This window comes from Bufo gargarizans, chromosome 4 (genome assembly GCF_014858855.1).
Source record: "Bufo gargarizans isolate SCDJY-AF-19 chromosome 4, ASM1485885v1, whole genome shotgun sequence".
NCBI classification, from domain to species: Eukaryota; Metazoa; Chordata; class Amphibia; order Anura; family Bufonidae; genus Bufo; species Bufo gargarizans.
In genome coordinates this window covers 524,897,368-524,969,456 of record NC_058083.1, presented here as the reverse complement: position 1 = coordinate 524,969,456, position 72,089 = coordinate 524,897,368, and the positions used below count along the sequence as shown (strand labels likewise).

Below are 72,089 nucleotides of genomic sequence, written 5' to 3'. Positions count from 1 at the left end.
GTGGGGGAAATTACTATATGGGGCAGTGTTGGGGAAATTACTATATGGGAGCAGTGTGGGGGAAATTACTATATGGGGCAGTGCGGGGAAATTACTATATGGGGCAGTGCGGGGGAAATTACTATATCGGGGCAGTGTGGGGGAAATTACTATATGGGGCAGTGTGGGGGAAATTGCTATATGGGGCAGTGTGGGGGAAATTACTACATGCAGCAGTGTCGGAGCGTTTCTATTAGGGAACATTATTTTTGGGGACACTATACAGGCATTATTACCTGGAGCACAATATAGGGTGTTATTATTACTGGGGGCCTCTAGGGGACATTACAGCTGCTGTAGACACTATAGGGACCGTTGGGGTAATTTATCAAACTGGTGTAAAGTAGAACTGGCTTAGTTGCCCATAACAACAGATTTCACCTTTCATTTTTGACAGCTCCTTTGGAAAATGAAAGGTGGAATCTGATTGGTTTCTATGGGCACATAAGCCAGTTCTACTTTACGCCCGTTTGATAAATTACCCCAATTATGAGAAATCTAACGTGTCTGTAACAAACTCTGTAGAGACGAGATGCGGCTGAAAGAATTAGTCATGGCGGTCTGGGTCAGACGGAGGAGAAGAGGAAAGAGAAGGTCTACATGACAGGAGAAGTCACTGGATGTAACAGGTATGTGGTGCTGTATTCCCCTATATGTAGAGCTGCTCACTACTGTGACTTGCGTCTCATCTTCTCCTCCAAGTCTTCTTTTTATTATAATTGTATGTATTTAAAATTTGGCAACTAAAATTTTAATTTGCCACCTGCAGTCCTATGTAACAGCCCAGATAACAGTGATAACTTTCTGTGTGCAGATAATGTAGTAGATGTTCCCTGCAGTCCTATGTAACACCCCACATAACACAATAGTTCACTGTGTTATGTGGGGTGTTACATAGGACTGCAGGGAACATCTATGACATCTGTACACAGAGAGTTATGAGATGGTGGGGGTCCGACTCCTCAGCTGTTTGAGGAGACCGCGATGTCCCAGTGAGCGCCGCGGCCTCTTTGCACAGCGCTGTCCATTTATACTGCAGATCAGACCCAATCACTCAGATGGGACAAAGCTACACCAAGACCATGTGAACGATGTCATATGGCCTAGGAAGAGACTGTGACGCTTACGAAGCACCGCAGCCTCTTCATACAGAGAAAAACTAAAACTAAAATCGAGGGGGGGGGGGGGGCGAATTGGGTAGATAGCCCCAGGCCTATCATGCGCTTAATCCGCCCCTGCTCGGTGAGTATATAAGATATGCAATAGGCTTTCTGCACACATATCCCTCATTACTGTCATGGGTAAAAGGGGTGATTTATCAGAGTTGCAGAAGAACTTATTATTGGCTTTTGGGCCAAAGGTGGCGGTATTTCTGCACCTGTGCAGTTTGTGAACTGTTATCGTGCTGCTGGGGTCACTGAGCCTCTGCTAATGAAGTTTCATCAGCAGAAAAGCTTACCGTTTTCGCAGCACTATCAGAATTGGACCTCCGCTGATTGTTAAAGGGTTGCCTTCTCCGATGAATCTCATTTTCTGCTTCATGGAGCAGATGGGTGTTGTTGTGTCAGGGGAGAAACATCAGAGAACAAACACCCTACAAGCTGGTGGTGGCAGCGTTATGGTCTGGGAAGGTTTTCCTGGAATTTTTCGGGCCACTCATCCATGTGGAAGGCACTCTCAACCGATTTGGGTGTGAATCCATTTTTCCAGATCACGTACACCCATACATTTTCTTCCCTGGGGCAGATGAGATCTTCCAGCAAGACATGCGACATGTCACACGGCTAGAAATGTCCAACATTGGTTGGAAGAAGATGACCATGGGTTCCAAGTACTACCCTGGTGCCTAATTTCCCAGACTTGAACCCAATGGAGCCTCTATGGGACCACCTTGATGGTTGGGTTCGCCCTACAGATCCTCGCCAGCGCCCCCTCCAGCAGCTGTGGGATGCACTGCAGTCAGCATGGCTCCAGATCCCTGTGACAACCTACCAGGACCTTATAGAGTCCCTCCAGGCCATCTAGCTGCTGTCCGTGCTGTACCAGTGGCGGATCCAGAGCCTGGTCTCGGGAGGGGCACTTTCAGATTATTTTCTGTCCGCCGCCACAAAACAATGGTACTTATAGAACAGACTCCACAGTGTAGGCTATATGTGTATAACAATCATATTTCACATGAAAACTTACAATTACTTGACTTGGCCCTTGGGGATCTCGGACGCCACTTCCACACTTTGGCCGGGGGCTCGGTGGAGCTGATGTGTTTTATCCTAATGAGAAAGATTTCATAATAAGGATTTGGAGAAGGGGCAGAGGGATAGCAGAGCAGGGAGAGGCCGGTGCTGCTACTAGGGGGTCATACCATGGGGGAGTAATAAAGCCCACCATAATGCCCCCCCCAGTAGAAATAATTCTCCTTATAATGTGACAGTGCAAAAAATACCCCCTTGTAATGCCCCCAGTTGAGCTAATGTCCCCATAGTGCCCCAGTATAAAATACCCCTATATAGTGCCCCTAGTAAATGACCCCATAGTGCTCCACACCCAGTAATAACAGCCCCCAGTGATAACAGCCCCCAGTGATAACAGCCCCCAATGATAACAGCCCCCAGTGATAACAGCCCCTCTGTGCCAGTAATAACAGCCCCCAGTAATAACAGCCCCCCTGTGCCAGTAATAAGCACCCCCAGTAATAACAGCCCCCCTGTGCCAGTAATAAGCACCCCCAGTAATAACAGCCCCCGCCAGTAAAAGTATTGTATATAATAAAAAAATTAAAAAAACACATACTTACCTCCATGTCAGCGATGCGATGCAGGCCTCTTCTGGCCTGTGCCCCGCTGCCGCCGCCCGCCGCCAGCTCGGGGGGAGGGGGGCAATTGCCCCGTTGCCCCCCCCCCCTGGATCCGCCACTGTGCTGTACATGGCAGTTCCTCTGGACATTAGCTGCTGGTCAGGATAATATGATCACACGGTGTATCTCTATGGCCCCTTTCACACGGGCGAGTATTCCGTGCGGGTGCGATGCGTGAGGTGAACGCATTGCACCCGCACTGAATCCGGACCCATTCATTTCTATGGGGCTTTGCACATGAGTGGTGATTTTCACGCATTACTTGTGCATTTAGTGAAAATCGCAGCATGCTCTATATTGTGCAATTTTACGCGACACAGGCCCCATAGAAGTGAATGGGGTGCGTGAAAATCACATAGCATCCGCAAGCAAGTGCGGATGCGGTGTGATTTTCACGCACGGTTGCTAGGAGACAGTCTATTCACTGTATTATTTTCCCTTATAACATGGTTATAAGGGAAAATAATAGCATTCTGAATACAGAATACATAGTATAATAGTGCTGGAGGGGTTAAAAAAAAAAAAAAGTTAACTCACCTTCTCCTCTTGATCGCGTAGTTCCCGGTCTCTTTACTTCTTGAATGATGAGCTGTGGGCTAAAGGACCTGTGGTGACGTCAGATCACATGCTCCATCACCACAGGTCATTTAGCCCACAGCTCATCATTAAAGAAGTAAAGAGACCGGGAACTACGCGATCAAGAGGAGAAGGTGAGTTAACTTCTTTATTTTTTTTAACCCCTCCAGCACTATTATACTATGCATTCTGTAGTCAGAATGCTATTATTTTCCCTTATAACCATGTTATAAGGGAAAATAATACAATCTTCAGAACATCAATCCCAAGCCCGAACTTCTGTGAAGAAGTTCGGGTTTGGGTACCGAACATGCGCGATTTTTCTCACGCGAGTGCAAAACGCATTACAATGTTTTGCACTCGCGCGGAAAAATCGCGCATTTTCCCACAACGCACCCGCCTCTTATCCGGGCCAAAAATAAGACGCCCGTGTGAAAGAGGCCTATAACTGCACCAACAAACCAAACACAATACTGCCTTCACAGGGCACTATTCCCTTCCACACATCATAAGTGCTGTGATGCATAGGCTCAGTCACGTATACAGCAGCACACATGTAGCGTTTAACCACTTAGTGACCACTCATACGTGTTTTTACTGCGGTCACTAAGGGGCCTTAGGCTGAACCGCCTCTTTTTTACGGAGGACCAGTCTAAGTGCTGCACAGGTCCCCTGTGCAGTGGGGAGCGGGGACCCTGCTCTCACATGAGAGCCACGGCCCTGCTCTAACAGCCCGGACCGGCAGGAGTAGCAATCTGGGCTATTTAACACTTTGCATGCCGCGGACAGTGGCGGCCGCCGCATGTAAAGCGGTGACAGAGGGAGCGAACTCCTTCTGTCTCTTATCGGCACCCCGCAAATGCGAATGCGGGGTGCCGATGTGTTTGGAGGCTACCTGGCTTCCGATGTAGGCCCTGGTCTCGACTGTAGTAATTTCCAGCAGGCTTCACCTCTCTGGCGCAGCCTGCTGGTCAATGTTAAAAAAGCATTGCTATTAAAATGCAATGCATTATAGGGCTAATGCATTGCACTTTAAAAGCAATCATAATACTGTCTGTTATGGCCCCCTTGTGGGACTATTAAGTTGTAAAAAAAAAAAAAAAACATTTATTAAATCAAAAAAATTCCATAAAAAAGAAAATTACACTTTTTTTTCCATTGAAAATACGCTTTTCAATGAAAAAATATTATTTTTTTAAAATCTCCCCCATATATTTGGTATTTCCACGTCCGTAACGACCGGGACTACATAAATATCACAGAAATTATCCCCTACGGTGAACGCCGTAAAAAAAAATAATAATAATTTAAATGACAGAATTGCTAATTTATTCTTAGTTGCCACCAAAAAACGTAATAACAAGTGATCAAAAAGCGGCATTTACTCTAAAATGTTACCAATGAAAAATACAAGTCGTCCCACAAAAATTAAGCCCTCACACAACTCCATAGAAGGAAAAATAAAAAAGTCATGGGTCTTGGGAAGCGGCAATGTAAAATCATTTTTTTCTTTTTAAAAAGTAGTAAAACCTAAAAAAAACTATATGTATTTGGTATCACTGTAATCGTACTGACCCAGAAAATAAAGATATTATGCTATTTATACCGAAAAATGAACGCCGTAAAAATCTATAACGTAAAAACGCAGTGGCAGTATTGCTGTTTTTCCCATCTCCCTCCCAGAAAGAGTTAATAAAAGTTAATCAGAAATTTATGTGTACCCCAAAACGGTGCTATTAAAAACTACAACTTTTCCCGCTAAAAACAAGCCCTCATAAAGCTATATAGATGGAAAAATAAAAAAGTTATAGCTCTTGGAAGGCGATGATGAAAAAAGAAAGAAAAACGCTTGGTCAGTAAGGCCCAAACCGAGCTGGTCACTAAGGGGTTAAGGCTTTGCGGATGCCACGTTCATCCTGCTAATGTCCATTCAAACCATAGATGGTCAACTGGATTGTAATCTAGGGATATTCCTGTCCACCGGGGGCGGTAAAGACATAAGACATATCTGCCCAGGAAATAACCCGGGGGTCTATACTCCTGTTTATACTATATCACCTTGTGTATGACATTATTATGTATTGTCCTGAAGAATCCTAGCTAAAGATCGCCATCTGGTGGCACATACTGAGTATGACACTTTGTAGAAATATCATAAAGATTGCAATAAAGATCAGATTTTTTCCCCCAGAAGCTGCGCAGTATTTGTCCGGGGGTTGTATCTGGTATTCACTTGACTGTAGATAAGCTGCAGTACCTGACACGGCCACATGGGTGGTGCTATTTCTAAAGGAAAAAATACTGACTTTTTTGTTCTAATCTCACACAATGACTTTAATATGGCATGGTACATATATAGGGGTGGTTCTGGTATATAAGTGGGTGTAGCCAAAATGTTCTTCTTTCCTGAGTTTGACTACAACTATGTCTCCTCGGAGCCTACACCCACTTTTCTTCCCATTTTTCCAATTTTACTAGCAGTAAGACCTCCTGCACACGACCGTTTTTTTCCCCCGTTTACTAGCCGTTTTTTGCGTTCCGTATACGGTCCGTATACGGAACCATTCATTTCAATGGTTCTGCAAAAAAAACGGAATGTACTCCGTATGCATTCCGTTTCCGTATTTCAGTTTTTCCGTTCCATTTAAAGATAGAACATGTCTTATTATTGCCCGCAAATCACGTTCTGTGGCTCCATTCAAGTCAATGGGTCCGCAAAAAAAAAAAACGGAACACATACGGAAATGCATCCGTATGTCTTCCCTTTCCGTTCCATTTTTCGCGGAACCATCTATTGAAAATGTTATGCCCAGCCCAATTTTATCTATGTAATTATTGTATACTGTATATGGCCTCTTTCACACGACCGTATGGCTTTTTCAGTGTTTTGCAGTCCGTTTTAAACGGATCCGTTGTTCCGTTTTTTTTTTCCGTTGTGTTTCTGTTCCGTTTTTCCGTATGGCATATACAGTATACAGTAATTTCATAGAAAAAATTGGGCTGGGCATAACTTTCAATAGATGGCTCCGCAAAAAATGGAACGGATACAGAAGACATACGGATGCATTTCCGTATGTGTTCCGTTTTTTTTGCGGACCCATTGACTTGAATGGAGCCACGGAACGTGATTTGCGGGCAATAATAGGACATGTTCTACCTTTTAACGGAACGGAAAAACGGAAATACGGAAACGGAAATACGGAAACGGAATGGTTCTGTATACGGACCGTATACGGAACGCAAAACACGGCCCGCAAAACGGGAAAAAAAAAACGGTCGTGTGAAAGAGGCCTATGCCATACAGAAAAATGGAACGGAAAAACGGAACAGAAACGGAAACACAACGGAAACAAAAAACGGAACAACGGATCCGTGAAAAACAGACCGCAAAACACTGAAAAAGCAATACGGTCGTGTGCAGGAGGCCTAATAAAAGTAAAAAAATGTAAAATGCCGTCCTGAGAGTTTATCCAACCCCATTTCTCCCCATATTGATCAGATTATCACCGTTTTCAAGATTTCTGCTTTCTAACAGTGAGTGGAACCCCATGATAAAATTACTCTTGCAATAGATTTGATTTATTACAATGTTTCAGTACAGTTATTGGCTGACAGAAAGCAGAGATTTTGATACAAGTGTATCAGAAAGAAGACAAATGTACCTACGAAAGATTAACCTTTTGTTTTGTGGGGTCTAGAAATGCAGTGTGAATATTGCCCTTAAAAATAAGCAAATATCGCCATCTAGTGGTCAATTTACAGTAAGCAATGGGACTCAAGCTTGTATTATAATCCGGTAAACACTGCAGATTTTGGAGGCTGAGTGATTAGCACTTGCAAAGTTGAGGTCCTGGGCTTTATATCTGACCAAGGTTTGTATGTTCTCCCCATGTATTTATGGGGTTCCTCTGGTATCATTATAACATTCTTCTTTAGCACTGACCCAAGGGAGTTAGAGAGTGTAGAGCTGTAATATCATTACACTCCAGACATGCCAGCCACTCTTGTTTTAGTGGTTCGCCGTCACCACCTCCTCTGCAGAGAGCTCTATACTATCACTGCTCTTACAGTAAAGAATCCTGTCCATGTCAGGCAGGGGTGCACCTAGCCTTTCTGCTGCCTGAGGCTAAAACGCCTTTGCCACAATATGTGGCCTTTCCGCTGCCCACCTCTTGCTCCTACCTGGTGCTGCATGAGGCGATCGCCTCCCCTGGCCTCATTGGTGGTGCACCCCTGATGTCAGGATAGAAACCTTTCCTCTAGGCGTAGAGGACGTCCCTTATGATGCGAGAGATCTCTGTACTGACCTCTGATATATTTATACATATTATAATATCTCCCCCCGTCTTTTTTTGTAAAGTAACCATCATTTTCATAATCTTTCTGGGTCTTTTAGTCCGCCCATTCCATTTACTGCTTCAGCTGCCTCCTTGTAGCTGCTCCAGCGCCTTATACAGTTGTGGCCAAAAGTTTTGAGAATTACATATGTTAGAGATGTGTGAATTTTATTCTATTTTATTCTATATTTTTTGGGATCTCTAGGAATGTAATGAGTTAACTTTTTCTTCTTCAAGTGCCTCCCACCGCCCTCTTTGTTTCAAGACTGGAGAAGAGAGGGTCTGTTTTCTCATCTTTGTACAGGTGTCCCAAGGGAGGTGTATAGATTGTGGAGGAATGCATAAGCCAATCATATGACTTGATGATATGTATATATTATTCACTGCCTATAGAGAAGCACCTCGTTGAAGTGTCACATATGACGTATGCAGTATTATTGTTAGGATAGATGCCATTACAAGATGGCGATGATAACCAGATGTTTACATTAGTTCACATTCCAAAGTAGTGCCCAGTGCGCAGATGCCAGGGTGCTATCTCCTCTCTCTTATCTCTTCTTCCTTTTGAGCCAATGAAATAATGCCTGGGTCTTAGAAAGTACTGCCCTTTTCTGAAGATACATATACCGCTTACCTTCTGTAATAAATATGAGATTGCTTTGACCAGCTTCTGTGTCAGTGTCCAGTCTCTCAACCACGCGTGGATATTAACCCCCTGGGGGTACATTGATTTGGAGCACCAGAGTGCATCTCAAATGCTCTAATTTAGGGCTACTTTAACACATAAATATTGAAAATTGGAAAAGTTGCTGCTTAAGTTTTTATAATAGCAATTTTCATATACTCCAGAATGTTATGAAGAGTGATCAGATGAATTGCATTGTCCTTCTTTGCCATGAAAATTAACTTAATCCCAAAAAGACCTGCTGAGATCATTTCAGTAATCGTCTTGTTAACTCAGGTGAGAATGTTGACGAGCACAAGGCTGGAGATCATTATGTCAGGCTGATTGGGTTAAAATGGCAGACTTGACCTGTTAAAAGGAGGGTGATGCTTGAAATCATTGTTCTTCCATTGTTAACTATGGTGACCTGCAAAGAAACGCGTGCAGCCATCATAGCGTTGCATAAAAATGGCAAGGATGTTGTAGGATCATCAAGAACTTCAAGGAAAGAGGTTCAATTCTTGTTAAGAAGGCTTCAGGGCGTCCAAGAAAGTCCAGCAAGCGCCAGGATTGTCTCCTAAAGAGGATTCAGCTGTGGGATCGGAGTGCCACCAGTGCAGCGCTTGCTCAGGAATGGCAGCAGGCAGGTGTGAGCGCATCTGCACGCACAGTGAGGCGAAGACTTTTGGAAGATGGCCTGGTGTCAAGAAGGGCAGCAAAGAAGCCACTTCTCTCCAAAAAAAACATCAGGGACAGATTGATCTGCTGCAGAAAATATGGTGACTGGACTGCTGAGGACTGGGGCAAAGTCCTATTCTCCGATGAAGCCTCTTTCCGATTGTTTGGGGCATCAGGAAAAAGGCTTGTCCGGAGAAGAAAAGGTGAGCGCCACCATCGGTCCTGTGTCATGCCAACAGTAAAGCATCCTGAGACCATTCATGTGTGGGGTTGCTTCTCATCCAAGGGAGTGGGCTCACTCACAATTTTCCCCAAAACACAGCCATGAATAAAGAATGGTACCAAAACACCCTCCAACAGCAACTTCCTCCAACAATCCAACAACAGTTTGGTGAAGAACAATGCATTTTCCAGCACGATGGAGCACCGCGCCATAAGGCAAAAGTGATAACTAAGTGGCTCGGGGACCAAAACGTTGACATTTTGGGTCCATGGCCTGGAAACTCCCCAGATCTTAATCCCATTGAGAACTTGTGGTCAATCCTCAAGAGGCGGGTGGACAAACAAAAACCCACTAATTCTGACAAACTCCAAGAAGTGATTATGAAAGAATGGGCTATCAGTCAGGAATTGGCCTAGAAGTTGATTGAGAGCATGCGCTGTCGGATTGCAGAGGTCCTGAAAAAGAAGGGCCAACACTGCAAATACTGACTCTGCATAAATGTCATGTAATTGTCGATAAAAGCCTCTGAAACGTATGAAGTGCGTGTAATTCTATTTCACTACATCACAGAAACAACTGAAACAAAGATCTAAAAGCAGTTTAGCAGCAAACTTTGTGAAAACTAATATTTGTGTCATTCTCAAAACTTTTGGCCACGACTGTACATAGTGTTGATTGTGAATATTCTAATCGCAAATTTTTATCGCGAATATTGGCACTTCGAGAATTTGCGAATATCTAGAATATTGTGCTATATCTACATAATTGCAAATATTCACTTTTTTTTTCATCAATACCCATGATCCCTCACTGCTTCTTGCTTGTGGGCCAATGAGAAGGCTGCAATATCTTTGACTTTAGGAGTAGTGTTGATCGCAAATTTTCGTATCGCGAAATTTTATTGCAAAATTTTCCAATTGCCGATTTTCCCAATCAAGAAAATAATGACGAGATCACAAATTCGCGAATTCGCGAATATATGACGAATAGTGATGGATGAACATCAGCCGGGACGGTGCGCGAACGTGATCAAATGTTTGCGAACCACAAGTTAGCGGTGGGCCCCATTCATTTTAATGGCAGGCGAACTTCATGTCATATTTGCAGCCAGAAAATACTTACTAGAAGTGCACAAATCCCACGTCCCACAACATGGACAGTGACGTACCAGAGGGGGATCAATGGCAAAAATTCCAACAAAAAATATGCCTTACTCAGGGGACATTTTTATGCGTCTTAAAGGGAAATTATCTTAAATGTGCCCTGTTGCTCTACCTAAATGCACTATATATATAAAGTATATTATTGGTATTTTCCACCCCGCCTCAATCACTTTTTTGGGGGGCAACTGGTATATCACACCAGTAGAAATTATTTGTTCTAATAGCACTTCTCCCTCTATCTAGCTGCGGTATCTCAGCAGAACCGCACACAACTGCTGCACAATACAAATGCACTATAATTGTCACCGCCAGACATCTGAGAAGCTCTGACAGACGTTCTTCAGAACCTCCTGCTTGAGGTTCTTTTGTTTTGCTTTCGTTTTGTCATCTCGTTTCCCTCTCTCAGCTGTCATCTAGTTACACTGATTGCATCCCTTTAAATCCCCTCCCATACTGCATCACTTTGCGGTTTATACTACTTTGTGGAGTGTGTGCATGCTGGATGCTGCAACTGAGTCTTCTACAGATAAGTCTGTTCATTTATTTGTGTTTTCCTGTTTGCTTGATCCTAGGTGACTCTGACTCCCTCCGTATTAAGTGTAGGGAGCCGGTGGTCGTGTCCCCTCACTATTATAGGGTGTTCAGGTGTCATACAGTCGAGGCACGAGGGCATGCAATTTTCTATCATAGAGATCTTTGCATGGGCTGAGAAGACAGGGGGAGTTTCAGGGCTTAAATAGGGGTCTCCCTTTTGTTCCTTAGTTTCGGATCAAGCCAGTCGGATCCTTATTTGTAACTTCTTGTTTTCTGTTACACCATCTGAAACGTCTCAATTGGCTGTCCTGTACCACCTGATGGATCTGTCATGGGTCAAAGTTCTTCACAATGTAAAAGAATATTGCGGGCACGAATATTGCCATATGTTTGCATGTTCGTCATTCAGGCAAGTTTTCAGTTTTTTTCGCCGGAGATAAAACCGTAGCATGCTGCAGTTTTATCTTTTGCCTGATCAGTCAAAATGACTGAACTGAAGACATCCTGATGCATCCTGAATGGATTACTCTCCATTCAGAATGCATGGGGATATGCCTGATCAGTTCTTTTCCGGTATAGAGCCCCTGTGACGGAACTCTATGCCAGAAAAGAAAAACGCTAATGTGAAAGTACCCTTAACTATGGAGAGCTCGTTACATCACCAGTTCTCAAGAAAATTCCCTTGCCCTGTGCAATTTAGCCATGGCGAGGGGGAGCATTAGAACGTGAAAAGCTCTGGTGTTCCAAACATTCATGGTGAATGAGAGCAGATCGGGTTGTGTCCAGGTTCAGAGCTGAACCCCTTTTAAGTTTATTGTCAAGTTGAGATGAGAGAATTTCTTATAATTTGTTTTGGGTCAGATTCTAACAAACCTATTTGAAAATTTGATTCTGGTATAAATAAATTTTATTTGCATCCAAATTGCTCCAATTAGCCTGAAAATGGGCATGTGACACTCTGAGGTCCAAAGTGTTTAAAAAAATTATGTCTTAACGAGCGCAGATGCCTGACAGTGTTTATATAAAAATTTGTAGTGGATGGCACTCCTTGTGTGACTGTCGGTGCTCAGTGGTAATGTTCAATATAGATATAGGTAAAGAGCACGGCACTCGTATTTGAAATAATCAAAAGTAATTGATTTATTGTCCATCCCAAAAATTTAATCTTATGACACTGGCCAGTGTCATAAGATTTAATTTTGGGGATGGACAATAAATCAATTACTTTTGATTATTTCAAATACGAGTGCCGTGGTCTTTACCTATATCTGACAGTGTTTATACGCAAACAGTAGCATCCAAAAAAGCAATGGCTAGTTCTTATCAAGCAGTCCAAAATGTATTCCCTTTTTAGGGGAGCAGCAGCAGTATAGTATGGAACCGGATGGACATACAGTTGTGTAGGGGTAATAATAGTGTAGCAATATCAGGAGTAGCAGTACATTATAGAACCTGATAGGCAGGAGATGTGCAGCTGTGTAGGGGTAGTAATAGTGGCAGTAGGAGGTGTGGACGCTGCAGTACAGTATGGAGAATGATGGACATACGGATGTGTAGGGATAGTAGTAGTGTTGTAGTATCATGGGTAGCAGTACAGTATAGAACCTAATGGGCAGGAGATGTGCAGTGGTGTAGGGGTAGTAGTAGTATCAGAAGTAGCAGTACAGTATAGAAGCTGATGGGCAGGAGATGTGCAGCTGTGTAGAAGTAGTAGTAGTGTAACAGTATCAAAAGTATCAGTACAGTATAGAACCTGATAGGCAGGAGATGTGCAGCTGTGTAGGGGTAGTAATAGTGGCAGTAGGAGGTGTGGATGCTGCAGTACAGTATGGAGAATGATGGACATACAGATGTGTAGGGATAGTAGTAGTGTAGTAGTATCAGGAGTAGCAGTACAGTATGGAACCGTGTGGACAGGAGATATATGGCTATGTAGGGATAGTAGTAGTGTAGTAGTATCAGGGGTAGCAGTACAGTATGGAACCATGTGGACAGGAGATATATGGCTATGTAGGGGTAGTATTAGTGAAGTAGTATTAGGAGTAGCAGTACAGTTTGGAATCTGATGATCAGGAGACATACCGCTGTGTAGAGGTAGTGGCAGTAGGAGGTGTGGACACTGCCGTACAGTATGGAGAATGATGGTAAGCAGGTAGACATGGTGAGTGGCATGATGGAACCAGTGATAAAACTCCACTGTCATAAATGGCAGATCTATTCATTGGCAACAACACACGGTAGGTGTGTGACTATCCTCACAGATCCATGCCTCATTCCTTTTCACAAATGTCTGTGAAGGTTCTCAGTTATCCAGGTCATTGTATATCTGTAAATAATAAATCAAGGCGACTGGACTTACTGTAGATTTCTTGAAAACGTTTCACTCGTTCTTCCAACAAGCTTTCTCAATTCTGAGTGACTGTACAAGAATTCTCTGGGAATAAATATGTAACTGAATCCACATCTGGTAATTATACCCAGCATGGGGTCAGAGGTCATTATACCCAGCATTGGGTCAAAGGTGTTGATTCCATTATCCTAATTGGAGTCAGTAGGTGATAATGACCTCCCAGAAAAAGGTGTCAAGACAGCATTGTATGTGGCAGACAATAGATGTCTAACCCCCCCCCGCCTCTATTTAAGCTTGACTTCTCCATTTTTACGTAGATGGCCTCCTTCACACCTCGTTTGTACCAATCGGCCTCCTTATCCAAAACACGTACTTGACTGTCTTCAAAGGTGTGACCTGTTCCTTTTAGATGTAAGTACACGGCTGAATCTTGACCAGAGGTTTTGGCTCTTCTATGCTGAGCCATACGCTGATGTAGTTGTTGTTTTGTTTCGCCGATATACAGTTCTGAGCATTCCTCATTGCACTGGACTGCGTACACAATGTTGTCCATCTTGTGTTTAGGCGTTGGGTCTTTGGGGTGAACCAGTTGTCTGCCACATACAATGCTGTCTTGACACCTTTTTCTGGGAAGTCTTTATCACCTACTGACTCTAATTAGGATAATGGAATCAACACCTTTGACCCCATGCTGGGTATAATGACCTCTGACCCAATGCTGGGTATAATTACCAGATGTTGATTCAGTTACATATTTATTCCCAGAGAATTCTTGTACAGTCACTCAGAATTGAGAAAGCTTGTTGGAAGAACGAGTGAAACGTTTTCAAGAAATCTACAGTAAGTCCAGTTGCCTTTTCACAAATGTAAGGCTTTGTACACTTCGGTGTGACAATGCCACCTGCCACGCTGACTACCCTCTGTGACAGAATTCTGATAGCTAGTGTTGACCAATTCCTTTGAAAACTTCATGCCACGTCATGGACGCGAGACGAAGCAAGTCTCATGATGTTTGCCACAAGTTGCAAGGACCTCTGCGAAGCCCATACATTTTACAGTATTATGGAGGCTATAGTGTTAACAAAGTTTTCAAAGGAATTGGGATGGGATACAGCAATCCAAACCCGATTTGCCCAACACTACTGATAGTAAAGTGGGCCAGTTACAGGGACTGTTCCAATCTGCCTCCCCAAAAGTCAATAGGGTCAGGTGAGCAACATGTGGAACCCGTTATTCCTCTGCCATAATTTGTTGCATGTGAGCGTAGGCTCTAGTATAACTATCAGGGGATGACATGGGTGATACATCAGTTTTCCCTACTGACACATTTGGTGGTCTCTTTGAAGGGCCTGAGTACATACCACGTGTCTCTGATGAGCTGCCACTGTCCGACCTCAAAACAACACGTAGGAGAACATTTATCAAGACCGGTGCTTTCTGCGCCAATCATCATATCCCCTGAAGTGCCAGAGGATGCAGCCAATATTTGATCAGGTTCCTCCATCACTTAGTGCTCCTAGATTTCTGGCTTAATTTGTGCCAGAAAACTGGAGTAAATAAAGATAAATTTGTTGGGGGGCTGCTGTCCACTTCCCTTTCTGCCACGTCCCCATTTTGTGGGGTCTAGAAATGCAGTGTGAATATTGCCCTTAAAAATAAGCAAATATCGCCATCTAGTGGTCAATTTACAGTAAGCAATGGGACTCAAGCTTGTATTATAATCTGGTAAACACTGCTTATTCTGGAGGCTGAGTGATTAGCACTTGCAAAGTTGAGGTCCTGGACTTTATATCTGACCAAGGTTTGTATGTTCTCCCCATGTATTTATTTTACACTATTACACTAGTAATAGTGTAGTAGTATTAGGAGTAGCAGTACAGTATGAAACCTTGTGGATAGGAGATATACTGCTGTGTAGGGTAGTAGTAGTATAGCAGTATCAGGAGTAGCAGTACAGTATAGAACCTGATGGGCAGGAGATGTGCAGCTGTGTAGGGGTAGTAATAGTGGCAGTAGGAGGTGTGGACGCTGCAGTACAGTATGGAGAATGATGGACATACGGCTGTGTAGGGCTAGTAGTAGTGAAGTAGTATCAGGAGTAGCAGTACAGTTTGGAATCTGATGAGTAGGAGATATACCGCTGTGTAGGGGTAGTAGCACTGGCGTAGCTATAGGGGTGGCAGCGGTTGCAATTGCGATCGGGCCCCTAAGTCAGGGGGTCACAGTAAAGCTGTACCTGCGGGCGGCGCGGCCCGCAGCTAAATTACTAACTAAAATCACATAGGGGGCGGAGCGGAGGCTGAGAGGCCAGTGGCGGATCCAGGGGGGGGGCAACGGGGCAATTGCCCCCCCCCCCCCCGAGCTGGCGGCGGGGCACAGGGAGATAAGCGCTTCCATTGTGGAAGCGCTCATCTCCAGTCATCTGTATCGCCGTCCTCAGGACAGCGCTACAGATGCCTGCCTGTGCTGCGGCAGGGAAGGGAGAGGCGTGTCCCTTTCCCTTCCTCTGATAGGCTGCCGGCCTAGTGCCTGCAGCCTATCAGAGGCCGGCGCAGGCGGCGCGATGACGTCATCGCGCCGCCTGAGCCATACAGCGTGGGACACAGGCCAGAAGAGGCCTGCATCGCATCGCTGACATGGAGGTAAGTATGTGTGTTTTTTTTTTTTTTTCATTATATACAATACTTTTACTGGCACCTGGGGGCGGTTATTACTGGCAAAGAGGGGCTATCACTGGGGGCTGTTATTACTGGCAAAGGGGGGCTCTTATTACTGGGGGCTGTTATTACTGGCAAAGGGGGGCTCTTATTACTGGGGGCTGTTATTACTGGCACAGAGGGGCTCTTATTACTGGGGGCTGTTATTACTGGCACAGAGGGGCTGTAATTACTGGGGGCTGTTATTACTGGCACAGAGGGGCTCTTATTATTGGGGGCTGTTATTACTGGCACAGGGGGGGCTGTTATTACTGGGGGCTGCTATTACTGGCACAGAGGGGCTCTTATTACTGGGGGCTGTTATTACTGGCACAGAGGGGCTCTTATTATTGGGGGCTGTTATCACTGGCACAGGGGGGGCTGTTATTACTGGGGGCTGCTATTACTGGCACAGGGGGGCTATTATTACTGGCACATGATTGGGGGCACTATAGGGGCATCTACTGAGGCCACAAAGAAGGGGTATTTTATATGGGCTCTCTGTACAGTACAATTTTATACTGGGACACATTATGGTGGGTACTATGGGGAAGGGGGGAGAGGAGTACTATGGGGTCATCTACGGGGGGCACTAAGAAGGGGTATTTTTTACTTGCAAATTATGGGGGACACTGAGGGCATCTACTGGAGCATTTTATACTGGTACATTATGGGGGGCACTAGGAGGAAGGAGGGTGTGGAGCACTATGGGGTCATTTACTGGGGGCACTATATAGGGGTATTTTATACTGGCACATTATGGGGGCACTATGGGGACATTAGCTCAACTGGGGGCATTACAAGGGGGTATTTTTTGCACTGTCACATTATAAGGAGAATTATTTCTACTGGGGGGGGCATTATGGTGGGCTTTATTACTCCCCCATGGTATGACCCCCTAGTAGCAGCACCAGCCTCTCCCTGCTCTGCTCTCCCTCTGCCCCTTCTCCAAATCCTTATTATGAAATCTTTCTCATTAGGATAAAACACATCAGCTCCGCCGAGCCCCCGGCCAAAGTGTGGAAGTGGCGTCCGAGATCCCCAAGGGCCAAGTAACTGTGAGTGTTCATGTGAAATATGATTGTTATACACATATAGCCTACACTGTGTAGTCTGTTCTATAAGCACCATTGTTTTGTGGCGGCGGACAGAAAATAATCTGAAAGTGCCCCTCCCGAGACCAGGCTCTGGATCCGCCACTGTGAGAGGAGGGGGAGCGGCTTCAGGTCAGGAAGAGGAGTGACTCGTGAGCAGCTGTGTTCTGACCGGGTTTGGTTGCAAGGCCCCCCCCATCCCCACCATCATTGGTGGCAGCGGCAGTTCCGATCGGGGAGGGTGCACTGCCCATCAATTATTTTAATACCGGGGAGGGCGTACTGGGGGCTGGTGAGAGGCACTTACTGGGGGCTGATGGAGAGGCACTGGGGGCTGCTGGTGAGAGGCACTGGGAGCTGATTGAGAGGCACTGGGGGCTAGTGAGAGGCACTGGGGGCTGGTGGAGAGGCTACTGGGGGCTGCTATGAGGCTACTGGGGGCTGCTATGAGGCTACTACGGGCTGCTATAAGGCATGGGGCTCTTATCTGGGGTCTGATTGGGGGTCATTCATATTGGGGTCTGAGCTGAGGTGTTAGCTGAGGTCTGATTAACATTGGTGGCCTGACCTGAGGTGTAATGAAAAATATTTATTTTCCAGAGCAGCTTGGAGAAAAAAGGCCTCACAGTCTCCCACACTCCTTCTGCCCGGCCAAGCGAGGCAGAACCCCTGAGGCCAAGCCAGCCAGCACCCCTGAGGCCAAGCCAGCCAGCACCCCTGAGGCCAAGCCAGCCAGCACCCCTGAGTCTTCAGAACTGTAAGTAAATTATATATAAGGGGAGATTATAATATGAAAGAGACAAATTATGTCTGAACAGACATATAGCGCAAATTCCAGTTTTTGTTTATGTTTTATGTTACACTGAATTTTCTGCGAAATACAGTACAGACCAAAAGTTTGGACACACCTTCTCATTCAAAGAGTTTTCTTTATTTTCAGGACTATGAAAATTGTAGATTCACACTGAAGGCATCAAAACTATTAATTAACACATGTGGAATTATATACATAACAAAAAAGTGTGAAACAACTGAAAATATGTCATATTCTAGGTTCTTCAGAGTAGCCACCTTTTGCTTTGATTACTGCTTTGCACACTCTTGGCATTCTCTTGATGAGCTTCAAGAGGTAGTCACCTGAAATGGTTTTCACTTCACAGGTGTGCCCTGTCAGGTTTAATAAGTGGGATTTCATGCCTTATAAATGGGGTTGGGACCATCAGTTGGGTTGTGGAGAAGTCAGGTGGATACACAGCTGATAGTCCTACTGAATAGACTGTTAGAATTTGTATTATGGCAAGAAAAAAGCAGCTAAGTAAAGAAAAACGAGTGGCCATCATTACTTTAAGAAATGAAGGTCAGTCAGTCCCAAAAATTGGGAAAACTTTGAAAGTGTCCCCAAGTGCAGTCACAAAAACCATCAAGCGCTACAAAGAAACTGGCTCACATGCGGACCGCCCCAGGAAAGGAAGACCAAGAGTCACCTCTGCTGCGGAGGATAAGTTCATCCGAGTCACCAGCCTCAGAAATCGCAGGTTAACAGCAGCTCAGATTAGAGACCAGGTCAATGCCACACAGAGTTCTAGCAGCAGACACATCTCTAGAACAACTGTTAAGAGGAGACTGTGTGAATCAGGCCTTCATGGTAGAATATCTGCTAGGAAACCACTGCTAAGGACAGGCAACAAGCAGAAGAGACTTGTTTGGGCTCAAGAACACAAGGAATGGACATTAGACCAGTGGAAATCTGTGCTTTGGTCTGATGAGTCCAAATTTGAGATCTTTGGTTCCAACCACCGTGTCTTTGTGCGACGCAGAAGAGGTGAACGGATGGACTCTACATGCCTGGTTCCCACCGTGAAGCATGGAGGAGGAGGTGTGATGGTGTGGGGGTGCTTTGCTGGTGACACTGTTGGGGATTTATTCAAAATTGAAGGCATACTGAACCAGCATGGCTACCACAGCATCTTGCAGCGGCATGCTATTCCATCCGGTTTGCGTTTAGTTGGACCATCATTTATTTTTCAACATTACAATGACCCCAAACACACCTCCAGGCTGTGTAAGGGCTATTTGACCATGAGGAGAGTGATGGGGTGCTGCGCCAGATGACCTGGCCTCCACAGTCACCGGACCTGAACCCAATCGAGATGGTTTGGGGTGAGCTGGACCGCAGAGTGAAGGCACAAGGGCCAACAAGTGCTAAGCATCTCTGGGAACTCCTTCAAGACTGTTGGAAGACCATTTCAGGGTGACTACCTCTTGAAGCTCATCAAGAGAATGCCAAGAGTGTGCAAAGCAGTAATCAAAGCAAAAGGTGGCTACTTTGAAGAACCTAGAATATGACATATTTTCAGTTGTTTCACACTTTTTTGTTATGTATATAATTCCACATGTGTTAATTCATAGTTTTGATGCCTTCAGTGTGAATCTACAATTTTCATAGTCATGAAAATAAAGAAAACTCTTGAATGAGAAGGTGTGTCCAAACTTTTGGTCTGTACTGTATATTTTTTTATTTTTTTTGGGAGGGGAGGGGGGGTCGGGGTGGCAGTGGATCTTGGGTCAGTTCCTACACTTTTTTCTCAGGACTTGACTCCTGGAGTGGTCCGCAGTCTGGGCGGCAGTTCTGACTAGTCCAACTTTAATACACAGACATTTAGATTCATACATTTCCTATTCCTACACTGGCACAAATGTGTTGCCAGTGACCAACTGTCTGTGCTCAGTCCTACGCATAACCATCGCAAGTGCATGAGGAGCTGCGGATGTGGCGGCAAGGTCCAAGAGGTATGTGGGGGTTGGGGATCCAGGAGGGGGGGGTGGGGGATCCAGGAGGGGGGGGGGGGCCCAGTACATTTTTTTTGCTATGGGGCCCAGTCATTTCTAGCTACGCCCCTGGGTAGTAGTAGTAGTGGCAGTAGGAGGTGTGTCCCTTGCCTCGTCCCCTTTTTGAAAAGCAGTGAGGGCGGCGTAAAAACCTCCACTTGCAACAATTTTTTTTTAAATGTCGCACTTAAAGACGTGCACATGCAGTTTTCTGATGCAAACTAAACAATAAATCTATCCCATCGCTTTACACTTCTTGTTCTCCACATACAAATGGTTGACATGCGAGGACAGTCTTCTGGACATTGCCAGCACCCTCCGCAAGCCATGAATGATACTTTTGGCCATTGTTGTTGGCCAGTGCCCGTATTGAGGCCCGCAAACAGTGGGTCTGCAATATACGGGCACCGGCTGTTTGTGCATTCACTTGAATGGGTCCGCAATCTGGAAGGTGCTGTGCGGAACGGAGGCACGGAACCCCACGGAAGCATTACGGAGGCCTAAAACTTAGATACAAATTTCAGTTTATTGTGTAAATATTCAAGTTTTTAACTGAAAATGCAAACACTGCAATTTTTTTGAACAGCCTGTTATTCCTTATTTTCAGTCTAACAATTGATATTTTGTTCATGTTTTACATTTGAAATTGAATGTGCCGCACTCCCGGTGCCTGTGTGTATGGAAATGAAGGCTATTATGAGGAAGGAGCTTTTTCTCCGTTGTTTTAACCCCTTCGACCCCAAGCCAGTTTTCTCCCTTCTGCACCAGGCCATTTTTTGCAACGCTGACATATATCATTTTATGTGGTTATAATTTTGGAACGCTTTTACTTATCCAAGCCATTCTGAGATTGTTTTCTCATGACACATTGTACTTTATGACAGTGGTAAATTTGAGCCAATATATTTCACAAAAGTTAGTTGTTCAAAAGCATTCATCTGTTCAGAGATGGCAGGATTTCTGTCAGGTGGAGTTAATACAGCAGGTTGGGATAACGAAGCCAAATTAGTTCTTTCAGATGCACAGCTACCAGTGGAATCACCTGCCCCAAGTATTAATAGTTCTTCCTTGAAAGCGCTAACCAACACATATAAGGATCATATTAGAGGCTGGTGGGAAATCGGAACATTGGAAACGTATTTGAAACTTTGAATTGTACCTCGTGGACTCAGGATCCCACTTGTACCGGTGGCCCGAATACGTTTCCCGGAATTTCTTAAAAAATGGGGAAAGGAGCTTATTGACTCCTCAATTGATGTCCCTTTTATTAGAAGAGGAACGTACGGTTTATGATAGAAACACCATAACTCTGAGGGACCAGATTGAGGGAGTTTGCGAACAATCCAGAGTTTTCACGTAAGGAGCAGATACTCCAACAAACGATTGAGAAATGTACTACTCAAATAAAGGAGCGTAAAACACTTTCAGTACGTCAGGGACACCACCGACTTTAAGGGGGGACATATCTTTGATTATAGTCAGAAACCGAGTAAGGCCTCTTTCATACTTGCGTTGTCCGGATCCGGCGTGTACTCCACTTGCCGGAATTATACGCCGGATCCGGAAAAACGCAAGTGTACTGAAAGCTTTTGAAGACGGATCCGTCTTCAAAATGCTTTCAGTGTTGCTATGGCAGCCAGGACGCTATTAAAGTCCTGGTTGCCATAGTAGTAGTGGGGAGCGGGGGAGCAGGTATACTTACAGTCCGCGCGGCTCCCGGGGCGCTCCAGAATGACGTCAGAGCGCCCCATGCGCATGGATAATGTGATCCATGCGATCACGTGATCCATGCGCTTGGGGCGCCCTGACGTCACTCTGGAGCGCCCCGGGAGCCGCACGGACGGTAAGTATGCTGCTCCCCCGCTCCCCACTACACTTTACCATGGCTGCCAGGACTTTAGCGTCCCGGCAGCCATGGTAACCATTGAGAAAAAGCTAAACGTCGCATCCGGCAATGCGCCGAAACGACGTTTAGCTTAAGGCCATCTCCGGATCAATGCCTTTCAATGGGCATTCATTCCGGATCCGGCCTTGCGGCAAGTGTTCCGGATTTTTGGCCGGAGCAAAAAGCGCAGCATGCTGCGCTATTTGCTGCGGCCAAAAAACGTTCCGGAACGGAACGGAAGACATCCTGATGCATCCTGAAGGACGGACTGTCCATTCAGAATGCATTAGGATAATCCTGATCAGTATTCTTCCGGCATAGAGCCCCGACGACGGAACTCTATGCCGGAAGACAAGAACGCAGATGTGAAAGAGCCCTAAGGCACTTGAGGTGGAAACGGAGCCCTCTTCATCTAAAGGGGAGTCTGAGAGTGGTTCATCCAGAACACAGCATATACAGACTTTTTGATCGATTGGTATTACACTTTTTTGTGATATAAGGTGACAAAAAATGTCTTTTTTGCTACATTTTTTATTTTTATTTTTTTACTCCATTCAGTAGATCATGTGATATTTTTATAGAGCAGTTCGTTACGGATGCGGTGATGCTTAAAATGTCTATTTTTTTACATTTATTTCAGTTTTTCACAATAAAAGCATTTTTGGGAAAAAAATGTTTTTGTGTCTCCATTTCCTGAAAGCCATATTTTATTTTATTTTTTGGGCGACTGTCTTATGTAGGGTCTAATTTTTCGCGGGATGAGGTGACGGTTTGATTCATACTATTTTGGGGTACATTGGACTTTTTGATTGCTTGGTATTACACTTTTTGTGATGTAAGGTGACAAAAAAATGGCTTTCATTTTAATCTTTTTTACGGCTTTCATTTGAGGGGGTAGGTCATGTGATCAGGTCATCATGTTTTTGTGTCTCCATTTTCTGAAAGAGATATTTGTTTTATTTTTTCATTTTATTTTTTGGGTGATTGTCTTATGTAGGGGCTCATTTTTTGCAGGATGATGTGACGGTTTGAATGATACTATTTTGGGATAAGCATGACTTTGTAAGTTGACAATAAAAATGTATTTATTTATTTTTACCGCATTAACCTGACGGGTGGATTATGTGATATTTTTATAGAGCTGGTTGTTACGGACGTGGTGATACCTAATATCTGTTTTTCTTTTTTTTTTCTATTTTTTACAAACTTTAAATGTGTTTATTAGGGGAAAGGGGCGTTTTTATTTTTTTTTACTTAATACTTTATTTATTGCGAAAAACTGTTTTTTTTACTTGTTTCAACTTTTTACTTTTGTCCCACTGTGAGACTTCAACCTGAGGGTCTGATCCCTTCTACAATGCATTACAATACATTGTAATGCATTATGTGTCAGCATTATGCTGACAGTTTCGTAGGATATCCAACCTTTTTACCTGTGCTGTATGTGGGCTTGGCAGCTGAAGGTAAGGGCGAGGTATTTCGGTGCCCTAGGCACAGCAGGTAAATTGCACGGCCCCCAAATCAATTTAAAGTGACATTACTTCCTAATAAAAATATGAAAACACATTTGAAAAGAAGCCATATATGGCAGATCCAGTGACTTATAGGTGACGTCTCCTCGGATTTGAGTTGTTCACTTTCCTTTTTTTCTCCATTTGGTCCAGACCATTACACGCAGACATCTTTGATCAGGCGTGTGCAGCCCCCTCTGCCACATAAGCAGACACCACTATAGTGCTATGCATTTTAATGTCAGTGCTATACTGACATTGACCAGCAGGCTGCGCCAGAGAGTCACAGCCTGTTGGAAACTACTCAAGGCTGACTTTGGGCCTTTATTAGACCCCATCCGGCCGTTACACACATTGGCACCCCGCAATCGCATTTGCGGGGTGCTGAAGGGAGACAGAGGGAGTTCGCCCCCTCTATCATGGCTTTACATGTGGCGGGTGCCATTGCCTGCGGCATGTAAATCGTTAAACAGCCCTGGATCGGCACTCCTGCTGTTAGAGCAGGAGCGCGGCTCTCATGTGAGAGCCGAGCTCCGGCTCACTGCTGCAGAGGGGACCCATGCGGCGCTTAGACTGGGCTGCCATGAAAAAACGGCGACCCAGCCTAAGGCCACTTAGTGACCGCCATAAAAAGGCGTATGGGTGGTCACTAAGGGGTTAACGCAGTTATTTCTTCTGCATTCCCTGACCTCGGTGAAAACTTCTGCTCTGCATCATGCCTCTACCTCCCTGCCCTGTTAGGTTTACGTTGTTTTTGGCGGTCTACGCCACTAGCCATGCAACAAAAAAAAAACTGTCAGATATTATTAGGGTTCTTCAAAAAGAAGCCATGACACAAAGGTGACCAGAACCTTAAAGAGTAACTCGCATTTTTTTTTTCTAATGTGTAGGGACAGTGATGGGGGAGATGTTTCATATACACTTTATTTAGACAACTTGTACATTTATATGAGAAGACTTGACCTGAAATGTCCCTTAGCATCGCTCACTGTGAAGATGGCCAGGGTTAATTCTTTTTCCCTCCCTGCTAGCTCCTATATATTTCTATCTATCCTATGCATACAGTATATATTTGCCCTTCTTTCTATATACAGTATTTGCTCTTTTATATCTCCGTCTCTTCTCCTTAATAGCCAGTGCAGACGGCACGATCTGCCCTGCATCAAAAAAGGGTTTAAAAAAAAACAACACATATACAGTAAAAGCTACAAAATTAAAGTACATTTCATTAAAAATTGGCTGACTACCGTAAACAATTAATAATTGCCTGGTTGTTAAGTGGGTAAAATGCAAGGTGCACATTAGCCATTGGCTTGTGTTTGCTGTAGTCGAGCAACTGTGCCCTGCCCAGGAGAGGGCGAGGTGACATTGCATACATTCTCCTTACGCACTGTGCTGAGCATTACATACCCTTATTCATCCTGGAGCTTTGTGGACACAGGACCAAGCTGGAGAATACAGGTGTGATATGGTTCTTCGCCCGAATTGCTGCAACCTGATTCCTCATTTTGATTGGAATGACCTGATTCCTCATCCAGATTGGTGTGATCTGGTTCCTCATCTGGATTGCGGCGACCTGGTTCCTTACTCTGACAGGAGCAACCTGATTCCACATCCAGATTTGTATGACCTGATTCCTTGTCCAGATTGAGGAGACCGGATTCTTTGTCCATATTATTGCGTCCTGATTCCTCATTCTTCCTATCCCTCTGACCTGAAAGGAAGATGAAGGACATCCAGTTGGACTACATCCAACCATCGGACATTTTTCATTTGGCTATCAAGAACCGTGAGCCTGTGTGGAAGCTGGAGAGCCTGAGAGCTCAAGTCTATTTTGACTGGGAAGTTGACCCCGAAGACCGGAGATACTCACCCTCCAGTGGCCTTTTCTATGCTGTGATTCACAACAATATCCAGTATGCTCGATACCTTTTGTCGCACTTCCCTAAGGATTCCATCAAAGTTCCAGGATTTAAACGTGACCAGTGTCCACGTTATGCATTTCATCTGGGTTTGGCCATCACCTACAACCGCCAGAAAATCCTATCCATGATTATTGAGACTTGTCAAAAAGATCCTGTTCTCCAATCCTACATAAACTTAGAGATTTTCTTCTATCCGATGGAAGGGAAGACTCCTCTTCATCTGGCCTGTGAACTTCTCAGATCAGATCTTGTCTTAACTTTGCTATGCCACGGTGCTTCATCCAGAGCTGATGACCTGGGACAGACGCCGATGGATGTCATATTGACCCATCTATGGAGCTCAAAGGACAACATGAAACCAAAGATCCAGTGTTTAGATTACCTCCTGCTCTTCACACTGCCCGGAAGATTACAAATGAGCAGAACTTTGCAGGAGAATAGGGAATACTGGGAGACGTTACTGGGAGATGACATTTACAATTACTTGTTGGGGCTAAGGCCAGCTCCTTTAGGCTTGATGTCCATGAAGAAGGTTCTGCAGCAATTACCGCCATCAAAATTTCTGATATCTATTCAACAACTTCCCATCCCTCAAAGCATGAAGAACAGGTTCACCCTTGGATATTAGGGGACATGAGGACATATTCAAAACATTAAACATCTCAGGTGTCTATTTCTATACGGCGAAAGGTTTTCTCTTGGTGGTTTCCTTAATTTCAAAGGAGACTCAGCATCTACCATAGCATAAAAGGTCATTGCTAATTAGACTCTATTTTGAGAAGTGTTGGGAATTTTCATGTCTGCTTGTGGACTTTGCATCCCTAAGACATCGTACCCTTGTATGTCTTCTTATCCCCACTGAATAAAACTCCTAGCATAATCTGTGGCCATGCAAACTGCACATCTGCAGGAGAAATCTAGAGGTCAAGTCTGCTGAAGTTCCATGTCCCATTTTCTGTGACCCATGTGAACATGCCCTTTAAATACTAGTGCCTGTGTGTAATGTATAGTACAGTATTTTATGCTACTACAAAGTCTGGGTGTAATACTAATTGTACCGTCCTTCAGACTGCAGTGTGTTACAGTGTATCAGTATATCCTATGTTTGTATTTGACAATGGATTAAAATAAAGCTTTTATTTTAAGATTTTTCAGTTTTATGAAATTACCCATTGAGGTCAATTAAGTACTGTTACCCAGCTGTGCCGGTGTCCTGGGTTCAAATCCTACCAGGAGTAAAAAATAACATGGACTTTGTATATTCTTCACTTGTTTGGTGGGCTTCCTGTGGGTTATCCGCTTTTTTTCCTACGCGCCAAAAACATTCTTATAGGTTAAGCTAGTGCGTGCAGCGGTTTTCTTCCAGCCGACTGTCGGCATATTTGCCGGAATGCGGCCGGATCTCCAATGGTCACCATTGTACTCAATAGAGCTAGACAGAGCGTTACAAACCCCCGAAGTGCGCAGAAGTCCGGCAAGCTGTTCCCTGCCGCAACAGCCTGCCGGATCTCTGACGCTAGCAACTAGCCTTAAAGGTTTTTTTTTTCCGAGTGTTTGATACTGATGATCCATCCTTAGGATAGGTCATCAATATCAGATTGGTGGGGTCCTACTCTGGTCACCCTTCTGTTTTAGAGGCTTCGGCACTCCAGTGAGCGCTGTGCTCCTCGCAGCTTACCAAGCACAGCGCAATACATTGCATAGTGGCCATGCTTGGTATTGCGGCCCTTAGGCCACTTGACTGATGAATGTGATGTCAGAGGCCTACAAAGAGTCTGGAGTACTCATTGGAGCACTGTGGTGTCTTTAAACAGCTGATAGGCCATCAATAAGAAAATCTCTGAAAACCCCTAGATGCTCCAAGGCTGTTCTTAATGGTCCCTTTAAACGAGAAGACGATCTAGCAGATTGTCGGGAAGGAACGCAGATCGCTAGCGGAGGAGACAGCGATGTCCTCCAGAGTATGGGGAGGAGTGATCGCTAATGCCATTGTTCTTCCCCAATCTTCTGTCAGGAAACAAGGATTCTTGTGCTGCACAAAACATACAATTACCCGATGAAAAAGTGTTTTGCTCGTTCATGGGGTAATCGGCGTCATATTGACACCGCCAGAGCATTGCTAACAAGTTTTACTAGTAATGCTGGTTATCGATGATCCATTCGATGTCGGCCTGTGTAAAGGGCTCTTAAAGGGGTCCTCTCACTTCAGCAAATAGCATTTATTACATAGAAGAAGTTAACACAAGGCACTTACTAATGTACTGTGATTCTCCATATTGCTTCCATTGCTAGTTGCATTCATTTTTCCATCAAGTTATACACTGCCCTTTTCCATGGTTACGACCACCCTTCAATCAAGCATTGGTGGTCGTGCTTGCGCACTATAGGAGAAAGTGCTGGCCTATGTGCAGTCCCACGGTCCCGGCCACCAGAAAGACCAGTGCTTTTTTCTATAGTGTGCAAGCACGACCACCTCTGATGGATTGCAGGGTGGTCGTAACCCCCGGAAATGAGCAGTGTATAATGTGATGGAAAAATGAATCCAGACAGTAAAGGAGGCAATATGGACAATCAGAATACATTAGTAAGTGCATTGTATTAACTTTCTCTACATAATAAATTCCACTTGCAGAAGTGAGACAACCCCTTTAAGATTTGCCAGAGAAGGTCTCCATTCCTCTGTCTTCTGCTCGGCCTGGAGAAGGTCTTCACACCCCATCCTCTGCTTTCTCTAGATCTAGCAAATACCTATAGGAGAGGGTCTTCACACCACATCCTCGCCTCCCTCTGGATCTAGGAAATCCCTATACAAGAGGGTCTTCACGTCCCATCCTCTGCTTCCTCTAGATCAAGGAAATACCTATAGGAGAGGGTCTTCACACCCCATACTCTGCTCCCTCTAGATCAGGGATGGTCAACCTGCAGCCCTCCAGCTGTTGTAAAACTACAACTCCCACAATGCCCTGCTGTAGGCTGTCCAGGCATGCTGGGAATTGTAGTTTTGCAACATCTGGAGGGCCGCAGGTTGGGCATCCCTTCTCTAGATCTAGGAAATCTCTATAGGAGAAGTTCTTCACACCCCATCCTCTGCTTCCTCTAGATCTAGAAAATCCCTATAGGAGAAGTTCTTCACACCCCATCCTCTGCTCCCTCTGGATCTAGGAAATCCCTATAGGAGAAGTTCTACACACCCGATCCTCTGCTTCCTCTAGATCTAGGAAATCCCTGTAGGAGAAGGTCTTCACACCCCATCCTCTGCTCCCTCTAGATTTAGGAAATCCCTATAGGAGAGGTTCTTCACACCCCATCCTCTGCTTCCTCTAGATCTGGGAAATCCATGTAGGAGAAGGTCTTCACACCCCATCCTCTGCTCCCTCTGGATCTAGGAAATCCCTGTAGGAGAGGTTCTTCACACCCCATCCTCTGCTTCCTCTAGAGCTAAGAAATGCCTACAGGAGCGGGTCTTCACACCCCAACCTCTGCTTTATGTACATCTAGGAAATCCCAGTAGGAGAGGGTCTTCACACCCTGTCCTCTGCTCCCTCTAGATCTAGGAAATACTGCACAGAAAGGATCTCAACATTCCTTTCTTTTGTCAACTCTGAATCAAGAAAAGCCAGAAGAGTAGGCTTGCTCACCAGGAGACAGGCCTCCTTCCCACAAAGGGTCTCCACTCCTTGTCTTTTGGATCTAGGAAAGCCAGAGAAGAGGGCTCTGCTGACTGGAGGAATCATGACAGCCCAGGATTCAGGCCTCCCAGAGCAATGAGCTTTGGTCAGGTGCAGCAAATGAAGACTTGTGGTCTGAAATTGCTGAAGTTGTGGTCCCTGGGACCATAGACTGTTCATACTGTGGTAAAGCATGTACTACAGCAGCACCCCATCCAGGAAGGGGCTATGACAGGTGCTTCTTTATTATGCTGACAGAGGGGGATCCCAGAAGTTGGACCCAGCACCAAACAAACACTGACGGCCTATCCAGTGATGGCTAATATCCAGCACTCCAGCTGCGACTCCCAGCATGCTCCATTCATTGCTATTGAGTTCTGAGAACAGCTAAGCAAGTGTACATCTTGGAAGTTATAGATTTACCACAGCTGGAGTGCCGAAGGTTAGCCATCACTGGGACTGAGCTGCAATACCAAGAACAGCCACTATACAATGTGCGGTGCTGTGCATGTTGAGCTGTGAGGAGGCCATGGCACTTACCAGAGCTCCAGTGGGTGCCATGGCTTCCTCAACCATTGGATGATCTATCCTATCCTCAGAACCTCTAGAACCCTTTGTAGGCTTCCTGGGTGTCCTCCTCCCAGTCCCATAGCATTGTACCTATAGTCCCAGATCTGCTCAGGAGGAATTCTTTCCATTATATTTTTATTCACTGGCAGCAAGCAGAGATTTTGAAAATGGTGGCATGCAGTACTGGATATCAAGTAGATTCATAGTTCAGAGTTACAACAATGTATCGCTCCGTCCTGGAATCCAGCCTGGAAGCTCTTACCTGCACTGATACATTGTAACAAAGTGGTGGACTGGAATGTAAAAAAAAAAGTGATTCCATTCACCAACAGCAAGCAGAGTTTAGCTGTTTTGTCCAGGCTCTTGGGGACTTTATTTTCATGGGACAGGATTATCTCTGCATGTATTCCGCTCAGGTTTATCCTGTACAGTGATACTTACCCTCGGAGTGGGTGCTCCTTGAGCCCAGTGTTTACAAGGCGAGCAGCTCAGCGTAGGCGGGCTGGCAGTTTGATGGACAGTTCAGATCTCAAGCCTTGTGATGTCACTGGCCTGTGATAGAAGCTTTCAGCATGTATATATATATGTACAGAGCAGGCCTGCTTCTGCCATGAGGCGAGATGATCAGGCGGTCGACCTGGTTCTCAGGGGGGCAGCTGTCTGTCACAGGCCACTGGAGCCTATGGCTTCCATCCCTGCCATTCAGTCTCATAGGCCTCAGGCTTATGAGGCAGTAGTACAGCGCAGGCGGTCGCGATGACATCACTGTGACCTCCTGAGCTGGGTCACGGCGGAGCGAAGACGTGATCACATGCCATGTTGTCGCGATGCCCATGACCCAGCACAGGAGATCTAGGTGATGTCTTCGTGACCGCCTGTTTTGGGAAGCAGCATCTCAGGCCACAGTCAAGAAGAGGCGCTGGTCTGCACTACTGACAGCAGCAGCGAACTGAACAAAGTTGATTTTTTTTTTATTAAATATTTGTGTGGCTATGGCACTACAGGGATAGGAGGGGGAGGCATCAGATGTAAAGTACATTATATATATGGGGACTCTATACTACAGGGGGGAGCATTATATATATGGGAGCTCTATACTACAGGGGGAGCATTATATATATGGGAGCTCTATACTACAGGGGGAGCATTATATATATGGGGCACTATACTACAGGGGGAGCATTATATATACGGGGGCACTATACTACAGGGGGAGCATTATATATACGGGGGCACTATACTACAGGGGGAGCATTATATATACGGGGGCTCTATACTACAGGGGGGAGCATTATATATACGGGGGCTCTATACTACAGGGGGGAGCATTATATATATGGGGCTCTATACTACGGGGGAGAGAATTATATATACGGGGGCTCTATACTACAGGGGGGAGCATTATATATATGGGGCTCTATACTACAGGGGGGAGCATTATATATATGGGAGCTCTATACTACAGGGGGAGCATTATATATATGGGAGCTCTATACTACAGGGGGAGCATTATATATATGGGGCACTATACTACAGGGGGAGCATTATATATACGGGGGCACTATACTACAGGGGGAGCATTATATATACGGGGGCACTATACTACAGGGGGAGCATTATATATACGGGGGCTCTATACTACAGGGGGGAGCATTATATATACGGGGGCTCTATACTACAGGGGGGAGCATTATATATATGGGGCTCTATACTACGGGGGAGAGAATTATATATACGGGGGCTCTATACTACAGGGGGGAGCATTATATATATGGGGCTCTATACTACGGGGGAGCGTTATATATATGGGAGCTCTATACTACAGGGGGAGCATTATATATATGGGAGCTCTATACTACAGGGGGAGCATTATATATATGGGAGCTCTATACTACAGGGGGGAGCATTATATATATGGGGGCTCTATACTACAGGGGGGAGCATTATATATGGGGCTCTATACTACGGGGGAGCGTTATATATATGGGAGCTCTATACTACAGGGGGAGCATTATATATTGGAGCTCTATACTACAGGGGGAGCATTATATATATGGGAGCTCTATACTACAGGGGGAGCATCATATATATGGGAGCTCTATACTACAGGGGGGAGCATTATATATACGGGGGCTCTATACTACAGGGGGAGCATTATATATATGGGAGCTCTATACTACAGGGGGAGCATTATATATATGGGAGCTCTATACTACAGGGGGAGCATCATATATATGGGAGCTCTATACTACAGGGGGGAGCATTATATACAGTACAGACCAAACCTTCTCATTCAAAAAGTTTTCTTTATTTTCATGACTATGAAGGCATCAAAACTATGAATTAACACATGTGGAATTATATACATAACAAAAAAGTGTGAAACAACTGAAAATTTGTCATATTCTAGGTTCTTCAAAGTAGCCACCTTTTGCTTTGATTACTGCTTTGCACACTCTTGGCATTCTCTTGATGAGCTCCAAGAGGTAGTCACCTGAAATGGTCTTCCAACAGTCTTGAAGGCGTTCCCAGAGATGCTTAGCGCTTGTTGGCCCTTTTGCCTTCACTCTGCGGTCCAGCTCACCCCAAACCATCTCTATTGGGTTCAGGTCCGGTGACTGTGGAGGCCAGGTCATCTGGCGCAGCACCCCATCACTCTCCTTCATGGTCAAATAGCCCTTACACAGCCTGGAGGTGTGTTTGGGGTCATTGTCCTGTTGAAAAATAAATGATGGTCCAACTAAACGCAAACCAGATGGAATAGCATGCCGCTGCAAATGCTGTGGTAGCCATGCTGGTTCAGTATGCCTTCAATTTTGAATAAATCCCCAACAGTGTCACCAGCAAAGCACCCCCACACCATCACACCTCCTCCTCCATGCTTCGCGGTGGGAACCAGGCATGTAGAGTCCATCCGTTCACCTTTTCTGTGTCGCACAAAGACACGGTGGTTGGAACCAAATATCTCAAATTTGGACTCATCAGACCAAAGCACAGATTTCCACTGGTCTAATGTCCATTCCTTGTGTTCTTTAGCCCAAACAAGTCTCTTCTGCTTGTTGCCTGTCCTTAGCAGTGGTTTCCTAGCAGATATTCTACCATGAAGGCCTGATTCACACAGTCTCCTCTTAACAGTTGTTCTAGAGATGTGTCTGCTGCTAGAACTCTGTGTGGCATTGACCTGGTCTCTAATCTGAGCTGCTGGTAACCTGCGATTTCTGAGGCTGGTGACTCGGATTAACTTATCCTCCGCAGCAGAGGTGACTCTTGGTCTTCCTTTCCTGGGGCGGTCCGCATGTGAGCCAGTTTCTTTGTAGCGCTTGATGGTTTTTGTGACTGCACTTGGGGACACTTTAAAAGTTTTCCCAATTTTTTCGGACTGACTGACCTTCATTTCTTAAAGTAATGATGGCCACTCGTTTTTCTTTACTTAGCTGCTTTTTTCTTGCCATAATACAAATTCTAACAGTCTATTCAGTAGGACTATCAGCTGTGTATCCACCTGACTTCTCCACAACGCAACTGATGGTCCCAACCCCATTTATAAGGCAAGAAATCCCACTTATTAAACCTGACAGGGCACACCTGTGAAGTGAAGACCATTTCAGGTGACTACCTCTTGAAGCTCATCAAGAGAATGCCAAGAGTGTGCAAAGCAGTAATCAAAGCAAAAGGTGGCTACTTTGAAGAACCTAGAATATGACATATTTTCAGTTGTTTCACACTTTTTTGTTATGTATATAATTCCACATGTGTTAATTCATAGTTTTGATGCCTTCAGTGTAAATCTACAATTTTCATAGTCATGAAAATAAAGAAAACTCTTTGAATGAGTAGGTGTGTCCAAACTTTTGGTCTGTACTGTATATTGGAGCTCTATACTACAGGGGGATCATTATATATATGGGGCTCTATACTACAGGGGGGAGCATTATATATGGGGGCACTATACTACAGGGGGGAGCATTATATATGGGGGCACTATACTACAGGGGGGAGCATTATATATATGGGGCTCTATACTACGGGGGGCATTATATATACGGGGGCTCTATACTACAGGGGGAGCATTATATATATATGGGGCTCTATACTACAGGGGGAGCATTATATATATATGGGGCTCTATACTACAGGGGGAGCATTATATATACGGGGGCTCAATACTACAGGGGGAGCATTATATATACGGGGGCTCTATACTACAGGGGGGAGCATTATATATAATGGAGCTCTATACTACAGGGGGGAGCATTATATATATGGGAGCTCTAAACTACAGGGGGAGCATTATATATACGGGGGCTCTATACTACAGGGGGAGCATTATATATACGGGGGCTCTATACTACAGGGGGAGCATCATATATATGGGAGCTCTATACTACAGGGGGGAGCATTATATATATGGGAGCTCTATACTACAGGGGGAGCATTATATATACGGGGGCTCTATACTACAGGGGGAGCATCATATATATGGGAGCTCTATACTACAGGGGGGAGCATTATATATATATGGGGCTCTATACTACAGGGGGAGCATTATATATATAGGGGCTCTATACTACAGGGGGAGCATTATATATATGGGAGCTCTATACTACAGGGGGAGCATTATATATATATATGGGAGCACTATACTACAGGGGGGAGCATTATATATATATGGGAGCTCTATACTACCGGGGGGAGCATTATATATATATATATATATATATATATATATGGGGCTCTATACTACAGGGGGAGCATTATATATACGGGGGCTCTATACTACAGGGGGAGCATCATATATATGGGAGCTCTATACTACAGGGAGGAGCATTATATATATGGGGCACTATACTACAGGGGGAGCATTATATATATGGGAGCTCTATACTACAGGGGGAGCATTATATATACGGGGGCTCTATACTACAGGGGGAGCATCATATATATGGGAGCTCTATACTACAGGGGGGGAGCATTATATATATGGGAGCACTATACTACAGGGGGGAGCATTATATATATGGGAGCTCTATACTACAGGGAGGAGCATTATATATATGGGAGCACTATACTACAGGGGGGAGCATTATATATATGGGAGCACTATACTACAGGGGGAGCATTATATATACGGGGGCTCTATACTACAGGGGGAGCATCATATATATGGGGGCTCTATACTACAGTGAGGAGCATTATATATATGGGAGCACTATACTACAGGGGGGAGCATTATATATATGGGAGCTCTATACTACAGGGGGAGCATTATATATATATGGGAGCTCTATACTACAGGGGGGAGCATTATATATTTGGGAGCTCTATACTACAGGGGGAGCATCATATATATATGGGAGCTCTATACTACAGGGGGAGCATTATATATATATGGGAGCTCTATACTACAGGGGGGAGCATTATATATTTGGGGGCTCTATACTACAGGGGGGAGCATTATATACAGTCATGTGAAAAAATTAGGACACCCTTTGAAAGCATGTGGTTTTTTGTAACATTTTTAATAAAAGGTTATTTCATCTCCGTTTCAACAATACAGAGAGATTAAAGTAATCCAACTAAACAAAGAAAACTGAAGAAAAGTCTTTTCAAGATCTTCTGTAAATGTCATTCTACAAAAATGCCTATTCTAACTGAGGAAAAAGATAGGACACCCTCACATGTATTCCCTCTTAAATTGGCTCAGATCTCACACAGGTATATCACACCAGGTGCACATAATTAGTAGATCGTTACTCTGCATGTTGAATGAGGCTTGCCCTATTTAAACCTCAGACATTTAGTTTGGTGTGCTCCTGACTGTTGAAGTGAGAGTGAGCACCATGGTGAGAGCAAAAGAGCTGTCAGAGGACTTCAGAAAAAAGATTGTAGCAGCCTATGAGTCTGGGAAGGGATTTAAAAAGATCTCAAAAGATTTTGAAATCAGCCATTCCACTGTCCGGAAGATAGTCTACAAGTGGAGGGCTTTCAAAACAACTGCCAACATGCCCAGGACTGGTCGCCCCAGCAAGTTCACCCCAAGAGCAGACCGCAAGATGCTAAAAGAGGTCTCCAAAAACCCTAAAGTGTCATCTCGAGAACTACAGCAGGCTCTGGCTACTGTTGATGTAGAAGTACATGCCTCTACAATCAGAAAGAGACTGTACAAGTTTAACTTGCATGGGAGGTGTGCAAGGAGGAAACCTTTGCTTTCCAAGAGAAACATCGAGGCCAGACTGACATTTGCCAGAGATAAAGTTGACAAAGACCAGGACTTCTGGAATAATGTTCTTTGGACAGATGAGTCCAAAATTGAATTATTTGGACACAACAGCAGAGGACATGTTTGGCGTAAACCAAACACAGCATTCCAAGAAAAGAACCTCATACCAACTGTGAAGCATGGAGGTGGAAGTGTCATGGTTTGGGGCTGCTTTGCTGCAGCAGGACCTGGTCAGCTCACCATCATAGAATCCACGATGAATTCTACTGTGTATCAGAAGGTGCTTGAAGAACATGTGAGACCATCAGTTAGAAAATTAAAGCTGAAGCGGAACTGGACCATGCAACATGACAATGACCCAAAACATACTAGTAAATCAACCAAAGATTGGCTGAAAAAGAAGAAATGGAGAGTCCTGGAATGGCCAAGTCAAAGTCCAGATTTGAATCCCATTGAGATGCTGTGGGGTGACTTGAAAAGGGCTGTACGTGCAAGAAACCCCTCAAACATCTCACAGCTGAAAAAGTTCTGCATTGAGGAGTGGGGTAAAATTTCCTCAGACCGATGTCGAAGACTGGTAGATGGCTACAAGAACCGTCTCACTGCAGTTATTTCAGCCAAAGGAGGTAACACTCGCTATTAGGGGCAAGGGTGTCCTATCTTTTTCCTCAGTTAGAATAGGCATTTTTGTAGAATGACATTTACAGAAGATCTTGAAAAGACTTTTCTTCAGTTTTCTTTGTTTAGTCGGATTACTTTAATCTCTCTGTATTGTTGAAACGGAGATGAAATAACCTTTTATTAAAAATGTTACAAAAAACCACATGCTTTCAAAGGGTGTCCTAATTTTTTCACATGACTGTATATATGGGAGCTCTATACTACCGGGGGGAGCATTATATATATATATATATATATATATATATATATATGGGGCTCTATACTACAGGGGGAGCATTATATATACGGGGGCTCTATACTACAGGGGGAGCATCATATATATGGGAGCTCTATACTACAGGGAGGAGCATTATATATATGGGGCACTATACTACAGGGGGAGCATTATATATATGGGAGCTCTATACTACAGGGGGAGCATTATATATACGGGGGCTCTATACTACAGGGGGAGCATCATATATATGGGAGCTCTATACTACAGGGGGGAGCATTATATATATGGGAGCACTATACTACAGGGGGGAGCATTATATATATGGGAGCTCTATACTACAGGGAGGAGCATTATATATATGGGAGCACTATACTACAGGGGGGAGCATTATATATATGGGAGCACTATACTACAGGGAGGAGCATTATATATATGGGAGCTCTATACTACAGGGGGAGCATTATATATATGGGGGCTCTATACTACAGTGAGGAGCATTATATATATGGGAGCACTATACTACAGGGGGGAGCATTATATATATGGGAGCTCTATACTACAGGGGGAGCATTATATATATATGGGAGCTCTATACTACAGGGGGGAGCATTATATATTTGGGAGCTCTATACTACAGGGGGAGCATCATATATATATGGGAGCTCTATACTACAGGGGGAGCATTATATATATATGGGAGCTCTATACTACAGGGGGGAGCATTATATATTTGGGGGCTCTATACTACAGGGGGAGCATTATATATATGGGGGCTCTATACTTCAGGGGGAGCATCATATATATGAGTCTGCTTATACAGCACCTACCAGTAACCATTAGGTTCCAGGAGAAGTATAAAGTGGGCTCAGCATGCATGTGAGTACTTGCATCCCTGGATCCGATGAAAGCTGTAATGGCACCGGACGGGGTTAAAAGCAGAGTGTGCTTGGCGTGCATGCTGTACCTGCGCTCCCTGGACTTTATGTGGCTGTCATGGCCCATAAAAAGGTAGGAACTAGTGTTAGGGACCACTCATGAAGGCAACCTTGACGTGGTGAGTGGCTTATTACGCTTTGGCCAAAATGTACACCAATGCCTTATTCAACATCCAGCATAAAGGCAAGGCAGAGTGCTGGTTGCAGTGTGCGATTGCATTTTGTGTTTTTACATTTATATCTTTATTTCGCCATAGCAATCTGCACCTGCTAGGGGTTGTGCGGGCTGAAATTTTCCATATTTTTCTCTTTGTAGTACGTATTGGAGGCGTGGCGATCTCCAAGCAGTCAAGCACACCTGTCCAGAATCTGCCCCCTGGAGGCTGGTTTTAAAGTCAGTATAAAACTGAGTCTGCTTATACAGCACCTACCAGTAACCATTAGGTTCCAGGAGAAGTATAAAGTGGGCTCAGCATGCATGTGAGTACTTGCATCCCTGGATCCGATGAAAGCTGTAATGGCACCGGACGGGGTTAAAAGCAGATTGTGCTTGGCGTGCATGCTGTACCTGCGCTCCCTGGACTTTATGTGGCTGTCATGGCCCATAAAAAGGTAGGAACTAGTGTTAGGGACCACTCATGAAGGCAACCTTGACGCGGTGAGTGGCTTATTACGCTTTGGCCAAAATGTACACCAATGCCTTATTCAACATCCAGCATAAAGGCAGGGCAGAGTGCTGGTTGCAGTGTGCGATTGCATTTTGTGTTTTTACATTTATATCTTTATTTCGCCATAGCAATCTGCACCTGCTAGGGGTTGTGCGGGCTGAAATTTTCCATATTTTTCATATATATGGGGGCTCTATACTACAGGGGGAGCATTATATATTTGGGGGCTCTATACTACAGGGGGAGCATTATATATATGGGGCACTATATTACGGGGTAGCATTTTATATACGGCGGCATTATACTACGTGGGGGGAGCGCATTGTACTATGGGAGGTCGAGCATTGTATAAACGGAGACATTATACTACAGGAGGCAGCTCATTATATCTAGGCAGCTCGTTATACTACCGGGGGAGCGCATTATATCTGCAGGGATGTTATACTACAGGGGGAATGCATTATATAATATAGGGGCATTACACTACAGGGGGAATGCATTATAAAATATAGGGGCATTACACTACAGGGGAGAGCATTATATAATATAGGGGCATTATATTACAGGGGGAGAGCACTATATATACTGCTGCTACAGGGGGCACTATATTTCAGTAAGGGGAGGGCTGAGGAGAGCATTATGCATTTGCACTATAGGGGGGCATCATACTATATGGGGACTATGGGGGAGGTGAAAGCATTATACATACTAGCACTACAGGGGGACATTATAATACAGGCCGGAGCATTACAGGGTGCAAATTAAATGCAGGCTTGAGAACTACAGGGGGCATAATAATACAGGGGCTATTATACAAATGGACACTACAGGGGGGCTCATTAGACGTACTGGCGCTATGAGAACATTATAGTAGAGAGTACACTACAGAGGGTCATTATAACCACAGGGGGCTCTGCATTGGAGTTTATAACTACTACTGGGGACACTATGGAGGTTTTATTACTCCAGGGGGCTCGAAAGGAGTGCCTCACAGAGGGGTCTTGTTACTGCTGGGAACACTATAAGGGGGCCTTAAATCCCAATATTAATATTAGGGTTACTGTGGAGGCATTATTATTATTATTGAGCACAATATTGGGGGTACTGCAGGGAGCACTATTACTACTGAGGGCAGTCTGTGAGCTATCGGTGTAGATGATCAGTATGGCACTATTATTTCTGCAGTATTGTGTTTGGGGGCCATGGGGAGCACGGTGGGCACAGTGTTGGGGTAGCAGCAGGATGATAATGTTGGCGCCCCAGGGTCAGTAGGATAATGATAGAAAAGTGAGGAACCTAAGACGTCCGTGTGTCAAGCTCTTCAGAGATGGGACGCAGCCGGAAGAAGTTATCATGGTCTGATCTCCAAATGGAGATGTTGAAGAAAGAGGAGACCTCACTGGATGTACGTGGTATGTGGCGCTGAGGTATCCTGCTGTCCCTCCTGCGGTGCAGCGTCCTGTGTGAACAAGGCCTCAGCTGAGATTGAGGAGAGTGGGCGGAGCTATGCAAATCACCTCTTTACATTCCAGATAGGAATACTGGCGGATATTGTAGAAATATACATAACGATGGGGATGTCGTCCTCTCAGCGTGTATCACACATCATAGGCTTAGGCCTATTGCACACAAACGTTTTTTTTTTTCAGTTTTTCCGTTTGCGGGCCGTTTTTTGCGTTCCGTATACGGAACCATTCATTTCCATGGGTCCGCAAAAAAAACGGAATGTACTCCGTATGCACTCTGTTTCTGTGTTTCCGTTTTTCCGTTGAAAGATAGAACATGTCCTATTATTGCCCGCAAATGGAAACACACCGGAAAAAAAAAACGGAACAACGGATCTGTTAAAAACGGACTGCAAAACACTGAAAAAGCCATACGGTCGTGTGCAATAGGCCTTAAAAACCTAGTTCAGCAGACAGTATCATTCACAAACGGCTTAGATACATGGCTCAGCAGACAGTATCACACATTATAGGATCGGATACACAGCTCAGCAGACAGTATCACACATTACAGCCTTAGATACACAGCTCAGCAGACAGTATCACACATTATAGGATCGGATACACAGCTCAGCAGACAGTATCACACATTATAGGATCGGATACACAGCTCAGCAGACAGTATCACACATTACAGCCTTAGATACACAGCTCAGCAGACAGTATCACACATTATAGGATCGGATACACAGCTCAGCAGACAGTATCACACATTATAGGATCAGATACACAGCTCAGCAGACAGTATCACACATTATAGGATCGGATACACAGCTCAGCAGACAGTATCACACATTATAGGATCGGATACACAGCTCAGCAGACAGTATCACACATGATAGGATCAGATACACAGCTCAGCAGACAGTATCACACATTATAGGATCAGATACACAGCTCAGCAGACAGTATCACACATTATAGGATCGGATACACAGCTCAGCAGACAGTATCACACATTATAGGATTGGATACACAGCTCAGCAGACAGTATCACACATGATAGGATTAGATACACAGCTCAGCAGACAGTATCACACATTATAGGATTAGATACACAGCTCAGCAGACAGTATCACACAGGATAGGATATTAGATACACAGCTCAGCAGACAGTATCATACATTATAGGATCGGATACACAGCTCAGCAGACAGTATCACACATTACAGCCTTAGATACACAGCTCAGCAGACAGTATCACACATTATAGGATCGGATACACAGCTCAGCAGACAGTATCACACATTATAGGATCGGATACACAGCTCAGCAGACAGTATCACACATTATAGGATCGGATACACAGCTCAGCAGACAGTATCACACATTATAGGATCGGATACACAGCTCAGCAGACAGTATCACACATTACAGCCTTAGATACACAGCTCAGCAGACAGTATCACACATTATAGGATCGGATACACAGCTCAGCAGACAGTATCACACATTATAGGATCAGATACACAGCTCAGCAGACAGTATCACACATTATAGGATCGGATACACAGCTCAGCAGACAGTATCACACATTATAGGATTGGATACACAGCTCAGCAGACAGTATCACACATGATAGGATTAGATACACAGCTCAGCAGACAGTATCACACATTATAGGATCGGATACACAGCTCAGCAGACAGTATCACACATTACAGCCTCAGATACACAGCTCAGCAGACAGTATCACACATTATAGGATCGGATACACAGCTCAGCAGACAGTATCACACATTATAGGATTAGATACACAGCTCAGCAGACAGTATCACACATTATAGGATCGGATACACAGCTCAGCAGACAGTATCACACATGATAGGATTAGATACACAGCTCAGCAGACAGTATCACACATTATAGGATCGGATACACAGCTCAGCAGACAGTATCACACAGGATAGGATATTAGATACACAGCTCAGCAGACAGTATCACACATTATAGGATCGGATACACAGCTCAGCAGACAGTATCACACAGGATAGGATTAGATACACAGCTCAGCAGACAGTATCACACATTATAGGATCGGATACACAGCTCAGCAAACAGTATCACACATTATAGGATCGGATACACAGCTCAGCAGGCAGTATCACACATTATAGGATCGGATACACAGCTCAGCAAACAGTATCACACATTATAGGATCGGATACACAGCTCAGCAGGCAGTATCACACATTATAGGATCGGATACACAGCTCAGCAGACAGTATCACACGTTATAGGATCGGATACACAGCTCAGCAGGCAGTATCACACATTATTGAATCGGATACACAGCTCAGCAGACAGTATCACACAGGATAGGATTAGATACACAGCTCAGCAGACAGTATCACACAGGATAGGATTAGATACACAGCTCAGCAGACAGTATCACACATTATAGGATCAGATACACAGCTCAGCAGACAGTATCACACATGATAGGATTAGATACACAGCTCAGCAGACAGTATCACACAGGAGAGGATTAGATACACAGCTCAGCAGACAGTATCACACAGGATAGGATTAGATACACAGCTCAGCAGACAGTATCACACATTATAGGATCGGATACACAGCTCAGCAGACAGTATCACACATTATAGGATCGGATACACAGCTCAGCAGACAGTATCACACATTATAGGATCGGATACACAGCTCAGCAGACAGTATCACACATTATAGGATCGGATACACAGCTCAGCAGACAGTATCACACATTATAGGATCGGATACACAGCTCAGCAGACAGTATCACACAGGAGAGGATTAGGTACACAGCTCAGCAGACAGTATCACACATTATAGGATCGGATACACAGCTCAGCAGACAGTATCACACAGGATAGGATTAGATACACAGCTCAGCAGACAGTATCACACATTATAGGATCGGATACACAGCTCAGCAGACAGTATCACACGTTATAGGATCGGATACACAGCTCAGCAGACAGTATCACACATTATTGAATCGGATACACAGCTCAGCAGACAGTATCACACATTATAGGATCGGATACACAGCTCAGCAGACAGTATCACACAGGATAGGATTAGATACACAGCTCAGCAGACAGTATCACACATTATAGGATCGGATACACAGCTCAGCAGACAGTATCACACATTATAGGATTAGATACAGCAGCTCAGCAGACAGTATCACACATTATAGGATTAGATACACAGCTCAGCAGACAGTATCACACAGGATAGGATTAGATACACAGCTCAGAAGACAGTATCACACAGGATAGGATTAGATACACAGCTCAGCGGACAGTATCACACAGGATAGGATTAGATACACAGCTCAGCAGACAGTATCACACAGGATAGGATTAGATACACAGCTCAGCAGACAGAATCACACAGGATAGGATTAGATACACAGCTCAGCAGACAGTATCACACATTATTGAATCGGATACACAGCTCAGCAGACAGTATCACACGTTATAGGATCGGATACACAGCTCAGCAGACAGTATCACACATTATTGAATCGGATACACAGCTCAGCAGACAGTATCACACATGATAAGATTGGATACACAGCTCAGCAGGCAGTATCACACATTATAGGATTAGATACACAGCTCAGCAGACAGTATCACACAGGATAGGATTAGATACGCAGCTCAGCAGACAGTATCACACAGGATAGGATTAGATACACAGCTCAGCAGACAGTATCACACATGATAAGATTGGATACACAGCTCAGCAGGCAGTATCACACATTATAGGATCGGATACACAGCTCAGCAGACAGTATCACACATTATTGAATCGGATACACAGCTCAGCAGACAGTATCACACATGATAAGATTGGATACACAGCTCAGCAGGCAGTATCACACATGATAAGATTAGATTCATGGCTCAACAGAGAATCCCACATGATAGGATTAAATACATATTTCATCAGACAGTATCACAGGCTTAGACATATAGGCTCAGTAGACAGTATCGCGCATGTCTGACTTAGGACCCTTGAAAATGGCATTTCACGGATGGTAGCTAAGAGATGTTGTTTGTATACGTTCAGTTTTTTTATCACACGGGTGAAAAACGCATCAAAACGCATTGCACCCGCGCGATACCAACAGAACGCGATCGCAGGCAAAACTGAATGACTTTGCCTGCAAAATTGCGCATTTTTCACTGAACACATTTGCAACGCATCCGGACCTAATCTGGACACGCTCGTCTGCAAGGGGCCTTAGATACACTGGCTCAGAAGATGTATCACACATGACATGCTTAGATACATGGCTCAACAGACAGTATCACACATAACAGACTTAGATACATCAGCTCAGCAGACAGTATCACACATTACAGACTTAGATACACAGCTCAGCAGACAGTATCACACATTACAGACTTAGATACACAGCTCAGCAGACAGTATCACACATTACAGACTTAGATACACGGCTCAGCAGACAGTATCACACATTACAGACTTAGATACACAGCTCAGCAGACAGTATCACACATTACAGACTTAGATACATCAGCTCAGCAGACAGTATCACACAGGATAGGATTAGATACACAGCTCAGCAGACAGTATCACACATAACAGACTTAGATACATCAGCTCAGCAGACAGTATCACACATTACAGACTTAGATACACAGCTCAGCAGACAGTATCACACATTACAGACTTAGATACACAGCTCAGCAGACAGTATCACACATTACAGACTTAGATACATCAGCTCAGCAGACAGTATCACACAGGATAGGATTAGATACACAGCTCAGCAGACAGTATCACACATGATAGGATTAGATACACAGCTCAGCAGACAGTATCACACATTACAGACTTAGATACATCAGCTCAGCAGACAGTATCACACATTACAGACTTAGATACATCAGCTCAGCAGAGAGTATCACATATTACAGACTTAGATACATCAGCTCAGCAGAGAGTATCACACATGATAGGTAGAGATGAGTGAAGTTTAGAAAAATTTGATTTGGTTGCTTCAACGAAATTCGACAAGAAATTCGAATTGTCACGAATCGCTTTCTATTGTATGTAGTGGGCGCAATGATGAGGAACGGCGATCACGCTGCACCCGTCATTTAACGCCTCAGATGTCGCTGATCGCGGCACCTGTGACTCACTTTCAGCCGCTCAGGGGTTAATCCGGGGTTAAAAAACTAAAAAATATACTGCCCTCATCCACTTGCTCATGGAGAGGCCGTCCGCTCCCATCTTGATTGAAGAAAAACCGCCAAAGGAGCTGCGGAGAGCGGGATGACGTTACCGCACTCATCACAGGTCCTTTGGCGGGTTTACTTCAATCAAGAAGGGAGCGGACGGCCTCTCCATGAGCAAGTGGATGAGGGCAGTATAATTTATTTTTTATCCACATTGTGAGAAAAATCAATTTGTTACCTCGAAGCGCGAGGAAATTCGGATTCACGACAAACTCAGCAGGCAGTATCACACATGATAGGCTTAGCTACATTGGCTTAGGAGATGTAACACACATGACAGGCTTAGCTACATTGGCTTAGGAGATGTAACACACATGACAGGCTTAGATACATCAGCTCAGCAGACAGTATCACACAGGATAGGATTAGATACACAGCTCAGCAGACAGTATCACACATGACAGCATTAGATACACAGCTCAGCAGGCAGTTTCACACCTGATAGGATTAGATACACAGCTCAGCAAGCAGTATCACACATGATGGAATTAGATACACAGCTCAGCAGACAGTATCACGCATGATAGGATTAGATATACGGCTCACCAGGCAGTATCACACAGGATGGAATTAGATACACAGCTCAGCAGGCAGTTTCACACCTGATAGGATTAGATACACAGCTCAGCAGGCAGTATCACGCATGATAGGATTAGATACGTAGCACAACAGGTAGCATCACACAAAATAGGCTTAGATACATCGCTCACCAGACAGTATTACACATGATGGTCTTAGATACATAGCTCAGCAGTTAGTATCACACATGATGGTCTTAGATACCTAGCTCTGTAGGTAGTATTACACATGATAGGATTGGATACACAGCTTATCTGACAGTGTCACACTTTATAGCCTTAGATACATAGCTCAGCAGGCAGTATCACACACAATGAACCCTGATGCATCACTCAGCAGGCAGTATCACACATAATAGGCTTAGATACACCAGCGCACACCGTATCTAACCAGACAGAAACAAGACCCAGCTATACAGAGAAGGAGATAAATCCATTTATATCGAGCGGTACATCTGGCAGCGAGGACACAGCGGGTGCACATGCTTACATAGGAAAATCCTTGCTGCTGACATTAGCCATAAAACACAATTTTCTTCTGATTGCGCCTCCAGTAAATATGATCCGTTCGTGAGGACACAATATGCGCATCATTTATGCAGATTACTGGCAACAACTAATATCACCAGCATCATCACAGTACATAATGCAGGCGGACCAGGGAGCAGAGGGGTTAATGCCAGCCCCTAACTATGTCCAGCAGTCGGATGGGGCTGAGCGCGGCAGACAGTCCTATGCGTCAGCCATTAGCGCCAGGTCAGCATGTCGTCTTCTAGAAGAGATTTTCACCATTTCTTTAAAGCCTCTGTGATCCCCAGAAGAAGGAGCAGGATGAGACTTCCTTAAGGAAAGCGTCATCCTCCTCCTTCATCTCGGATCCATTCCCGGTTTTCCAAAATGAAATAAATAAAAAAAATGGAGAAATAAACATGACACATAAAAAAATAAATTAAAAAAATTCCCTTTGTCATCACTAGTGGTTATATTGACTGTAGACCTGTAGAGGATTGACCGATCGGAGTGATCACAAGGGGCGGAGTCACATTCAGGCACCTCAATCACTTCTAACCAATGGAAATTCCTTTTATTTGGGTCAAAATGTATCGGATGCATCAGCCATAGGGACATAGCTTAAGAGGGGCTGGAAGGGCACTTGCCCCAAATGCTGGGTACCAGGGGTGGATTAAAGGCTACAATGTGTATGTTTTACACCCCCCCCCCCCCCATGGGGGGGAAATTTAAAAAATGCAATCAAACTCTCCTTTCTACATTTGTTACTATCTTAGATGATTATTATTGCACCCGTGAGCCCCAATTATCTGTACGCTCCCATACGTTCCCCCAACTGAAATATCTCCTAAACCTCTTACGGAACCACCACCCATTAACCCATGGACCAACGAGCTGGCAACATGGATAATTTCATTATAATATCAAATTATAGAATCATATTTGAAGTAGAAGCCATGTAGAGCAAAGGACGAGGTGGAAGGCTTGGGGGTTTTTCGGACATCTTAACCTGACCCCGGTAAGGGCTTTAAAGCGTGAGGTATGGGCAAAGCTTGGATGCTGTGGGGGAAGAGTGACGGAGGCAAACACTGCAAGACTTTCTGCATCGCTATAAGATACAAAGTGGCGGGTGTATTCCCCACCAAGTAATTGAATTTGTCCTCTCCTAGTAAGGGATTCCAAAATTCCGGATTATCTTGAAGGATCTTCCTCATCTTGAAGTTCAAGGAGGGGGAAAAAAGTAGCAGATAGTACAAGCAGAGTTTTTTTGAGTCTACGTTGACCTTGGAGCTCCATAACTGCTCCAAGATGACATCTAAAGGGGTTTCCCCCTTCCGGTCCATGATCTTGGGGGATGCCCCATTGCCTAGGAGGATGAGAACAGTTTCTGCACTCAAGAGCTCACAGGCCAAGTGGAGAGGGGTCTTCCCATCGGACAAATGGAAGCAGCTGGCCCGATTGATGTAGGAATTTAGGCTCGGAAGCTTGTGGGACATCTTAATGATCATGATTAAGATGTCTCGTCTGTCGTACGTGACGGCCAAGGCCAAGTGGGGGGCGGAAGGAGGACAACAACAGAACTTGATTCCTGGCACCTTCAGAGCTTCCTCCGGGAAATGAGACAGCAAATATTGGGCGTAACGCAGGTGATTATGCACCACTGCATACATCAGGGCATCGGATGGAGAATAGCACCTCATGCTCGCGTCTTCATCCCACTGAAAATATTCCATAGTCCTTATCTCCTCCAGTTTCCATACGGGTTCCTGGTTCCGTACAGCCTGGTAGAACATGTAGGAGTAGAATTTGCATTGCTCGTCTTGCAGGCTGACCTGGTTGCTGCACATGTCTTCTTCTGCCGCTGGAACAAAAAAAAAATATGGAAATATTCGGAGGTTTTCTTAAAGGGTGGTGGTAAGGAAGAGGGGATCTACCACCGTCACACAGTCCTTGCATAGAGGAGCACAGCCTCAAGGCACCATTGCGGCAGGTTCATCTTGCAGCACGAGCCTTTGGGTGGATTTAACCCTTGCTGATGTTCCTTTCTTCCAACCACCGTGCAATGACAGGGGTTCCAGGCGAAAGGGCTTAATCATCAGCAGCAGGAGGCTCCAGCATCCGATGCCCCTGTAACCCCTTATAGTAGGAAACCCCTCCTTCCTCTCCCAGCCCCTGCATGCTACATGCACATTGAGTCAGTCTGCTCTCGCCGCCCCGCTCTCCTACTGCAGTGGTAGGAGTTGGTCTTGACTGCTCTACTTGCAATGTCTGGGAGATGGGGGTTGGGTATACCTTGCATTTTGCATTGTATAATATAGGCTGGCGCCTTTCCTATGGATCCCAAGTCATCCAATGAATTTGGAGAAACTTGAATGGTCTAGAAGGGGGGGTTGGTTCTGAGAAGAGATTATCACTGGCAGGGAATCGATATTTATAGAACGGTAGATTATATTAATGAAGCGTCGTGCGAGTGACGCTGCCGTGTGTCTGGAGAAGGACGTCTCGAGTTGTGCTGCAAAGGGAGTGGGAATAATGTGCACAGGATGATGGATGGGGCTCTTCTCCTCTTTGTTTCTGGCTCTGTTCCCAAGGACAAGATTTCCTTTTGCTGCAGAAGATATTGAAATGGTTTCCACAGATCGATTCTTCTCATAAGATTCCCTTCTGCAACAGTCCAAACAATAAGTGCGTTAGTCCAGCTCACCCCATGCTTCTGTGCAAGGCCGGCTCTTCACACGGGCATAACAAGAAAAAGTTCCAGCACGGAGTGGTTCATACGTTACTGCATCTTTATTCCAGTTGTCACATGACGGGGAAAACGTAGTCATCTTCACCTCCCATCAGATCAGCAGATCTTAATCACGATCCAGAAGGTTCGAAACATGTCGATCTGACTACGTTTTCCCTGTCATGTGAAAACTGGAATAAATATGCAGTAACGTATGAACTACTCCGTGCTGGAACTTTTTCTTGTTATGCCTTCTGAAACACTCTGTGCTGCTGAGAGGACCCTAGACAGCTCTCTAGGACCTCCCATGTGTCTCCATTCTCCTCCTCCCATCATGACACTGCCCCTGTCACATCCAGCCTTGTCCTCACTAATATTATCACAAGATCAGCACACTCCTCTCCTGAAATCCTCTGTGCTGCTGGGGACCCTGCTCCTTCCACTATCTGACTTTTAGCCTGTGACCTCCACAATATCAGCACACTCCTCTCCAGTGGCGTGCCTAGGGTGTTTGGCACCCGGGGCGGGTCCTTTCTTTGCCGCCCACCCCCCAATACTTTAAAAAAAATGGTACCTCCTCACAGTAGTATTGCCCTCATTGTACAACCTTCACAGTAGTTTTGTACAGATGCGTGCCCCCTCACAGTAGTTTTGTACAGATGCGTGCCCCCTAACAGTAGTTATGCCCACATTGTGCCCCCTTTATAGTAATAATGCCCACTGTGCTTCTTTAATAGTAGTAATGCCCACTGTGCTAGTAATGCCCTCTGTGCCCCCTCCATAGTAGAAATCCCCATTGTGCCCCTTCACAGTAATAATGCCCACTGTGCCCCCTTCACAGTAATAATGCCCTCTGTGTCCCCTTCATTGTAGTAATGCCCTCTGTGCCCCCTCCATAGTAGAAATGCTCATTGTGCCCTCTTCACATTAGTAATGCTCTCTGTGCCCCCTCCACAGTAATAAAGACTTCTGTGCCCCCTCCATAGTAATAAAGCCCTCTGTGCCCCCTCCATAGTAATAATGCCCTCTGTGCCCCCTCGATAGTAGTAAAGTCCTCTGTGCCCCCTCGATAGTAAAAAAAGTCCTCTGTGCCCCCTCCATAGTAATAAAGTCCTCTGTGCCCCCTTCACAGTAATAAAGTCCTCTGTGCCCCCTCCATAGTAATAAAGTCCTCTGTGCCCCCTGTGTAACTCAGTAACTACTCACCTTGTCCCGTTCCTGAAGCTCACAGTCCTCTCTTCCCTGCAGGCACAGATCGCTCTGCAGCACTGTGTGGGCGGAGCTTATGCAGATTTCTGGGCTGCAGGCTCCGCCCACACAGGCTGGCAGCGTGATCTGTGCCTGCAGGCTGAATGGTGGAGCGGAGAGTAGTCTTCCTGCTTCACCATTCTGTGCGCCGCCGGCCTGAAGGAGGGGAGGAGCGCGGGGAGCTGAGCGATGAGGGACAGGACCCATCTCCCTGCGCTCCTGCAATGAGCACTTCCATCTGTATTGATTGAAGCGCTCATTGCTTCTGGCCCCCCACAGAGAGCTGGCACCCGGGGTGGACAGCCCCCACCTTAGTACGCCACTGCTCCTCTCCTAAAATACTGCTGGGAGAACCCTGGTCCTTCCACTATGTAACACTCAGTCTGTGACCTCTCACAAGATCAGCACACTTCTCTCCTGAAATACTCTGTGCTGCTGGGGACCCTGCTCCTACCACTATGTAACTCTCAGTCTGTGACCTCCCATGTATCTTCATTCTCCTGTCACATCCAGCCTTGTCCACACTAATATGACCACAAGATCAGCACACTCTTCCCCTTAATATTTGAGATCTCTGCCTGGAGTTTCTTCCTATAGGTGGTCTTCACTGCCGGCAATAAGGCTCCTCATATTCAGGTCTTCTTCTTTAGTCTCATAATTGCTCCCTGGCCTGACCCTCTCACCAGTGAATCTGTCAGCAGTATTGACCATGCAAACCTGCAACACGCCAGACCTGCAGGGTATGACGAAGTGAGGTCACAGTTATGGGCAATCGAGGGTACTCACTATATTTGAAGAACCCTGGGCAGGCGCGTGGCAGTGAAGGAGAGGTAGACACAGTTCCTCTGGGGCACGCTCTGTAGATAGGGACCAGGCCTGATGGTAGTTGAGGTGCCCTGGATGTTACGGGTATTTTGTGTGCCTGGGGCAAGGTCCCTGTGGTATTCGTGACGCCAGTGCCTTTGGACGGTGGCACGCCGGTTGGTGGTTGGAATGATGGAGGTACACAAGTATATGGTGAACCAAACGTAACTTTACTGGACAATCCAACTTTGTACAGCAGGTGTAGTACAGTCTTTATATTACAGTTCCACAAGGGGCTCATTCACAAACATGGCAGGCAATAGTCATGCAAGATACACTGAGGGTAAATTCCACAAGCACTCAGCAGCAGGTTGTACCTTTCTCAGAATCACTGTACACTGTCCTTTCTAGAACTCCTGCTCTGGCTTTTTTATCTCCCAAGGCCCGGATGCCTAAAAGGGTGGCTTAAATCCTTGGTTACTTTCCTCCTCAGGTATTATACTCTTGCTACACTTTTCTAAGTTCCTCTGCCTATCAGGGTCACTTTGCTTACCCTGGGTCGCCTCCTCCTATCAGGTGGATAACTGTCGGTTTCTCCCAGGAGGTTGGTTCCTGCAACTGGGGTATCTCTACTGAGCTGACTAAGGCTCTCTTGTTCTCAGGCAGGCTGGAGCTTCTCAACAGCCTCCTGGACATCACTAGCAGCCAGGGCTATCCAGCTGCATGTCAGGAGCAGGCTTCTTAACCACCTCTGGACCGCCTAACGCACATGTGCGTTCCGGAGGTGGCAGGCTGGCGCACAGTCACGCATATATGCGTCATCTCGCGATACGCGAGATTTCCTGTGAACGCGCGCACACAGGCGCGCGCGCTCACAGGAACGGACGGTAAGCGAGTGGATCTCCAGCATGCCAGCGGCGATCGTTCGCTGGCAGGCTGGAGATCCGAATTTTTTAACCCCTAACAGGTATATTAGACGCTGTTTTCATTTTTAGGAGCAAGTAATGGTGAAAAGGGGCGTCGTTCTCTTCTCTCAGGATAGCACAATGGGAACAGGGGCGCTGACCTGGTGCAGCGTAACAATAACCAGGATAGTCCATAAGTGCAAATTGTCCATGATAGAACAGTTGTAGTCCATGGAAAATATAAAAAACAATTAAATAACAATTCTTGGAGGCTCAAAGCATTTAAAAATGAGTCCGTACCCAGGTTCTTTTCTTTTTCTTGTTTAATCCACAGTTAAGCAAAGATATGGAACCTTGAGAAATCATAGCTAGAATCACAGAGGCTCGCACGGGGTGGAGTCCATCTCTGGGCACAATACTTTAAAATAGTAGCAAAATCTCAGAGGCTCATGTGCATTTGAGTCTATCCCTGGGCCCAATTCTTGAAATTTAAGTTGCCTAATAAAATAGCAGCACATAAAATAGTCCACATTATTCAAATGGCATCCATATAGAAATAAGTGCTGTAATACCCTTAATCAACCTGAAAAGGGGGTTAAAGGGTTAAGAGTGCAACTTATGAAAACAGGCACAACTGGGTTTTCACTCTGAGAAAGCAGGCAGGAGGTCCTGTAAACAAGATGGCCTTGCTGCACGTGGTATTTCAGTGGCTCGCCGCCTCCACTGAGCTGTGGGTAACTGGCAGCAGCAACAGAGGGCCAAAACAACGAAGGACTCCTGTCCTGAAAGGGTTAAATCTTCTTTAGGATCCCTTGGCAAATAAAGCAACCATCAAGGGCCTAGCAGGCCAATTCACAGGGGCATATCATATCCACTTTGCATTTCAGTGGTGCTCCCTGGCTCCATTTGTATATTGGGCCTGTATTGCGATTCAACAGATGGATGCGCCCACAACACAGTATTGGGGGGCAACTGTAGCATAAACGGACCCCTAATAGGTATAGGCCCCATAGGCCTAGGGGTAATCAAAGTCGCTGACCTCACCGGAGCAGGCATAACAATCGTGGGCTGCTGCACTGGCCTGGGTACCGCTGCTGCAAGCGGTCCGGTGGGTTCTGGAACAACTGGCTCTGTGCGCCGGTGCACAGCGTAAGAAGACCTCACCGCAGGTGCCGATACTAAGGAGGGACGACTGGAAGGTACAGGTACTCTCACCTTAGACCCGGAGACGTCCGAGTCCTTACGTCCTCTTTCTTGCAGGTCAGGTGGAGTCCGGATCCTGGCGGAGGCAATCTGACGCAGCTCCCGCAGCTTTAACTCCAGCCGCACAATCTCGTCGTCCAGGCTTTCAGAGTCGGGATCGCTGGTCTCCGCTGTCGCCGTCGGCATTTGGAAGGTGGGTGATTCGTCCTGCGCAGCCGCTGCAGGCTCAGGTGAGGCGTCCGCTTTCCTCCCTCTGCGGATATTTTCCAGGGTAGCTCTGAATCTCTCTGCATCCTGAAGTTCACGTACGGTTTTCTCCCTGCGAGGCAACTCAGGTGAGGGCCATGGGCTAACCCTCTTTTCCACCACTGTTGGTTGCCAGAATACATTTGGGCCAATGAAAGAGCCCCGTTCCTGGAAGGCATGATGGGCCGGTCCTGGAGAGCACACAGGTTCGCGCTCGCAGCCAGGGTTGTCCTCCGGAGAGCACACAGGTTCGTGCTCGCAGCCAGAGTAGTCCTCATCACGGTCCCAGTCCTCCGATTTCTTTTTCGGACGGGACACGGCAGTGGCGTAGGGGCCTCGCAGGCCCTCAGCAGGGGTAAATTCAACCTCCTCTCCCTCGCGGAGGTTATGTAGACGTTCTGGGAGGTACCCAGATAGCAAGTAATTGTGCTGCAATTTTGAAAATGACTTGCTAAGCTATTGCAGACTTGCCAAGCTTCACAAGTATGTTGCAAACTTGCAGCAAGTCTGCTTTGCAAGTCTCCAGATTAACTTGCTTTTGCAAACTTGCTGCAAGTTCTCGTTAAGTTATTATGCTCTTGCTAGAGACTTGCCAAGCAAATTTGCTGCAAGTTGAAAAAGTGTCAACTAGAACTTGTGCTGCAAGTGCTCTGCAAGTGTACAACTTGCCAGAGAACATGTGCAGCAAGTTAACAAGACTTACAATTTAACCCAGCCACAAGTTTGTGGCAAGTTATCCTTGCTATCTGGGTAGCTCCGCTTGACGGACCTCCTGTTGACATACAAGTCTCTTCCAGTCAGGTAGTCTTTAATGAAACCGAAGCCTCGGTCCTTGTCAAAGGCCACAACCAACCCCCTTCTCCTCTCCAGGCGGGGTTGTGTGTCGGTGTGGCGCTCATGAACGGTCTTTGCCAGTTCTTCATAGTAGATCTTGGTCTTAGTCGTTTTCTTTATTGCGGCCTCCCGGATCTCTGCCATCAATGCGGACCACTTGAACGAGGGCTGGAAGAAGTCTCTCCAGGAGCCATAGTAGGTCTCCGGTTGCGTCCTCGGTGGCGGGCAGGCGGGTCTCTCCGGTCCCGGAGAGTAGGCCGGTGGAGCATCCTCTTGCTCAACACCAGTCACATTCATGGTTAATAAATCAGGCGCGGACATATCAGCAGGAAAGTCCTCACTCCTCAACATGCTCGATCCTTCTCTGGAGAGCGACAGGGTGGCGCCAGCAAGTTCAGACAGATCCTCCCATTGCACTGGGAGGCCGCCCCCCAGGTACTCCAGTATGGGGGAGGCGGAGTCCATCACAGCAGACATGCAAATGTCCAGACAGGGCGGTGGCGCCAGCATACAGCCTTCCCGCACTTTTAGCAGAAGGCGCCAATTTTTACCGCCAATTTAGGATGAAGATGACGCAGCAAACAATTTCAATCAAGCTAAGCGGCCATGTTTGAGCAAAATAGCTGTCTATTCATTGACAGCAAGCAGTGGCTTAAATAAGTAGAAAACAGTCCACACAATGCTATTTTCACACCGCAATTATTACAGTTCACTTTGGCCCAGCAATTTTCAATAAAACAATTGGGGCTTGTCACTTTAAGACAACTTTCAGCACACAGTTTTTAAATCCGCTATGGCGCAGGAATATTCGGATCCTGTTCGTGACGCCAATTTATGCAACACGCCAGACCTGCAGGGTATAGACGAAGTGAGGTCACGGTTATGGGCAATCGAGGGTACTCACTATATTTGAAGAACCCTGGGCAGGCGCGTGGCAGTGAAGGAGAGGTAGACACGGTTCCTCTGGGGCACGCTCTGTAGATAGGGACCAGGCCTGATGGTGGATGAGGTGCCCTGGATGTTACGGGTATTTTGTGTGCCTGGGGCAAGGTCCCTGTGGTATTCGTGACGCCAGTGCCTTTGGACGGTGGCACGCCGGTTGGTGGTTGGAATGATGGAGGTACACAAGTATATGGTGAACCAAACGTAACTTTACTGGACAATCCAACTTTGTACAGCAGGTGTAGTACAGTCTTTATATTACAGTTTCACAAGGGGCTCATTCACAAACATGCCAGGCAATAGTCATGCAAGATACGCAGAGGGTAGACTTTACAAGCACTCAGCAGCAGGTTGTACCTTTCCTCAGAATCAATGTACACTGTCCTTTATAGAACTCCTGCTCTGGCTTTATATCTCCCAAGGCCCGGATGCCTAAAAGGGTGGCTTATATCCTTGGTTACTTTCTTCCTCAGGTATTATACTCTTGCTACACTTTTCTAAGGTCCTCTGCCCATCAGGGGCACTTGGCTTACCCTGGGTCGCCTCTTCCTATCAGGTGGACAACTGTAGGTTTCTCCCAGGAGGTTGGTTCCTGCAACTGGGGTATCTCTTCAGAGCTAACTAAGGCTCTCTTGTTCTCAGGCAGGCTGGAGCTTCTCAACAGCCTCCTGGACATCACTAGCAGCCAGGGCTATCCAGCTGCATGTCAGGAGCAGGCTTCTTAACCACCTCCGGACCGCCTAACGCACATGTGCGTTCCGGAGGTGGCAGGCTGGCGCACAGTCACGCATATATGCGTCATCTCGCGATACGCGAGATTTCCTGTGAACGCGCGCACACAGGCGCGCGCGCTCACAGGAACGGAAGGTAAGCGAGTGGATCTCCAGCATGCCAGCGGCGATCGTTCGCTGGCAGGCTGGAGATCCGAATTTTTTAACCCCTAACAGGTATATTAGACGCTGTTTTCATAACAGCGTCTAATATACCTGCTACCTGGTCCTCTGGTGGTCCCTTTTGTTAGGATCGACCACCAGAGGACTCAGGTAGGTCAGTACAGTCGCACCAAACACCACACTACACTACACCCCCCCCCGGCACTTATTAACCCCTTATAAACCCCTGATCACCCATGATCACCCCATATAAACTCCCTGATCACCCCCCTGTCATTGATCACCGCCCTGTCATTGATCACCCCCCTGTCAGGCTCCGTTCAGACGTCCGTATGATTTTTACGGATACATGGATCGGATCCGCAAAACGCATACGGACGTCTAAATGGAGCCTTACAGGGGGGTGATCAATGACAGGCGGGTGATCACCCATATACACTCCCTGATCACCCCCTGTCATTGATCACCCCCCTGTCATTGATCACCCCCCTGTAAGGCTCCATTCAGACGTCCGCATGATTTTTACGGATCCATGGATACATGGATCGGATCCGCAAAACGCATACGGACGTCTAAATGGAGCCTTACAGGGGGGTGATCAATGACAGGCGGGTGATCACCAATATACACTCCCTGATCACCCCCTGTCATTGATCACCCCCCTGTCATTGATCACCCCCCTGTAAGGCTCCATTCAGACATCCGCATGATTTTTACGGATCCATGGATACATGGATCGGATCCGCAAAACACATGCGGACGTCTGAATGGAGCCTTACAGGGGGTGATCAATGACAGGCGGGTGATCACCCATATACACTCCCTGATCACCCCCCTGTAAGGCTCCATTCAGACGTCCGCATGTCTTTTGTGGATCCGATCCATGTATCCATGGATCCGTAAAAAATCATGCGGATGTCTGAATGGAGCCTTACAGGGGGGGTGAACAGTGACAGGGGGGTGATCACCCTGATCACCCCCTGTCATTGATAACCCCCCTGTAAGGCTCCATTCAGACGTCCACATGTCTTTTGTGGATCCGATCCATGTATCCATGGATCCGTAAAAAATCATGCGGATCCATGGATACCTCCATACCCCTCACGGAATCCAAATGCGTAAACATTTTTAGACATTTATATTCCAGACTTCTTCTCACGCTTTAGGGCCCCTAAAAAGCCAGGGCAGTATAAATACCCCACATGTGACCCCATTTCGGAAAGAAGACACCCCAAGGTATTCCGTGAGGGGCATATTGAGTCCATGAAAGATTGAAATTGTTGTCCTAAGTTAGCGGAAAGTGAGACTTTGTGAGAAAAAAAACAAAAAAAAACAATTTCCGCTAACTTATGCAAAAAATAAAAAATTTCTAGGAACTCGCCAGGCCCCTCATTGAATACCTTGGGGTGTCTTCTTTCCAAAGTGGGGTCACATGTGGGGTATTTATACTGCCCTGGCTTTTTAGGGGCCCGAAAGTGTGAGAAGAAGTCTGGGATCCAAATGTCTAAAAATGCCCTCCTAAAAGGAATTTGGGCCCCTTTGCGCATCTAGGCTGCAAAAAAGTGTCACACATCTGGTATCGCCGTACTCAGGATAAGTTGGGGAATGTGTTTTGGGGTGTCATTTTACATATACCCATGCTGGGTGAGAAAAATATCTTGGTCAAATGCCAACTTTGTATAAAAAAATAGGAAAAGTTGTCTTTTGCCAAGATATTTCTCTCACCCAGCATGGTTATATGTAAAATGGCACCCCAAAACACATTCCCCAACTTCTCCTGAGTACGGCGATACCAGATGTGTGACACTTTTTTGCAGCCAAGGTGGGCAAAGGGGCACATATTCCAAAGTGCACCTTTCGGATTTCACCGGCCATTTTTTACACATTTTGATTGCAAGGTACTTCTTACACATTTGGGCCCCTAAATTGCCAGGGCAGTATAACTACGCCACAAGTGACCCCATTTTGGAAAGAAGACACCCCAAGGTATTCCGTGAAGGGCACGGCGAGTTCCTAGAATTTTTTATTTTTTGTCACAAGTTAGCGGAACATGATGATTTTTCTTTTTTTTTCTTTTTTCCTTACAAAGTCTCATATTCCACTAACTTGCGACAAAAAAAAAAAAAATTCTAGGAACGCGCCATGCCCCTCACAGAATACCTTGGGGTGTCTTCTTTCCAAAATGGGGTCACTTGTGGCGTAGTTATACTGCCCTGGCAATTTAGGGGCCCAAATGTGTAAGAAGTACCTTGCAATCAAAATGTGTAAAAAATGGCCGGTGAAATCCGAAAGGTGCACTTTGGAATATGTGCCCCTTTGCCCACCTTGGCTGCAAAAAAGTGTCACACATCTGGTATCGCCGTACTCAGGAGAAGTTGGGGAATGTGTTTTGGGGTGTCATTTTACATATACCCATGCTGGATGAGAGAAATATCTTGGCAAAAGACAACTTTTCCCATTTTTTGATACAAAGTTGGCATTTGACCAAGATATTTTTCTCACCCAGCATGGGTATATGTAAAATGACACCCCAAAACACATTCCCCAACTTCTCCTGAGTACGGCGATACCACATGTGTGACACTTTTTTGCTGCCAAGGTGGGCAAAGGGGCACATATTCCAAAGTGCACCTTTTGGATTTCACCGGTCATTTTTTACACATTTTGATTGCAAAGTTCTTCTCACACATTTGGGCCCCTAAATTGCCAGGGCAGTATAACTACCCCACAAGTGACCCCATTTTGGAAAGAAGACACCCCAAGGTATTCCGTGAGGGGCATGGCGAGTTCCTAGAATTTTTTATTTTTTGTCGCAAGTTAGTGGAATATGAGACTTTGTAAGAAAAAATAAAAAATAAAAAATCATCATCATTTTCCGCTAACTTGTGACAAAAAATAAAAAGTTCTATGAACTCACTATGCCCATCAGCGAATACCTTAGGGTGTCTACTTTCCGAAATGGGGTCATTTGTGGGGGTTTTCTACTGTTTGGGCATTGTAGAACCTCAGGAATCATGGCAGGTGCTCAGAAAGTCAGAGCTGTTTCAAAAAGCGGAAATTCAAATTTTTGTACCATAGTTTGTAAATGCTATAACTTTTACCCAAACCATTTTTTTTTTGCCCAAACATTTTTTTTTTATCAAAGACATGTAGAACAATAAATTTGGCGAAAAATTTATATATGGATGTCGTTTTTTTTGCAAAATTTTACAGCTGAAAGTGAAAAATGTCATTTTTTTGCAAAAAAATCGTTACATTTTGATTAATAACAAAAAAAGTAAAAATGTCAGCAGCAATAAAATACCACCAAATGAAAGCTCCATTAGTTAGAAGAAAAGGAGGTAAAATTCATTTGGGTGGTAAGTTGCATGACCGAGCGATAAACGGTGAAAGGAGTGTAGTGCCGAAGTGTAAAAAGTGCTCTGGTCATGAAGGGGGTTTCACCTAGCGGGGCTGAAGTGGTTAACCTGTGTCTTCTCAGACTCCTGGCTCTGCACTAACACTCCCTGTCTGGGCCTGGACATTTATACTAGGGGCTCCCTATCTCCCTCTAGTGTCTGGGATGTCTAACTACACCCAACTAGGCCTGCTGCTGCATTAGACAGGGGTACATTGCATATAACAACACATTAAAACATACATTGAATGCAGAATTAAATATGACATTTCTGTTTCTTGTGAGTAGGAGTAACGCGCACACCAATTGACCCTTGTGTAGTGCCCACCCATACCTAGTGGGACACTACATACCTGCTGACAGCACCAGGTAGGCGATGGAGAGAGCGGGACAAACATAGGTATTGTGGAGGTTTTCTCATCAGTATACCCCTCAACCATCCCAGATTTCAGTGGCTGTCCCGTGGTCCTGGAATGGCTGAGGCATGTCCCGCTCCCAGCTGTAATGGTGAAGCAGGAGCCGTCCCCTCCCCTCTTCACCATTCGGTGCTCGGCGCTCCCCACCAGGAGCACTATGTACTGTCACCCATCACGCTGCTGGTCTGTGTAGGAGGAGCGGTGGAATCAGCCTGTGGACTCTTCCTCCTACACAGCAGCGCAATGTGTGACAGTATCCTGCTGGGAAGCGCCGGCAGCTGAGCTGTGATCATCGGAGGAACCGGGTGAGTATTTACTTTTTGTTTGTTTTTTTACTTCCTGTGAAGGGGGCACATATCTGGCATAACTACTGTGAGGGGGCACAATGTGGGCATAACTGCTGTGAAGTGGAAAGATATGGGCATAGCTATTGTGAAAAGGGCACAATGTGGGCATAACTACTGTAATGGGGCATAATGTGGGCATTACTACTGGGAAGGGGGCACATATGGGCATAACTACTGTGAAGGGGTGCATATGGTCATAACTACTGGGAAGGGGGGACATATGGGCATAACTACTGTGAAGGGGGCATGACTACTGTGAATGGGGTACATATGGACATGACTAATGTGAAGGGGGCGCATATGGGCATAACTACTGTGAACGGGGTACAGTATGGCCTAGTATGAAAAAAATTGCAGTGAAACACATATTGTCCCTCTTTTTCTAAAGTAGGGAGGTATGAATCAGGAGTAGTGTGAATATAAAGTTTTATTCTGACAGATTCCACTCCTACAAGTACTCAGTAGGTGGAGCTTCACAGCCCCGCCCATCTGCTCTAAGTGACAGCTGTAGCCTCCAACCAGGCGATCACTATAGCTGTCACTCAGCGCGGCTATAAAGCAGCTCAATGCAGAGAGCATCTCACAGTGAAGCTCCCCCTCCTGGACACCTGCAGGAGCAGAATCTGGAAGAATGAAACTTCATATTCTCACTTACCTACTTACCTCCTCCATTTGCTCGCGACGGGCTGGCCGCCGCCATCTTGCTTGAAGATCTGGCACGAAATCTTGTGCAGCCTGCGTCATCACATCGGCCGGCGTGGTGACGTCTTACGTCGTCACGCATGGGATTTCATCCGAGATCTTCAAGCAAGATGGCGACGGCCAGCCCGTTGTGAGCAAATGGAGGAAATAAGTATGATTTTTTTTTTTTTTTACACTATTTCTGGTTAAATTGATTCACTACCACGAAGCACAAGGAAATTTGGCTTCGCAGCTAATCAAATTTTATCTTGAAATTCGGATCAAATTCCACTTCGCCCATCTCTATTCTTAATCATTACACACAGTGAGCCGGTCTACTTCACTTGTGGAGCCGAGTACTTTTGGAAAAATGTAAAACACGGATTTCGGACTAGAAGCACAAAGCAGTACAATACATAGTGAACATTAAATGACTAGCTTGTGCACACAATGCGGCTACATCGCCCGTATCAACATTAATTCTGAATACGATATGTTTTGGGGGTGGGGGAAAAACCTGCAATGTCAATATTTTGTGTGGCCACCATTATTTTCCAGCACTGCCTTAACTCTCTTGGGCATGGAGGTCAATGGATCTTCACAGTTGCCACTGGAATCCTCTTCATCACGGAGCTGGTGGACGTTGGAGACCTTGTCCTCCTCCACCTTCCATTTGAGGAGGCCCCACAGATGCTCAATAGGGTTTAGGTCTGGAGACATGCTTGGCCAGTCCAGCACCTTTACCCTCAGTTTCTTTATCAAGGCAGTGGTCGTCTTGGAAGTGAGTTTGGGGTCGTTATCATGTTGGAATACAGCCCTGCGGCCAGTTTCTGAAGGGAGGGGTCATTCTCTTATTCAGTATGTCACAGTACATGGTGGCATTCATGGTTCCCTCAATGACCTGTAGCCCCCCACCGCCGGCAGCGCTCATGCGGCCCCAAACCCCACCACCATGCCTGACTGTAGGCAGGACCCACTTGTCTTTGTGCTCCTCACCTGGTTGTCGCCACACACGCTTGACACCATCTGAACCAAATAGGTTCCTCTTGGTCTCATCAGACCCCCCCACCCCTGTAACCTCTCCAATATGCCTCTTTACTCAATCATTTGTTTTTGATGTCTCCTCTTTTTGGCGTGTAGATTCTGTCAATGGCAGACGCCTTGGATGACCTAGAAGAGCGATTCTGGACACTAACAAAATGTCTGCGGCATTGGAAATATTTGTAAGTTGAGGATTGTCAGGTGTTCTAATATCCTATAATTAAAGGGGTTATAATGCCCCCCAAAATGCCCGGGACCCTCATACTGGTTATACTTACCCCACTCCCTGGCACCCACATTGCTTCTAATGCCCGCACGGCCACCACTGCATCTCCCCGTCGCACAGATCAAAACATCTGGGGGGGGGGGCGACAGCCAGCCAATAGCAGGCCGCAATGGGAATAAGACCCCCTAGTGTCACCCAAGATACTAGGGAAGCTCGTTCCCGCCGCGGACTGCTATTGGCTGCCCCAAAGTTGAGCGGATCAAAACATCCAGCAGCAGCGGCCGTGTGGGCATCAGAAGCGACGCGGGTGCTGGGGAGCACCCGGAGACATCGCCATTGGCAGCTCCTCCCCCAACGATGAATGTTTTCATCCTTGTACAGGGAGAAGCAGCAGCGGCGGTGAGGGGACCAGGAGCGCGGTAAGTATTCTACCGGTGAGGGGCCCGGCACATGTGTTTTTTTTTTAAAGAAATCGGATAACCCCTTTAATATTGCTGACTGTGGGTGAGCACCAGGGTGGTGATGTTTTTATTAGGGCTGATTCGTACGACCGCATGAATGAGTCCGCATCCGTTCCACAAAACACTACGGTGGTGTGAATGAGCCCTTATGGTTATGAGCTTTCTTTTTGGTTTCACACTAAGGGTCCATTCACACATCCACATAATGGGTACACGGATCTGCAAACAAAACAGATCACATCCATATTGCATCCTTATTTTTGCGGATCCATTGTAACAACGCCTGTTCTTGTCCACAAAACGAACAAGAACAGGACATGTTCTATTTTATGAGCGGAACAGACATGTGGACATACGGAAACGGAACGCACACGGAGTCATTTATTTTTATTTTTTTGCTGAACCATTGAAGTGAATGTTTCCGCATACGGTCTGCAAAACAAAAAAACGGAACGGACGCAGAAAGAAAATACGTTTGTGTGCATGAGGCCTTATCTAGGTTTTTATGAAATAGCAATTCCTTTCTGTTTTTAAGGCTACATTCACATGACCGTATGTATTTTGAGGTCTGCAAAAATGCGGCTCCGCAAAAAAATACAGATGACGTCGGTGTGGCATCCATTTTTTTGGCGGATCCGTTGTAACAATGCCTATCCTTGACCACAAAACGGACAATAACGGGACATGCTCTATATTTTTTGCGGTACTACGGAACAAAGAGATGGATGCGGACAGCAGACGGTGTGCTGTCCGCATATTTTGCGGACCCATTGAAATGAATAGGTCCTCATCCAATACGAAAAAAAAAACGGAATGGACACCGAAACAAAATGCGCTAAAGAGCTATTTTTTGTGCTAGCCGTAGCCTCTGTGGCGTAGGCGACCCCTGGAGGAAATGTAATCCTCTCCCCAACTGGTATCGCCTTGACGTTATGCACGGGCAGATGACTGGTGGCATGGAGGATTGTGTCCCCTGCTGTCTCCTTTTTGTAAGTTTCAGTATAAATTGAATGAATTTTAGGTTTAAAGGATTACTATTGAGGTATTCTAGAAAAACCGGAGTGGCAGTTACATCTCCCTCCCAAATAAACAGCAGGTCATCCATGTACCCGCCGTACCAGTTCATCGACTCTGCAAAAGGATTACCCAGCAAGAAAATCCAATATTCCTCCCAGTATGACATAGTTAGGTTCGCAAGGGAGGGTGAGAATCGTTCCCCCATTGAGACATCGCTTGTCTGCAAGTAATATTTGTCATTGAGCACGAAATAAATATGTAATACTAGAAATCCAGTGACCTCTAATACAGACCTCCGGTGTCCCTCTTGTGGAGCGACAGTCCCTATATTGGACCCAAGTCCCTCTGTCCTTCTTTACTCCTTAAATGTCCCTCTTTTTGATCTGAGATATAGATTAGCATTTATTACATTTACAGTATTGATCCAGAAAGTGTTTGGTTCCTCTCTGTATATTAGACCCAACCTTGTATACCGTATTATTTCATTGTTTGATCCAATTTTTGCACTATTGTGCGCTAAGACTAAAGTATTAAAGTGTATAAATAATCAGGAAAAACGGATAATTCAAACAAAGAACCATAAGTGTCCATCTTTGACCGTCCAAAAAGTTGGGAGGTATGCTAATATGTAAGCAATTCATTCCATGGAGTAATTACTTTACGTATGCAAGTGGTGTCTCTATGCGGTCAGCGCCACCTGGTGGGGAATCGAGGTGTATAGCGGTGTTATATCGCTATAGCCCTGCCTCCATTCTGTATGGGAAAAAAATCTCAACACCTGCCCCCCAGTGTCCTGTATATACTCAAGCCACTGCTGGACGCTATTGGGAGCATAGGTGGCGGTATTATGTTTTTACGTGTTTTCGTATTATGATTGAATAAAGAGGCATATTAGATATTCCGCCACATGGACTGTATCTATGCACAGAACTCATGGACCACCCTAGGCGTGCGCACGGGGTGTGCCTGGGCACACCCTAATCAAGCCTGCTGGCCTGCGAATACTAGTGAAGCGTTTCCATTTTGGATGCGGTTATTAGTACCGGTGGACCAGGAAGCGGTGAATGCTCTGTGCTTACCGCTTCCTGGTCCTCGGCTGTTGGCTGTGCAGGGCTGCGCACAGCGTGAGGCGCTTTGTGATGTCACGCTGTGCGCGCCAGTTCAGATCACAGCCGACAGCACAGCAGGAGGAAGAGGATCGCGGGCGGCGAGGAGCAGCGGCGTCCAGGAGCAGAGAGGTAAGTGGTTTTTTATTTTATAAAAAATGTGGCTGCTGGGGGCATAATGGAGGCTAATAGGCATATGGGGGCTAATGAGAGGCATAATGGGGGCTAATGAGGCATAATAGGGGGCTAATGAGAGGCAAAATGGGGCTAATGAGGCATAAGGGCTGATAATGGGGGCTAATGAGGCATATTGGGGCGAATGAGAGGCATAATGGGGGCTAATGAGGCATATGGGGGCTAATGAGAGGCATAATGGGGGCTAATGAGGCATATGGGGGCTAATGAGAGGCATAATGGGGGCTAATGAGGCATAATAGGGGGCTAATGAGAGGCATAATGGGGGCTAATGAGAGGCAAAATGGGGCTAATGAGGCATAAGGGCTGATAATGGGGGGCTAATGAGGCATATGGGGGCTAATGAGAGGCATAATGGGGGCTAATGAGGCATAAGGGCTGATAATGGGGGCTAATGAGGCATAAGGGCTGATGATGGGGGGCTAATAAAGCATATGGGGGCTAATGAGAGGCATAATGGGGGCTAATGAGGCATATGGGGGCTAATGGCATGAAGGCTATATATACATACACACGCATGCGCGGTGTGTGTGTTTGAGGGTGCACACGCCTATGTGGACCACTATTAGTGTATGCTGTCACGCCTATGTGGACCACTATTAGTGTATGCTGTCACGCTCATGTGGACCACTATTAGTGTATGCTGTCACGCTCATGTGAACCACTATTAGTGTATGCTGTCACGCCTATGTGGACCACTATTAGTGTATGCTGTCACGCTCATGTGAACCACTATTAGTGTATGCTGTCACGCTCATGTGGACCACTATTAGTGTATGCTGTCACGCCTATGTGGACCACTATTAGTGTATGCTGTCACGCTCATGTGGACCACTATTAGTGTATGCTGTCAAGCCTATGTGGACCACTATTAGTGTATGCTGTCACGATCATGTGGACCACTATTAGTGTATGCTGTCACGCCTATGTGAACCACTATTAGTGTATGCTGTCACGCCTATGTGGACCACTATTAGTGTATGCTGTCACGCCTATGTGAACCACTATTAGTGTATGCTGTCACGCCTATGTGGACCACTATTAGTGTATGCTGTCACGCTCATGTGAACCACTATTAGTGTATGCTGTCACGCCTATGTGGACCACTATTAGTGTATGCTGTCACACTCATGTGACCCACTATTAGTGTATGCTGTCACGCCTATGTGAACCACTATTAGTGTATGCTGTCACGCTCATGTGAACCACTATTAGTGTATGCTGTCACGCCTATGTGAACCACTATTAGTGTATGCTGTCACGCTCATGTGGACCACTATTAGTGTATGCTGTCACGCTCATGTAGACCACTATTAGTGTATGCTGTCACGCTCATGTGGACCACTATTAGTGTATGCTGTCACGCTCATGTGGACCACTATTAGTGTATGCTGTCACGCTCATGTGGACCACTATTAGTGTATGCTATCACGCTCATGTGGACCACTATTAGTGTATGCTGTCACGCTCATGTGGACCACTATTAGTGTATGCTGTCACGCTCATGTGGACCACTATTAGTGTATGCTGTCACGCTCATGTGGACCACTATTAGTGTATGCTATCACGCTCATGTGGACCACTATTAGTGTATGCTGTCACGCTCATGTGGACCACTATTAGTGTATGCTGTCACGCTCATGTGGACCACTATTAGTGTATGCTGTCACGCTCATGTGGACCACTATTAGTGTATGCTGTCACGCTCATGTGGACCACTATTAGTGTATGCTGTCACGCTCATGTGGACCACTATTAGTGTATGCTGTCACGCTCATGTGGACCACTATTAGTGTATGCTGTCACGCTCATGTGGACCACTATTAGTGTATGCTGCCACGCTCATGTGGACCACTATTAGTGTATGCTGTCACGCTCATGTGGACCACTATTAGTGTATGCTGTCACGCTCATGTGGACCACTATTAGTGTATGCTGTCACGCTCATGTGGACCACTATTAGTGTATGCTGTCACGCTCATGTGGACCACTATTAGTGTATGCTGCCACGCTCATGTGGACCACTATTAGTGTATGCTGTCACGCTCATGTGGACCACTATTAGTGTATGCTGTCACGCCTATGTGGACCACTATTAGTGTATGCTGTCACGATCATGTGGACCACTATTAGTGTATGCTGTCTCGCCTATGTGGACCAGTATTGGTGTATGCTGTCACGCTCATGTGGACCACTATTAGTGTATGCTGTCTCGCCTACAGTACAGACCAAAAGTTTGGACACACCTTCTCATTCAAAGAGTTTTCTTTATTTTCTTGACTATGAAAATTGTAGATTCACACTGAAGGCATCAAAACTATGAATTAACACATGTGGAATTATATACATAACAAACAAGTGTGAAACAACTGAAAATATGTCATATTCTAGGTTCTTCAAAGTAGCCACATTTTGCTTTGATTACTGCTTTGCACACTCTTGGCATTCTCTTGATGAGCTTCATGAGGTAGTCACCTGAAATGGTCTTCTAATAGTCTTGAAGGAGTTCCCAGAGATGCTTAGCACTTGTTGGCCCTTTTGCCTTCACTCTGCGGTCCAGCTCACCCCAAACCATCTCGATTGGGTTCAGGTCCGGTGACTGTGGAGGCCAGGTCATCTGGCGCAGCACCCCATCACTCTCCTTCATGGTCAAATAGCCCTTACACAGCCTGGAGGTGTGTTTGGGGTCATTGTCCTGTTGAAAAATAAATGATGGTCCAACTAAACGCAAACCGGATGGATCAGCATGCCGCTGCAAGATGTGTGGTAGCCATGCTGGTTCAGTATGCCTTCAATTTTGAATAAATCCCCAACAGTGTCACCAGCAAAGCCCCCCCACACCATCACACCTCCTCCTCCATGCTTCACGGTGGGAACCTGGCATGTAGAGTCCATCCGTTCACCTTTTCTGCGTCGCACAAAGACACGGTGGTTGGAACCAAAGATCTCAAATTGGACTCATCAGACCAAAGCACAGATTTCCACTGGTCTAATGTCCATTCCTTGTGTTCTTTAGCCCAAACAAGTCTCTTCTGCTTGTTGCCTGTCCTTTGCAGTGGTTTCCTAGCAGATATTCTACCATGAAGGCCTGATTCACACAGTCTCCTCTTACCAGTTGTTCTAGAGATGTGTCTGCTGCTAGAACTCTGTGTGGCATTGACCTGGTCTCTAATCTGAGCTGCTGTTAACCTGCGATTTCTGAGGCTGGTGACTCGGATGAACTTATCCTCCGCAGCAGAGGTGACTCTTGGTCTTCCTTTCCTGGGGCGGTCCGCATGTGAGCCAGTTTCTTTGTAGCGCTTGATGGTTTTTGTGACTGCACTTGGGGACACTTTCAAAGTTTTCCCAATTTTTCAGGACTGACTGACCTTCATTTCTTAAAGTAATGATGGCCACTCGTTTTTCTTTACTTAGCTGCTTTTTTCTTGCCATAATACAAATTCTAACAGTCTATTCAGTAGGACTATCAGCTGTGTATCCACCTGACTTCTCCACAACGCAACTGATGGTCCCAACCCCATTTATAAGGCAAGAAATCCCACTTATTAAACCTGACAGGGCACACCTGTGAAGTGAAAACCATTTCAGGTGACTACCTCTTGAAGCTCATCAAGAGAATGCCAAGAGTGTGCAAAGCAGTAATCAAAGCAAAAGGTGGCTACTTTGAAGAACCTAGAATATGACATATTTTCAGTTGTTTCACACTTTTTTGTTATGTATATAATTCCACATGTGTTAATTCATAGTTTTGATGCCTTCAGTGTGAATCTACAATTTTCATAGTCATGAAAATAAAGAAAACTCTTTGAATGAGAAGGTGTGTCCAAACTTTTGGTCTGTACTGTATGTGGACCACTAGTAGTGTATGCTGTCTCGCCTATGTGGACCACTAGTAGTGTATGCTGTCACGCTCATGTGGACCACTAGTAGTGTATGCTGTCACGCTCATGTGGACCACTAGTAGTGTATGCTGTCACGCTCATGTGGACCACTAGTAGTGTATGCTGTCACGCTCATGTGGACCACTAGTAGTGTATGCTGTCACGCTCATGTGGACCACTAGTAGTGTATGCTGTCTCGCCTATGTGGACCACTAGTAGTGTATGCTGTCACGCTCATGTGCCTCTGCCTTTTGAATCACGCTTGGGTTTTGCTGCGCCGTCAGTGAGGCCATGGAGGGCGCGTCCTCTTAATAAAGTTCTTATATGTTTTTCACCACATGCATGTCCTGATATTGAAGCGTATACAGGCCCCTTATCACACGCATTACTCTGACAGCGCAGCTCACCCAGGAGTTTCTTTCTGTCTTTATGGATTAGGTTTGACTAAGCACACTGTTCACACATTGCTTTATACACCATCTAAATCACTACAGCCCCGAATGGCTCTGCCGACCTAGTTGTCTGTAATATCATATTCAGAATTAATGTTGATACGGGCGATGTAACTGCAGTCTTTTCATTTTCACGATGTATTATATTGTTTTGTGCTGCAGGTCCGAAATCCGTGTTTTACATGTTGCCACAAGTTAAATAGATCAGCAGCTCACTGTAATGATTAAAGGGGGATTCCCATCTCAGACAATGGGGGCATATCACTAGGATATTGCCACCTCTGGGACCCGCACCTACATCAAGTACGGATTCCTAAAGGTTGTGAAGCATGCACTTGCGCATGCGCAGCCGCCCTCCATTCATTTCTATGGGGCCGCCAAAAATAGCCGAGCGCTGGCTCAGCTATTTCTGTCGGCCCCATAGAAATGAATGGGAGCGGTACTTCTATAGGGAGAGCGCTTGGCAGTGGCCGGACCCTGGGAAACCCGACCACCGCCTTCCCCGCTCGGTTCTCGGTCTAGCGATATGCTCCCATTGTCTAAGATGGGAATACCCCTTTAAGAACATGTAGTGTGTCCGAAATGCGTTTAGATTCGGGGTGCAGTGATTATTTGTACGTGCTTGCTGTACTCAAGAATGAAGGATCGGCACAGCTTTTAAGAATGGCGCTGGTTTTTACTTTGTGGATTACAAAAGGTCGGGAATCGGACTATAACCGTGCACATCTGGTACAGAAAAGGTACCGGTGAGCGGGAGCTTACTCCTGTATATGGCCTGATACAAGTGTATGGCCCCTTGCAGACGAGCGTTCCTCCCGCAGCGAGTCCGCATGGCAGCTCCCGGCCTGACCGCCCAGCGCTGGCGGGAGTCACATAGCATTATATTGATTTATGATGCAATGTAACCCTTACAGTTCTGGAATGTATTGGATAACACTGGCATAATGCCAGAACCATTCCAGAGCTGTAAGGGTTACATAGCATCATAAATCAATATAACTCTATGGGAATCCCGTCAGCGCTGGGAGGTCAGGCCGGGTGCTGCCATGCGGACTCGCTGCGGGAGGAACGCTCGTCTGCAAGGGGCCTATGCAGCCTAGACCAAAAGTGCTGGATACAATTGTATTGGTTTTAAGTCAAGTATTAAGTCCATGAGGCTGTTCAGTCTCTGGATCGAAGCAAGGATGACAGCAAGCAGAGATTTTATAAATATTAAATCATTTGAACACAAAGGATAATGGAAAGTTGAAAAAAGTAGACTCACAAATAGGCAAGAAACAGGGTAAATGTGGAGAGAGGTGAAATTGTAAGTTTGCAGACATTTGCTGGAACTGGCATGGTGGGTGGTTAGGATACGTCTGCGATAATAGCCAGCGCTCACGGTCATAACGCAAGACCGGAATCGGGAGCTACACATTAGGGAGTCACAGGCCACGATTGACCCCCAAGCTACCGCTGGATTAGGCCTCATGCATATGACGGTATGTGTTTTGCTGTCCACAAACAGTGGATCTGCAAAACACAGATGCTGGGTCCGCGCTTGATCCGCAAAAAATGCGGATCGGACACGTGTAATGTACGCAGGTGGATGGCGACAAACTCACTCCGACAACTGAGGAACACTGGAACAACTTTACTAAAGATGATTTTGCAGGTCTCGGAGCTGGTTTGGGGTCTGATTACGGTAATTTCAGAGGTCTGGTCTGGGGTCTGAATGAGTTTAATTTTAGGGATCTTGATGTAAATAATTCGACAAAGTTTGTAAAATGATATCTTTACTTTCTATATATTCTTTTATATAAATAAAATGATCCTATTATACAAAATCTAATACAACTATAGTAAGGCTGCAGTGGTTACATTAGCCCTGCTAGTGTCAGATAAAACAATGTTGCCATTTGCGTCTTTATTATACGTTGTCCTCCATGCTGCACTGTGATGCTGCTCTCACACCCTGTTATTATCCCCTCACGTCTGGTTGCAGACACATAGCAGTAATTACTCCGAGCGCACACGAAGCAGAGCCATTACATTGTGCAGCACAGAGCTCAGCACAAACATTCCCAATATTTACTGAATTATTAATGGGGCAATTTGCCGGCAGCCATGTCCTGAGGGACTGAAGATGCTTCTTCTGTCATCTTTATTCTCGGGATTGGAGATTTTTTGCTGGAACAGGACAGAAATTTCCGTCTATTTAGCAGCAAGGAAATGGCTGGATCTGCAGTTATCACCATGGCTGCACAGTGCAGCCTGCACTCCACATGGAGCAGGTTGTGGTATCTCTCCTTGCAACACACTAATGCTCACTCTGCCCTGGTGCTTCCAGATTTCGGTATCTCCTTACTCGCTACTAGCTGCACACACATTGCACTCTCACCAGGTTGTGGTATCTCTTCTTTGTGATGCATTGTGGCTTGCAGTGAAGCCAGCTGGCTGTTTCTTGTGGTCCAACCTGGCTACTCCACAGGCATTAAGTTGGCTGTCCTTATGACGCGTGCCTCACACCTCCACTGCTAGCTGACTAATGCAGGAGTATTGCTGGATCCGTTTCCAGTATCAGCTTTTCCCGAGTACATAATTTTTCTTTGCCTGCGTACTACTGACCCCAGGCCTGCAGGGCACTGCTATTTATCATCTCACAGACATGTACTCTCTCCATAGCTTTAGGACCTGCATAATTAGATCACATGATCAAAAAGGACCTCTGGCAGCCTATTATGCAACAGCAATAAAACAATTGGCCACTAGAGAACATAATCACAGTGCTCTTTATAAAATACACATATATAGTGTTGCACTGGCGGTCTATGCTTGTTCTCTCCCTGGGGGGAACAGATGCTGTGCTACACACCCGGTCCCTTCTGTTGTTCTCCAGTCCTGCTCCTCTGTTAGCAG

At 45.7% G+C, this 72,089-nt stretch overlaps 2 protein-coding genes across 2 annotated transcripts; one reads left to right on the top strand and one right to left on the bottom strand.

Annotated features, from left to right (window-relative positions):
- Nucleotides 1-25,158: 25,158 nt before the first annotated feature.
- On the top strand, nt 25,159-25,986 carry LOC122935541 (ankyrin repeat domain-containing protein 9-like). The gene has a single exon (XM_044291311.1). The coding sequence runs from the start codon at nt 25,159-25,161 to the stop codon at nt 25,984-25,986; it is 828 nt and encodes a 275-aa protein (XP_044147246.1).
- A 20,126-nt stretch (nt 25,987-46,112) lies between these two features.
- LOC122935843 (ankyrin repeat domain-containing protein 9-like) lies at nt 46,113-48,940 on the bottom strand. The gene has a single exon (XM_044291750.1). The coding sequence runs from the start codon at nt 48,013-48,015 to the stop codon at nt 47,173-47,175; it is 843 nt and encodes a 280-aa protein (XP_044147685.1). The 5' UTR covers nt 48,016-48,940; the 3' UTR covers nt 46,113-47,172.
- Nucleotides 48,941-72,089: the final 23,149 nt, after the last annotated feature.

Excerpts from the sequence above, each read along its gene's own strand:
- LOC122935541 (XM_044291311.1), top strand. The coding sequence starts at position 25,159 with ATGAAGGACATCCAGTTGGACTACATCCAACCATCGGACATTTTTCAT.
- LOC122935843 (XM_044291750.1), bottom strand. The coding sequence starts at position 48,015 with ATGTGCAGCAACCAGGTCAGCCTGCAAGACGAGCAATGCAAATTCTAC.